The sequence below is a fragment of the Microcaecilia unicolor genome, chromosome 12, assembly GCF_901765095.1.
Source record: "Microcaecilia unicolor chromosome 12, aMicUni1.1, whole genome shotgun sequence".
Taxonomy (NCBI): domain Eukaryota; kingdom Metazoa; phylum Chordata; class Amphibia; order Gymnophiona; family Siphonopidae; genus Microcaecilia; species Microcaecilia unicolor.
In genome coordinates, this window is record NC_044042.1 from 68803116 (window position 1) to 68875204 (window position 72089).

At 44.3% G+C, this 72089-nt stretch overlaps 1 protein-coding gene across 1 annotated transcript; it reads right to left on the bottom strand.

Annotated features, from left to right (window-relative positions):
• Positions 1-15428: 15428 nt before the first annotated feature.
• On the bottom strand, positions 15429-41421 carry ARL5C (ADP ribosylation factor like GTPase 5C). The gene is made up of 6 exons (XM_030220943.1): positions 41290-41421; positions 38965-39025; positions 33886-34033; positions 19369-19452; positions 18831-18982; positions 15429-15774 (listed from the first exon to the last, which is right to left on the bottom strand). The coding sequence occupies exons 1-6, from the start codon at positions 41333-41335 to the stop codon at positions 15726-15728; spliced, it is 540 nt and encodes a 179-aa protein (XP_030076803.1). The 5' UTR covers positions 41336-41421; the 3' UTR covers positions 15429-15725.
• Between the last annotated feature and the right edge of the window lie 30668 nt (positions 41422-72089).

The following is a 72089-nucleotide window of genomic DNA, read 5'->3' on the forward strand; positions in this document are numbered from 1 at the left end:
ACTCTTCCTAAGATACAGTGGCTGTACACTCGCCTGCCACATGCTGACAGCTGATGTCTCTCTGGTTTCCTCCTAGGTGTCATGTGATCAAGAGCGTAGCTGTGGGAAAGGGCACTTCTGTGACCAGCACTTTGGACTGTGCGTTCCTCTGCGGCAGGAGGGCCAGTACTGCCGGAAAGACTCACAGTGCACCAGGGGACTCGGCTGCATGTTTGGCAAGTGCCACAGGATGTCACCAGGGGGCCAAGAAGGTGATTGAAAGCTTATAGAAATCGAAACATTAAGCAGCCTGTACAACAATTAATTTAAAAGAGTTGGTCAGGCTAAGATCCATGGAAGCCAGGGTTCAAATCTCACTGATACTCACACTCCATTGTCTCAGGTTCAAACTTAGGGGCTGATGGAGAAAGCTACTGCAAGCCAAAGCGTGCGGTTAATGCGTGGTTTACGTGTGCTGGCCACATAATGCAGAAAAGGGGTTGAGCGCAGAGGTTAACTCATGTGATATACATGGGCACTCATTGCATTAACATGACTGGTAATGAGACCATTAAGTCAGTCATTCCCAACCCAGTCCTCGGGGCACACCTAGTCCCATCAGATTTTCAGGATATCCACAATAAATATTCATGAGTTAGATTTGCATGCGATTGAGGCAGTGCATGCAAATCTTTCTCATGCGTATTCCTTGTGGATATCCTGAAAACCCAATGGGACTAGGTGTGCCCCGAGAATTGGGTTGGGAATGGCTGTATTAAGTATTCTGCAGCAATGCACAGAAGGAAACAATGAGTTTTATTATATATGAACAACATGAGAAATTTTCCACGAGGTCTGGGGCAGTGTAGAAGGGTTGTTCGAGAGGATTTAGTACCAGGTTTTGGGGTTCAACTAGTACTTTTGCCTTTTTCCTGCAACTTTGAAAAGCAGACAGGAGTGGCCTAGTGGTTAGGGTGATGGACTTTGGTCCTGAGGAACTGAGTTCGATTCCCACCTCAGGCACAGGCAGCTCCTTGTGACTCTGGGCAAGTCACTTAACCCTCCATTGCCCCATGTAAGCCGCATTGAGCCTGCCATGAGTGGGAAAGCGCAGGGTACAAATGTAACAAAAATAAAATAGATACTATTGGAGATTCTACATGGAATGTTGCTACTATTGGAGATTCTACATGGAATGTTGCTATTCCACTAGCAACATTCCATGTAGAAGGCTGCGCAGGCTTCTGTTTCTGTGAGTCTGACGTCCTGCACGTACGTGCAGGATGTCAGACTCACAGAAGCAGAAGCCTGCGCGGCCACATTGGTGATCTGCAAGGGCCGATGTTGCTAGTGGAATAGCAACATTCAATGTAGAATTTCAAATAGTAGCAACAGTGGAGGAGTGACCTAGTGGTTAGGGTGGTGGACTTTGGTCCTGAGGAACTGAGTTCGATTCCCACTTCAGGCACAGGCAGCTCCTTGTGACTCTGGGCAAGTCACTTAACCCTCCATTGCCTCATGTAAGCTGTATTGAGCCTGCCCTGAGTGGGAAAGCACAGGTTACAAATGTAACAAAACAAAAAAAACAGCTCATGTGTGAATGTCTGAACAAAAAAGAAAGTTCCAGCACACATCTGTGCCTGCTGCTCTGTTCATAAATATCAGCCTTGCAAACATGTTATGCAGTGCATTTTTTTCTAGCAAAAAAGGTGCCAGTACTCAAATAACAGGCCACCCTTCAGGGGTGGGGTGATCACTGAGAGACCCACCCCACAATAACCAGCTCCCTGCAACCAGTCACAGATTGGTGTGTAGAGCCTGAGCTTTTTCATTAAAAAACTTGGGGTTAGCAGACAATGGAAAAGGTGCCGGTACTCAGTACCCCCAAGTACCCCCTCAAAAAAAGCCCTGATGTTATGTGCAAGAAACTTTGGGGAGGCTGATATTTCTGTGCTGAACAATAGGCACAGATGTGTGCTGGCACTTTGCTTTGCTTGAACATGTGCACAGTGAGCTGTGCTCACCACAAATGATCCTTTGTGTGCATGTGTCTGGCAGGCTTCCCAGGATTAGGGTGTAAATTCTGTGCACTTGACATTAACATCTCATTAGCTTACTGCAGGGGTGGGCAACCACGGTCCTTGAGGGCCACAACCCAATCAGGTTTTCAAGCTTTCCACACTGAATATGCATGAAGTCTATTTGCATACAATGGAAGCAGTACATGCAAATCAATCTCATGCAATTTCATTGTGGAAAGCTTGTAAACCCGAATGGGTTGTGGCCCCTCGAGGACTGGGGTTGCCCATCTCTGGTTTACTACATCATGCGGTTTTAATTTTGTGGTAGAAGCCGTGTGCTCCAGCCGTGCTCAGCTCTACTGCGTGGCTTTCTGTCCCTTAATTGGGACTCTAACCCAGTCCTCAGAACACACCAACCAGTCAGGTTTTCAGGATATCCACAATGAATAGGCATGAGATAAATTTGCCTGCACTGCCTCCATTGTAAGCAAATGTATCTTATGCATATTCACTGTGGGTATCATGAAAACATGACTGGCTGGGTGTGTCTCAAGGACTGAGTTGAGAACCCCTGCCTTTGATAACAAACCATCTGGGACAGGAAAATACCTAACTTTGGAAGGCTAAGTGCTTTGAAAATATTGCCTTGAGCTGCCAACAATCATAAGAACATAAGAGTAGCCATACTGGGTCAGACCAATGGTCCATCTAGCCCAGTATCCTTTTTCCAAACAGTGGCCAAGCCAGGTCACAAGTACCTGGCAGAAACCCAATTTGTGGCAACTTTCCATGCTGCCCCATATCTCTCAATAGCAAACTATGGACTTTTCCTCCAGGAACTTATCCAAACCTTTTTTAAACCCAGATACGCTAACCGCTGCTACTACTGAATAAGGTGTGAACTAAACCCCAAATCCCCCCTCCTTATGCAACAGAAAGTTAGGTGCTTACAGGGTACATTGTGCAGGCTTGTAGAGGTACATTGCATGTTTGAGAATCTATGCCTGTGTTTTTCAATACATGGGCCGATGTATTGCAGTCTGGAGGAGTAGCCTAGTGGTTAGTGCAGTAGACTTTGATCTTGGGGAACTGGGTTCAATTCCCACTATAGCTCCTTGTGACTCTAGGCAAGTCACTTAACCCTCCATTGCCCCAGGTACGAACAAGTACCTGTATATACTATGTAAACTGCTTTGAATGTAGTTGCAAAAACTACAGAAAGGCAGTATAGCAAGTCCCAGTTCCCTTTCCCTATGTCAGATTCTACATGGAGTTTTGCTAATGGATGGAGCAGTAGCCTAGTGGTTAGTGCAGTGGACTTTGATTCTGGGGAACTGGGTTCAATTCCCACTACAGCTCCTTGTGACCTTGGGCAAGTCACTCAACCCTCTATTGCCCCAGGTACAAATAAGTAGTTGCACAAACCACAGAAAGGCAGTATATCAAGTTCCATTTCCCTTTCCCTTTTGCTGCTCATAGATGGATGTGCATGTCTCAGCATGTTTGTACAAAAGGCTGTTTGCATTGCAAGAGGTGAGAATGAATAGATTGCAAGCTCCGGAGATCCTTCCATCCAGATCTCTCCTTGCTTCTGCACACTATGCTTTATGTCCTCTCACAGGATCCTTCATCTCCTCTGTCTGCAGGAGCCCGGTGTAAGCAGGATAAGGACTGTGGCACTTCAATGTGCTGCGCTCGACATCATGGTGAAACGGTCTGCAAGAAGCGTCTCAAACTGGGTGACAGATGCTACATTCCAGAAGGGGGTCTCGCCTTCAGCATCAACCAGATCTGTCCCTGTCACGAAGGTCTGATTTGCCGGACTGGGGAGCTCCCAAAAGGGTATGTACCAGCATTGCTTCTCTTTCAAAGCGTTCTTGATGCACCAGTGAACTAAAGCATTCAATTGACTGCCATATATTTTTATTTATTTATTTTTCTTACATTTGTACCCCGCACTTTCCCCACTCATGGCAGGTTCAATGCAGCTTACATATTACCTGGGGCAATGGAGGGTTAAGTGACTTGCCCAGAGTCACAAGGAGCTGCCTGTGCCTGCTGTGGGAATCAAACCCAGTCCCCCCCCCCCCCCCCCCCGGAGGACCAAAGTCCACCACTCTAACCACTAGGCCACTCCTCCACATCTCTAGCCTGAGCCCTTTCATTTCTGACCTTATCCAGACATTACTGCTTAGAGCAGTGCTTCTCAACCCAGTCCTCAGGGCACACCTAGCCAGTCAGGTTTTCAGGATATCCACAGTGAATATGCATGAAATAGATTTGCATGCACTGTGGATATCCTGAAAACCGGACTGACTGGATGTTCCTTGAAGACTGAGATAAGAAGCACTGGATTAGATAAACAGAGCAGGCATACCTTCTCCCTCACCACCTGATGCCAGGACACATTCATGGACAGCTTCTGGGGCAGCTTTCATGCAGGCAGATGATTGTATTGGAAACAGAATAGAAAAGCAGTGTACTGTAGCTCTGTGTACTATCAAAGGTGGCCACCAGGGGGCTGCTTTTTAATGCTGCGCCTAACTGTGCTTTCTTCTACCTCATCTCCCATTGCAGGAAGAATTTTGAATACTGGCAGAAGGCAGAGGACTGGAGATGCCTGAGGCTTTCTCCCTGACACCTCGCCTAAAAGGAGACACAGTTTCATATTTATTCTTTGTACATACCTTGTAAATACAAGACACAGCTGATGGATTTTCTAAATAAAATGAGCTATAGAAAAGGTTTGTTTCTTCATTTATTGAGATTTTAAAGTGTGCTTAAGCAGATGTTGCTCCCAAGGAATTTATTATTACACATCCCACCCTCCTAATATAATGATTTCCCACCTCAAATAAAGCACATGCAATAAAAGGCAAAGTGCTACCTGCTGCCAGCTGTATCATATTTTCAGAGACGCCAAGAGTGGCCCATCCCAAAGCTGGAGATTTATCACCGCAATGCTGGAAACTGAAGGCCAATGAGTGAGTTTTTTTTCACGGGCCCCAGCCATGTCTAAAATTAGTTCTGGCAGATCCACATTCCAAAAACTGACATACTCCAATCAATAAATAGAAAATAACATTCTTTTTTCTACCTTTGTTGTCTGGTCATTTTATTTTTCTTATTGTGTTGGTCCTAGTCTCTGGTTTCTGCTTTCCTCTTTCTTCTTTTAACGGTCTTGCCAGAGTCTCCTCATCCATTTGGCACTTCTCTCCATGTCCACCATCCAAACCAGCATCACCCCTTGTGTCTTTGCCCCTATCTTCCCTCCATATTGAGCATCTCCCATTTCTGTGTCCCTATTCTTGCCCTGTCCAACATAACTCTTCTGTGTTCCTATGCCCCCCCCCCATGTGTCAACATCTCTCCCTCTCTCTTCTTTCCCTCCTGTCTCCCCCCCCCCCCCCCCCAGGGGATCAGCAAGTGCTCCTTTCTCCTCTCTCACTCCAGTTCTGTATCCCTTTGCACGTACAGCACCTCTCCCTCTTCCTTCTTTCCCTGCAGGTCCTGGTATCTCTTCCTCTCCCCTATCCATCCTGGAAGCTCTTCCCCCCTCTCCCATCTTGGCTTCTCTTCCTGGTAGCTGTCTTGGTCTCTCTTCCTCTTTTCCCTCCATCCATTTTGACATCTTTCTCTCCCTCCCCCACCATCCCAGCATCCTTTCTTTTCTCCTCCCCCATGTGCAGCATTCGCTCCTCTCCCTTCTCTTCCATCCACGTGCATTTCCCCCCTATTTTTCCCCTTCAATCCATGTGCAGCATTTGCCCCCTCCTTTCCCTTCCCTTCATGTGCAGCTCCCCCCTCCCCCTGCAGATCCACAGCTTATCTCCCTCTATCCCCCCTTCCCTCCTGTGGGTCCTGCGTGGTTGTCTTCCTACCTCCCCCTGTCCCCCTCCCCAGGCCCTACAAACTTGCAATGTTCACTGGAACCGCAGGCAGCGATTACAAGAGGCTCCCTTTAACCCCCCCCCCCCCCCCCCCCCCCCCCCGTGGGTCCTGCGTGGTTGTCTTCCTACCTCCCCCTGTCCCCCTCCCCAGGCCCTACAAACTTGCAATGTTCACTGGAACCGCAGGCAGCGATTACAAGAGGCTCCCTTTAACCCCCCCCCCCCCCCCCCCCCCAAGGCTTTCCTTCTGCTGTGTTCTGTGACTGTCCATATGGCAACAGGAAGTTGTGACAGAGGGAAGAGGTCTGCCCAGAAAGAGCCTGTTGTAATAGCTGCTTGCAGTGCCGGTAAACACTACAGGTTTGTAGAACTCGGGCTGGGGGTGTGGGGCAGAACAGAGGTTAGGTAGGAAGGTATCTCTGGACCTGTGGGAGGGAAGGGGGGATAGAGGGAGGTATGTGGATGCCAGATTGGTGGGGGAAGTGTGTGGTGCACAGCCAGATTCCAGGGAAACAGGGAAGGAGTCAATACGCGAGATTGGGCCCCTTAAGTATGTGAGCTGGAAAAGGGGACCGAATGCGTATATCACATGCTGAATGCATGTGACTTTGCATGTCTGTATTTTGAAAGCTCACTTGTCCAACTTTTTACCATTTCACAGTTGTGCAGAACTTCCAAGTTACTCAGTTCCAGCAGGCAGATTTTAGGCCAGCCCTGGAGTTCTGACAAATGGCAATTCTGGTGCATTTTGGGACTTTCAGCCTCACCAATTTGCTTCATTTCTTTGAAGGCATGAAAAACATGTTGATAAATTATAGGATAGGATGCAGTGTTCTGTTGTGGATTAGGAATTGGTTATTGGACAGAAAACAGAGGGTAGGGTTAAATGGCCAAATCTCTCAATGGAGGAGGGTGAATAGTGGAGTGTCACAGGGATCTGTACTGGGACCGGTGCTGTTTAACGTATTTATAAATGATTTTCAAATTGGAATGACAAGTGAATAAATTTGCAGATGACAAAACTATTCAACACATGCGGACTGTGAAAAATTGCATGAAGATCTTAGGAAATTGGAAGATTGGGCATCCAAATGGCAAATAATATTAAATGTGGACAAATGCAAAGTGATGCACATTGGGGAGAAAAATACAAATTATAGTCACTTGATGCTAGGGTTCAACTTGGGGGGTCAGCACTCAAGAAAAAGATCTAGGTGTCCTTCTAGATAACACACTGAAATCTTCTGCCCAGTGTGTGGCGGTGGTCAAAAAGTAAAACAGGTTGCTAAGAATTATTAGGAAGGGTTGATAAATAAGACTGAGAATACTATAATGTCTCTGTATCGCTCCATGGTGCAACCTCACCTAGAGTACTGCGTTCAGTTCTGTTCACCGTATTAAAAAAAAAAAAAGATATAGCAGAATTAGAAAAGGTTCAAAGAAGAGCAACCAAAATAGTAAAGGGGATGGAACTCATAAGTAATGCCACACTGGGAAAAGACCAAGGGTCCATCAAGCCCAGCATCCTGTCCACGACAGCGGCCAATCCAGGCCAAGGGCACCTGGCAAGCTTCCCAAACGTACAAACATTCTATACATGTTATTGCTGGAATTGTGGATTTTTCCCCAGTCCATTTAGTAGCGGTTTATGAACTTGTCCTTTAGGAAACCGTCCAACCCCTTTTTAAACTCTGCTAAGCTAACCGCCTTCACCACTTTCTCCGGCAACGAATTCCAGAGTTTAATTATATGTTGGGTGAAGAAAAATTTTCTCCGATTTGTTTTAAATTTACTACACTGTAGTTTCATCGCATGCCCCCTAGTCCTAGTATTTTTGGAAAGCGTGAACAGACGCTTCACATCCACCTGTTCCAATCCACTCATTATTTTATATACCTCTATCATGTCTCCCCTCAGCTGTCTCTTCTCCAAGCTGAAAAGCCCTAGCCTCCTTAGTCTTTCTTCATAGGGAAGTCGTCCCATCCCCGCTATCATTTTAGGCGCCCTTCGCTGCACCTTTTCCAGTTCCACTATATCTTTCTTGAGATGCGGTGACCAGAATTGAACACAATACTCAAGGTACGGTCGCACCATGGAGCGATACAATGGCATTATAACATCCTCACACCTGTTTTCCATACCTTTCCTAATAATACCCAACATTCTATTCACTTTCCTAGTCGCAGCAGCACACTGAGCAGAAGGTTTCAGCGTATTATCGACGAAGACACCCAGATCCCTTTCTTGGTCCGTAACTCCTAACGTGGAACCTTGCATGACGTAGCTATAATTCGGATTCTTTTTTCCCACATGCATCACCTTGCACTTGCTCACATTAAACGTCATCTGCCATTTAGCCACCCAGTCTCCCAGTCTCGTAAGGTCCTCTTGTAATTTTTCACAATCCTGTCGCGATTTAACAACTTTGAATAACTTTGTGTCATCAGCAAATTTAATTACCTCGCTAGTTACTCCCATCTCTAAATCATTTATAAATATGTTAAAAAGCAGCGGTCCTAGCACAGACCCCTGAGGAACCCCACTAACTACCCTTCTCCATTGTGAATACTGCCCATTTAACCCCACTCTCTGTTTCCTATCCTTCAACCAGTTTTTAATCCACAATAGGACATTTCCTCCTATCCCATGACCCTCCAATTTCCTCTGTAGCCTTTCATGAGGTACCTTGTCAAACGCCTTTTGAAAATCCAGATACACAATATCAACTGGTTCCCCTTTGTCCACGTTTGTTTACGCCTTCAAAGAATTGAAGTAAATTGGTCAGGCAAAGAGGTTATGGTTCTTCAGCTTGGAAAAGAGATGAGGGGAGACATGATTAAGGTCTACAAAATCCTGAGTGGTGTAGAACGAGTAGAAGTGAATTGATATTTTACTCTTTCAAAAAGTACAAGGACTAGGGGACACTCAATGAAGTTACATGGAATTTATTTATTACTTGATCTACCGCTAAAACTGATCAGATTTAAAACAAATAGGAGGAAATATTTTTTCACTCTAAGAATAGTTAAGGAACTCATTACCGGAGGATGTGGTAACAGTGGTTAGCATGTCTGGGGTTAAAAGAGGTTTGGACAAGTTCCTGGAGGCAAAGTCCATAGTTTGCTGTTGAGACAGACATGGGAAAACCGCTGCTTTGCCCCCCCCCCCCCCCCCCCCCCCCGGATTGGTAGCATGGGATGTTGCTACTAATTGAGTTTCTGCCAGATACTTGTGACCTGGATTGGCCACTGTTGGAAACAGGATATTGGGCTGGATGGACCATTGGTCTGACCCAGTATGGCTATTCTTATGTTCTTATGCACTAGGCTGGGGTGGTCAGAAGTCCAGGACTGTCCCAAAATCTCCAGCCTGGAACTGGGTAACTTGATGTCTCTGCAGTCCCCCTCTCCTTTTTATAACCACCCTGTCTCAAAATAAATCCCCCATTAATGAATTGTAGACTTCAGCAATTCTAACTGACCCTTTGAAATAAACCAGATAAAATTAATAAAAAGTAGTGGTAAAAGGTAGGTGGATTTTTTTTTCTCTAGACGTGTCAAATAATTGCTGAGAACCGCAAAAACAGATTTGTAAAAAACAACCGACTGGTCTTGAAAACAGGCCATGCGGCAGAAATTCTGTCATGTGCAGAATGCGTCATAGCACCACAAGCAATGAGGGGGTGCATGATAACAAAAAAACCACATGGCTAACGGCACTGGGAGTGCGTAACACTAACTGGTTTCACAACCCCGGGGGAACTCTGCAGAAGTGTGGAAGTGCTTTCGTTCATGACAAGGAAGTGGCTTCTGCTGACACCTGTGCTACAGGATGATCAGCTGCTCAGCATGTGTTGCAATCACCATTCAGCATACAGACGAACCTTCTAGCCTAAGACTCAGCCCAGCTCCCAAGCACTGGGGCCTAAGCCAGAGGCAACAGAGCCACTGCTTTTACTGACATGAAATTATTTTTTTTACAGAAAAGTCCATAGACGTTATTAAATGGACTTGGGGAAAATCCACTCTATCTGGGATAAGCAGTATAAAATGTTTTGTACATTTTTGGGATCTTGCCAGGTATCTGTGACCTGGATTGGCCACTGTTGCAAACAGGATGCTGGGCTTGATGGACCTTTGGTCTTTCCCAGTATGGCAATACTTATGTACTTATTATTAATACTGGTTCTAAATTGTTCTGACATCAAGCAAACCCTGCATACGTGTGTGCTTTGACCCTCATCCTTAGGGTAACCACAGAAGAGCGATGCTGTGGTCTTTTCCCTAAAACGTTTTAAATAAACTTCTCAGCGATGGTATGATGTTGAATGTGTACAATATGAAACTTGTCTTGTGCTTATAAAAAGACATTTGTTCTTCATACTCATCCAAAATATTGGAAGGAGATATTAGACTGTCTCTAGCTTTCCAAACTGACATCCCAGAGCATTAGGCAGGTTCTCATCTGGTTGAAATCAGCCCTACAGATGTCAGATGGGGAGGGGGGAGGGGGGAGGGGGGGGGCTGTCTTACTGTCTCCTTTTAGAACAACTCTGGTGCTGCTGCTCTGCAACCTGAGAAAAGTAATCGATGCAAGGACCAGGAGACACAAAAAGTCTCTGTTAATCAGGGTGCATGTCAGCATTTTGCTTCACTGTGCTCTGGTTTCCTCCTCACCCTTCTATTCTTGAATTGTGTATTTATTTGGATTTAGTTCATACCTTTTCCAGTAGGAGCTCAAGCTGAATTACATTCAAGTACACTAGGTATTTCCCTCTCCTTTACCATTTTCGGTTTATACCCGAGGCAACGAAGGGTTAAGTGATCACAAGGCACAGTAGTGGGATTTGAACTGTGGCTTCCTTGTCTGGTGCTATAACCTTTAGACTATTACTCCACTCCATCCTGAGGCTTTCTTGGGCAAGTCAAGTATTGTGTGTCTGCTAGGCTGCCACTTCCCATTTAGCTCTACACTAGTTACAGAATTGGTCATGTCATGCAACAAAACAAAACTAAAGTACGTAATGGACATAACACAACTCTTCTGTTGTACGATTCAATAATGTGGCTGTACCACATGAACTCTATCTAACCACAATATCACTTTGTATTTGTTTACACCGGAGTTTGCAAGCGCCTCTCTGGTACTATATAAGCCACATTGAGCCTACAAATAGGTGGGAAAATGTGGGATACAAATGTAATAAATAAATAAATAGTCTGGGTTTCCTTTAGTGACTTATGAGGTGGCTGTGGCTGCTCCTTCCAGTAGGGCTCCATAGCATGGAGCATTGTAAAATTTCTTCTGGATAAAGGGACAGAGCATTATCCACAAATCTCCACTGCTAGGGAAGGAAACCAACTTTCTGGGAGATGTAGCAAGAACGTAGAAAACATTTATAAAGTCTTACATTACAATAGAAATTTTTTTTCTTGGGGGGGGGGGGGGGGTGGTGCAGGACACCTGATAAAAGCCATTTATTTACAACAAAGCATGCAATTGTCCTGCAACCACAGGCCTGTTGGAGCACCTTTCTATCACGATTAAATTACACAGTAGGCTCAAGGAAAATGCTGCCTGCCAGTACTAACTTGAACCCTCAGAAACCCAGATTCCAATCCTTCCACATGTCACTTAGCCCCACTCTGGAGCAGGGACATTGTAAACCTATGTTTTATCATCTCAACATTCCAGGGTAATAACATCCAACAGCTGGATTCAGAGAACAAGGCAGGAACTGGGGACGATAATACTGTGAAATTTATAGATTCAGCCAATCTGGAAGTACATTTGCTCTCTGTTATACTAATTACCAAATGATATCATGGTTGTGTAACAGAAACACGTTGAACAGCTTCCTCCACTTCCCCAGGCCTAACATCCTCATGGGATTTCCAAGCAGACAGAATTAACTCATTGCTCTGTTTGCATGAGTCAGCTCCTGACGTGGCAGGTGAGACCTGGCAGCAGCCACAGGAGCCCATGTTACTCACAGCCCAGTCAGATCAGGGCGGGTTGTGCAGCACACACAGCTACAGGTGCTCCGAAAGGCAGCATGTTAATAACTTCCAGCACCTGAGCAGTGAAACAGAGTCACAGACTGGAAACAACATCCATGGGGGGAGGGGAGGTTCTCTCTGATCTTGAACCCAGCTCAACTTCTGCTCTCACTGCACACCTTGTCCTGCACTTTCCTTCTGTTTTTAAGAGCTTATGTTAGGGCCAGCGTAGGGTAGAGTAGGGGATAGCAATGTGAAACCCTGGATTTGATTCCTCAGCTGGATGCTGCATAGGAGGGGCCTCAATTCTAACTGCAGAGTTAACACATCATGGTGAAACTTAGGGTCCATATAAGTCCAGCTCCACCTGGAGATAGAGCCTGGTCACCAGCTGAGAATCACATCTGCGGTGACTGGGACAAGGCAAGGGGAGAGGAAACAATAAGCAAAGTGTTCAGTTTACCAACAGACAGCAGAACAGATCACCCTCTTTCTAGAGCTGTCAATATGCCTTCCAACAGCTAAACCCTTGTTTGGTGGAGATCATGACTTTAAGGAGTATTGGATGAAGTTGAGGAAATTCTATTGTGTTACCAGCTGTTGTGGAAGGGCAGACCAGAAACTGTAATTGCAGCTGCTTTACAGAGTTGACAAGTTATACCAGTGCCAAGAGGGAGACTAGGCCAGTTCTGGCTTTGAACTGACAATGACATCCCAAGGCAGTGTGGGAGTTGAATCCCAGGAACTACATCTGTGCTTCAGGTCCCATAATGCATCAGGATGGGTGAGTCAGAAATCCAAGACTGGGCCAAAATCTCCCTCCTGAAATCAGAGGAGGCAGCTCTGTGGGTGCCAGGGGTGCTGAGCTCCACTTTGTTCAGGAATGGGCTATTTGTAGGTACTCGGCAGCCCTAATTATTTTGAAATGTTGACAATGATATGGATGCAGCTGTGTACGTCCCCAAGACGGGGTAATTTTATAACGGGGTAGGACGAAATCTGTGTCTCTTTCTAAACTACTGCAGCAACTCCACCTAGATTGAAGGCATAGACATTGCACCTGATCAGGAGGTGTAAATAACCACATAGAGTGTGCAAGTACACACAGATTACAGGCAACATGTACCCCCGGCAATGCCTACAGTCAAGGTGCACATCTTCATGCCGTCATACATGCTTTTACACCTGCCACATGTATTTGAGCCATTCTACAAACAATGTGTCATATATATGCTAAAATGAGTTAATAAAACGTGACCGCCTCCGGACAAAGGTGACTAGAATCAGATCCAAAATGTTGAGAATGGCCAGTTTTTCATATCATGGGTCCATAAGCAGTCTGAAAAAGTTACATATTTTAACTTCTATAACTATTTTTTTCACATAAAAAGAATGGGGTTTGATTTGTTGTATTACAAATTGTTTGCTCGAACAGAACTTATTAAAACCTCATTTCCACCCCCCCCCCCCCCCCCCCCAGAGATGGTCACAAATTACCCCCTTAAAAGGGCAGGAAAATCTGGAAATAGGTAAGCATAAGACCAAAGTCCTGCAGACCCATAAACTAGTAGAAAGGTTCACTATGGTAACAACAATTTAAATGTACTCAATTCTTATGAAAATTGATCCAATACATCATCTCCCATGTGAAAGGCTAGAGAACTTTGCGCGTGTAGTTTTTATGTAATGACTTTGTATGTTTGTAATCCGCCCTGGATAAGGGCAAAATATACATTTTAATCAACAAAATGTCTTGTCCCAGTATAAAATAAAGCATTATCTGACTTTTTTTTTTTTATACACCTCATTTCGTTGGGGGGTTGGATATGAAGGTGATGGGAACCAACACTGATACCACCGGGGACCTGCTCTTCCACTCTCCTCATTCCAGCAAACCCGATTCAAAAGTCACATTTTCATTTGAAGAAATACTATTGTCCTGTAACCACAGGCCTGTTGGAGCACCTTCAGTACTATGACGTTTAAATGGCACCAGCAACCCTCAAAATCCAGGCTCTCTTCCTTCCAGAACCCCACTGCAAACCTATAGAATCCCTCTTCAATCACCTCAGACATCATTTTTCCAATTGTATTTTTTTTTTTATTTTATACATATTTTTAAAAAAAGCAACCGTAACTCAGTTTCACAATTTCTCTCATTCATGTAAAATTAAACACGTTGGCACTGGGGCCACCAGTTGCCACTGATTTGTAAAAGTACTTTTCCCACACTAGTGCCATCATCGCTGGGATTCTCACCCTGCAAACACACAGAAGGAAAACAGGGGCGGGAAAGGACCAGGCGGAACCTTTCACCTGTCCCAGTGAACACTGCAGTCACTCTCAGAGGGGGGAAACAAAGGACCCCCATTTCACTCTAAGCCAGGTGTTCTCAACCCAGCCCTCAGGACGCACCAAGCCAGTCAGGTTTTCAGGATATCCAAAATGAATATGCATGAGAGAGATTTGCATGCAGTGGCTCCGCTGTTTGCAAATCTCTCTCATGCATAGTCACGGTGGATATCCTAAAACCCTGGACTGGCTTGGTGTCCTGAGGACTGGGTTGAGAACCCCTGCTCTAAGCTTTTCAGAAATATTAAAGTCTAGCAGAACTATTGTACTCTGATAAAAGATGTGGGGGCAGTGGAGTGAGGGGGGAGCACCATTATGTCAGCATGGGTCCATGTCCCACCTGTAACATTTTCCATTCGAGTTTATAGAATCCATCAGGGGATAAAATTCACTTAATGAAATCTCTAGGCTGTTTCGGGGAGTCTTCACCACAAAAGCACTTATGTCCTCATCTTTCACCCAAATAGGCACCAGACCCCTGTGCAAGAGCTGCTGAGGTAGTAAGGCAGGAGAAAGGACAATCCCTCTCCAGTTCAGCTGGGTAACAGGCACAAAGACACGAAGCATGGCCAGGATCGCCGAGAGGCAGGATTAGAGCTCGGCTCTGAAACAGATACAACCCCCAACTTTATCTCCCCAGCATGGAGAGCTCTGGATGTTTCCACCAGCATGGCCCAGCGCAACTGGCTAATTTTCATCTCCTGCCACCATGTGGGTTGATTTTGACTGATGACACGGAAGCTTCAGCATTCACTGCGAGGTGCATAGAACTTAAGAACTTTAGCCAGTATAGTCGTTCCATGATTTGCGCTCGATCAGCCAGGCCGGCTTCTTCCACACAGTGGTCTCTGCACAGTAAGACAGATCATGACAAAAAGTTGCCCTGCACTGCAGTGACTTCTTTGAAGACAGCAGCATTCCAGGGAAGTTACTGAAGATCTAAGGGCCCCTGTGGACTGCAAACGCAGCTCTCCAAAGAGGTGGAGTGTGCAACAGCGAAGCTTTGTAAGAGCTCCATCCCACTGCCTCGGCTGCTGGGGGCTTCAGCACTCCCACCTACACCATTCTCGAAGTCCTCATGTCTTAAAATCCTCCATGATGTCCCGAAGGAGCAAAGGAGCAGAACAGGCAGAGGTCATGACATCTCTAGCTTATTGGCAAATGTTTCCTGAAGAAAGGACCAGGGGATGGGGGTGGGGAGGAGGGCAAGGATCAATCAGCAGTCGGTCCTTTTGGCAGATCTCAGCTTCCATGGCTCCTGCACACATGCAGCTCACAAGAAGATCAAGTAGGAAATACTGAAGGATTATCCTTCCAGCCCTTCTGTCCGTCATCTGAGCCCAGCCTCACCACTTAAATATATTATCCATAGAAAACTGGCCTCCAAGTCTTAAAATTATATAGAATATAAAAACAAGATCAAAGTCTTTTGTGTATAAAAAAAAAATAAATAAGATTTCGGAAAAGTTCGGGGCGGGCACAAATCAGTTTGCTGTAACTCGTGATTTCATCCATTCGAGGCCAGCCGGTAACCTACAGTAAAGGAATAAATTAAAATGCATAAAAATTTAATGAATGCATCAATTTATTTATTAGGATTTATTTGCTGCCTTTTTGAAGGCATTCATTCAAAGCAGTGTACAACAAGAATAAGTCAAACCTAAGCAATAGACAATTACAGCAGTAAAAATATTCAACTAAACATAAATGATGGCATAGTTTGCTATATTATAATGTCAACACATTATATAACAAAACATTTTAATAGATAATCAATGCACAGCTCAAAGATGGACCTGGATGTATGAAGAGTGTTAGTCAACTGACACCATGAGGGGTTGCTGCCTCATCACAGCACACACGAACACCCCTGCACACCATCAGGGTTATGGAACGGTTTGATAGATGCACCCCTTTCCCCGTAGCACTACTGGGTTCCTCACTCCATCTGGGGGCAGTGCAAGAATTCAGGGAAAAGAAACACCTGAATGGATCCACATAGGCCAGCCTCCCCAAAACCTGGTGGCAGTGCAATATTACAGAAACAGGGGAATTCTCCATCCACTAAACCAGTGGTTTTCAACCCAGCCCTCAGGGATCACCGGGTCAGTCGTTTTTTGGTTTTTTTTTAGGGTATCCACAATGAATATGCATGAGAGAAAGTTGCATTCCAAGGCGGCAGTGCATACAAACCTCATCCATATTCATTGTGGATATCCTGAAAACCCGACTGGCCAGGAGGTCCCTGAGGACTGGGTTGAAAACCACTGCCCTAAACAATCTCATTCAGTACAGCCCTGCTACACAAACAGAATCGGCTGTCCCACTTGCTTCCTGGTACAATGTAACTGTCTGATCTTTGCTTTTCCTCTCTTCAACTATCCCAGGGAATTCGCTTTTTGCCTCCATCTCCACTGGGAGGTCATTCCATGCACCCACTGCTCTTTTCTATTAATAAATTTTGCTCCCCAGGCAGTCGTATAGCCACAGGTGGGCCTGGATGGGCTGGGGCCCATCTACTTAGGGTTCAGGCCCACTCAACAGCAGCACACATGTAATGCTAGCTAGTGGGGATCCCAAGCTCCGCCAGCTGAAGACCTCCCCCTGATGGTGCTGAAAACACTGCTCTCCACTTCAACAGTCTAAGCTTCCTAAGCTGCTGATGCTGGCCTCATTGCATTGAGGGGTGGGGGGGGGGGGGAGAGGAGAACACTTGGTGCCCACCCACTTCTTGACTAGGCCCACCCAAAATCTGTCTGGAAACACCCCTGTCCCCAGGTCTCATAACCTCTTTATAAAGCTTCCTATTGAAAAATTGTAAAAGGTCAGTGTTCAAAGCTAATTGTCCAGAACCTGCTACCCTCATAACTAGTGCTCACCAGTCCCAATCTGTGATATTCAGCAGCATTATCTGGATAAAAAGGTAGTGCTGAGGCAGTCAGAACTAGCTGCCTAATTCTATTATATAGTGCTAAAAATATAGTGGAATTAGAAAAGGTGCAGAGAAGGGCGACGAAAATGATAAAGGGGATGGGACGACTTCCCTATGAGGAAAGGCTAAAGCAGCTAGGGCTGTTCAGCTTGGAGAAAAGGCGGCTGAGGGGAGATATGATAGAGGTCTATAAAATAATGAGTGGAGTGGAATGGGTAGATGTGAAGCGTCTGTTTACGCTTTCCAAAAATACTAGGGCTAGGGGGCATGCGATGAAGCTACAATGAAGTAAATTTAAAACGAATCGGAGAAAGTTTTCTTCACTAAATGTGTAATTAAACTCTGGAATTCGTTGCCAGACAATCTGGTAAAGGCGGTTAGCTTAGTGGAGTTTTAAAAAGGTTTGGACGGCTTCCTAAAGGAAAAGTCCATAGACTGTTATTAAATGGACTTGGGGAAAATCCACTATTTCTGGGATAAGCAATATAAAATGTTTTGTACTTTTTTGGGATCTTGCCAGGTATTTGTGACCTGGATTGGCCACTGTTGGAAACAGGATGCTGGGCTTGATGGACCTTTGGTATGTCCCAGTATGGTAATACTTATGTACTTATAAATTGTGTATGCAATTTAATTGCATAATGAGCCAATTAGTGCCAATAATTGGGTGCTATGAATTATGTGTACCTCTTAGTCGGTCTTCTATATAGCTGCATGCGTAAATTTTTACACATGATAAGAAGGGGGAGTGGACATGGGCAGGTCAGGGGTGTTCCTGGAATTTGTGCAGTGTTACAGAATTAGGCAGATTCGCATCTAATTTAGGATTTACACCAGGTTTCAGTTGGTTTTGGGTGTGGATCCTGGCGCCAAACGCTATCCTATAGACGGTGCCCAATTTGGAGTATTGATTCTAGAATCGTGCTTAGCACTCATTTTTTTTCAGCACCATATATACAGAATTTAGTCCTATTTGGCTAGTGCTGGCACAGAGCGAAGGCGGAGCCGGGAGTTAGCCAGGTACTGCTGCTATTTCATGCTGCTGCTGCCTGGATAGCCGTCCAGGTTCTAGCGTTCAATGTCGACGATATCCAGATAACTTCCAGCAGCCACTGAATACATGAATACTCAGCACTGGTATCAGAGAACAGCCCAGGGCTGAATATCAGAGTACAAAAAAACCCTGCGGTGACCAGTGTTTAAAATACTCCCCTAAGGTTCAAAGTCCCAGTGGCTAGACAAGGAACAGAGCTCATCCTGTAGCTGGGTGTTTCTATCCCTTTAATCCTAGCAGACCTAAAAGGGGAATCTACTCCCTGTCCTGTGGCAGCTGCTATGGGTGTGACCTAATCTCAAGGCCACGGCCTGTGAATTGCTGCATTTCCCCAGCTATCCACACTGTCCTCACACCCACTCATACTAGTGTCAGTGCCTAACAAAAGTCTCTCTTCTAAGAAAAAATCCCTTACTACAAACTCAATACAAGCTAAGGGTGATTATACATACTTAAACCTAAAACAGCAGCAGTGTGAGCACGTACCTGTCCCCTCCCCCTGTGCGCATGCGCCACACTCATATCCGCTGATCCCTTCCCCTGTATGCCTGCCCCACACCCACCCCTGCCTGCCCCCTGTGCATACACAGCTTGTGTACCTACCCCTCTCCTGTAAGCGCACAGCACCCTTGGATGTGCCATGGATGGTCTTTGATGGAGCTGAGGGTGAGGAACTTGGAAATCTCAGAGGCAGACATTGAATTCTTCACATCTTGTTTGTTTGCAAAGATCAGAACTGCTGCGTTCTGCAGATCCTGGGGGAAAACACATATATTTGTGATTCTTCTGTAACATTCAACACCACCCCCCCAACACACACAAAATTAGGAATCTTGTAGGCCTTCACTCCACCTGTCCCCCCACTAACGGCAGAAGGATGTCAGTCTATTCTGGCTGATGTGGGGGGGGGGGGGGGGGAACCCCAGCATGTTCTGCTTGGTTTCTCTGCAATGAACTTGCAGCTTTTTGCCTCTGAAATACTGCGGATCCTGAAAGGGCTACGCAGAATTCCAATATACATTATGACAGGACATACCTTCCTAGATTACAGATAAACTTATTTTGAGCAAAAGTGGATTTACTTCCTTCTGTCATTGCATTGTTGTGAAGCACGGATGGAAGGGGGGGGGGGGCGTCTCACCTCATGTGCCAGCATCTTATATAGTTCTTCTTTTGTTACTGTCAGTCTCTCTCTGTCTGTGCTGTCAATCACAAGGATAACAAACTAGAGGAAAAAAAAAAGGACAAATCTGGGTCACTTTTCACAGAACCTTTAGTGAAGATCCAGACTGAAGAAATCTGGAGAGAGAAAAATGGTCCCTTTCACCTGGAAGGGTCACTGACTCATGAATGCTATTGCTGCTATCAAAGGTCTGTCCCTCCTGTTGGCCAATCTGTTTTCCCTAGAAGGCAGGGTGGAAACTGCCACCCACTGCTTTCCAGAGCAGAGAGGTGTGGTAGCCCCGTTAGCCCACTTTTAAAGGTAATCAATAGAAATCAAACAAAATAAAACATGGAAAAGAAAATAAGATGATACCTTTTTTATTGGACATAACTTAATACATTTCTTAATTAGCTTTCGAAGGTTGCCCTTCTTCCTCAGATCGGAAATAAGCAAATGTGGTAGATGACAGCAGTGGCGTACCAAGGGGGGGGGGCGGTCCGCCCCGGGTGCACGCCGCTGGGGGGGGGGGGGGTGCCGCGCGCCTGTCGGCTCTTCGTTTTCATGCTCCCTTTGCCCCGGAACAAGTTACTTCCTGTTCTGGGGCAGAGGGAGCATGAAAACGAAGAGCCGGCAGGCGCGCGGCACCCCCCCCCCCCCCAGCGGCGTGCACCCAGGGGGGGTCCTTTCGCCGGGGGGGGGGGCGCCGCGCTGTTCCGGGGGGGGGTGCTGCACCCGGGGGGGGGGGCGCATCGGCGATCCACCCCGGGTGTCAGCCCCCATAGGAACGCCACTGGATGACAGTATATATATAAGTAAAACATCCAAGCATTTCATTGACAGTCTAAGGGTGAGGGTGGGTAGGAGGTATGCATGGGAACATCAAAGCATTTCAGAGATAGTCTAACAGAGAAAAGACAAACCTGCCCATTTCAAATTTAGGTCCACAGCGGAACCAGACAAAAAGGATGAAAGACTGCAGAACCAGAGCTGTGAGCGCTTTTCTGTTCCTTGCTAGCTGAGGCATCCATTCTCTGCTTCAAAGTCCCTTCCAGAAGTCAGTCAGGATCTTTGCAGGGTAGAGCTTCTGCACTGTCCTTCCCCTCCCCCTCCCACAAAAGCTCTGTCCTAGATGCATGTGCCCTTATGCATCAGTCCCTGTCCCCTGCTAGACTCTAGCCATGTGCACGGGGAAGGGAGAGATCTTTCTGCCACATCAGCCTGTGAACAGAACGTGCTTTTCTGGAGATGTTCTCAGGTCCTGATTTTTTAATTGTTTGGAGTAGCTCCATCTTAAACAAAATGGATCGTGCAACTGGCACTAACATTTAAAAAAAAGAGGCAGCTTAGTTTGAGATCTGATATATTGCCTACAGCAGACTAAGCCCTTTATACAACAATTAAAAAAAAAAAAAAAAAAAAGTAACAGAGTGAAGGAAGAAAAGGACTAAATCATGGGATAAAGCAGATAATTGCTCAGGATCATGTGATTCAGTTTGAGTTATCTTCAAAGGACACTGTTAAAACAGGGAAATTCAAACATCCTGATAGAATGGATGAAATAAAAGCCAAGGTAATAAAGAAGAAACCTGAATGATTCTAAGGTACCTGAATTAACTGCTAATAAGTGTGTCATGAATAAAACCAGTAAACTAGAGAGAAAAGAAAAAAAGAGCAGTTATGCTAAAGTCTTCATGAGGCAGAGAGATCTTGAAAACCCTCATATAAACATTCCAAGTTCAGAAAGGTTGACAGGAGACCAGCATTCAGCCTGTGTGGCTAAATAGTACTGTGAAAGATGCTATCAATGCCCAAAATTCCTTAAAAAAATGGAAAGCAAGAACTAAAAAAAACCAAAAAGCTCTGGCAAACCTAGATGTGAAATGTTAAGGCACGCCAAAAGAATTTGAGGAGAAACATGCTGAAGGAAAAAAAAAAAACTAACCTTTTCACATGCATCCAAAAAAAAAAAAAAACCTACAAGGAAATCAGGCCCAGATGCATCAACCAAACGTAAAAAAAGCAAAATCGTTAAAGCCATTACCAAATTTTAAAAAACGAACAATGCTCCAAAAAAACAAGTCGCACAAGTTCGGTGCGGTATTGTAAAGAACGATGCATCAATCCCCGTCGGTAATCGGCTCCTAAAGCATGCGCAGAGCAGCCAAGCATTATGCTGGCTGCTCTGCGCATGCCAGAAACGTCAAACAAAAAAAGAAAACAACACAAACACATGGCTCCCCGCTTTCCCCTGCATGTCTCCACAAACATAAAGGATCGGGAGGGGGCAAAGGCGCTCATAAGGACCGTCCTATATGGACGGCCTTGCCCCCCCCCCCCTCCCGAGGTTGCTGCTGCTCCTCGCTGCTCCGTGTGTGAAATAAAAGCTGTTAAAAATCTTAACTTTTGCAGTGCCGGGCCCCCCTCCTTTCCTGTCTCTCTCTTCTCCTTCTGTATCCAATGCTCCACCTCTTGCCATCCTCCGCCTCTGTGCCCCACCTCCCTGAGTTTGTCGTCGCCGCTCCCCCCCTCCACCATAATGGCCGGTGCAGCGCCTCTCACCTATGTTTGAAGGCGCTGCAAGGGTTGGATCAGCTGTTCGTCGATCGCTTCTGTCTCCTCCGACGTCTTTCTCCTTGTGCCCACCCTCCTCTGACGTCAGTTATCTACGTAGGTAACTGACGTCAGAAGAGGGCGGGCACAGGAAGAAAGAGAGAGACATCGGAGGAGACAGAAGCGATCGACGAACAGCTGATCCAACCCGTGCAGCGCCTTCAAACATAGGTGAGAGGCGCTGCACCGGCCATTATGGCGGAGGGGGAGTCCGGTGGAGGGGGGGAGCGGCGATGACGAACTCAGGGGGGCGGGGCACGGAGGTGGAGGATGTCAGGAGGTGGAGCATTGGATACAGAAGGAGAAGAGAGACAGGAAGGGAGGGGGGCCCGGCACTGCAAAAGTTAAGATTTATAACAGCTTTTATTTCACATACGGAGCAGCGGGGAGCAGCGGCAACCTCGGGGGGGGGGGGGGGGGGGCAAGGCCGTCCATACAGGACGCTGCTAATGAGCGCCTTTGCCACCTCCCGATCCTTTTTTAATTTTAGTTTCATTTTTTGTTTTTGGCAGAGGGAAGTGGGGGAGCTCACTTTTCTTTTTTAAACATGTTTTTTATGGTGCAGGGGGCAGCGGGGAGATGACAGCTCAGGCCTTAACGACAGGTCTGAGCTCACGTTAAATTTCTGCCGGTAAATGGTTCGTTGCAATCGTCGGTATGCTTAGTGCATTTCGAATTGTCCTCATTTCAATGGTAGTTTCTCGTTTGCATTCCATTTTCATTAGCTGCTAGCGTTGTCGGAAAATGGCCTTTAATGCATGCTACGTTTCAAAATTTCCTCGTTAAAGGGTTGTTAAAGTTTTGTGCATCTGGGCCTCAGTTGGGCCATTGGATGACCAGAGAATTAAAGGAGTGCTCGGGGGAAAATATGGAAGTAACAGAAAAATTTCTTTGCTGCCATCTTCACTGCAAAGGATGATAGGAAAATACCTATGTCTAAACCATTCTCTGTAAACAATGATTCAGAGAACTGAAACAAATAAGTATGAATCTAACATAGTAACATAGTAGATGACGGCAGAAAAAGACCTGCACGGTCCATCCAGTCTGCCCAACAAGATAACTCATATGTGCTACTTTTTGTGTATACCTTACCCTGATTTGTACCTGTCCTCTTCAGGGCACAGACCGTATAAGTCTGCCCCGCACTATCCCCGCCTCCCAACCACCAGCCCCGCCTCCCAACCACTGGCATCTGGATTTTGAGAAAGCCTTTGATGACCCTACTGAAAGATTTCTCAGGAAATTTAAAGAAAAAGTCATGGGTTAAGAGACTATGGGGCTCACTTTCAAAGCAGACTTACAAAGTTACATATGTTACTATGGAACTTTGTAAGTGTATGTACTTTGAAGATACACCTCAGTGTCAGATTGCAACATTGTAACTGGTTAAAGGATAAGAAACAGTAGGATTAAATCAGTGGGAGGCCCTAGGGATTAGAGCAGCGGACTGAGAATCAGGAAGCCAGGGTTCAAATCCAACTGATGCTCAACATGAACTTGAGTTGGTCACAGATTTGAACTAGTACTAAGAAAGCATGTGAGTAATCCTAATCCAGTGGAAAGAGGTAAATACTGGAGTTTCCCAGTGATCTGTGCTGGGACTGACCAGTAATCTATTTACTAATGATCATAGGCGCCCGGTATAAGAGGCTTGCACAAGTTACAAACAGCAGCAGGATGGCTCTTGGATCCGCAGTTTCTCATTCTCCGTCTTTGCTCTTTTCTGTTCTTGCTGCCTGCGTCCCGCCGCGGTTTCTCCTCTTTCCTTCCCCCGTGCCAATGTGCGACTCTCACAGTCACTTCAGCCTTCAGGGCTGCGCTGCATGATTGAGTCCTGCTGAGTGCTCCCGATTCCCGCCTTAATCGCTAGCGGTACTGTAGTGAATAGCAATCGTCGTCATCTGCTTCGCCTCAGGATCAGCCAGAGTCAGCCTTCCCTACGAGGGCTCCCGACCCGTCACGATGCAACTTCCTGCAAAGGCGGGAACGTGCGAGCGGGGCCATTACTGAGTAGGGAAGGCTCAAGGCTGGCTAAGAGTGGCTGTCTGAGGTGTTCCCATTCCCACTTCCTTCCCAGACCAGAAAAGGAAATTGTGGCACGCAGCGCACGTTGGATTTCAGGAGAGGTAGGTGCTGACTCTGAGGCAGGTTTTAAGTCAAAATAAAAAAATAAATATTTTGTTTCATGCAGATCTCAGCCCATTTGAGTCTCTTAGTCTTACATAACTAACGGGCTATAACTATAAGCCCCCAATGCAGTCCATTGGTTTTCTTATATTTTGTTTGTGATGACTTATATTGTGCCAAAATTGAAATTTGAAAACTGTTATCTCTATCTGGTCGTTAATGAAAGGAGCTCATTGTGAATACTATCCACCCTAAAAGGATGTTTTGTGGCTGTACATGAGAATTGTAATATGATCCCTTGTTTCATATTGTTGACGGTCTGCATTTTCCGTATGGGTGGTATATTGGTGTATTAGGTTCTGCCCAGTGTAATATTTATGGTACAATAAGGTTCTGAGTGTGTTTTTGCACAAAGTTGTGCATAGCGTTTTGCAGTTGAGCGATTGTGCTTAGAATATGCTTTGAGCAACCACTTTACTCTTTGACATATGATACATATCTAATATCTAAATTTAATAAAAGGTATTGTGACTTTTATTTTTACTTTTTTTTCTGTGTGTTGTCAGACAATTATGGATGTAAGCTCCGCCCCTGACCCCACCCCCCTTTAGCCTCCCCAAACAGTTGGGCCACCGACCGCCTATGCTAATGATCTGGAAAAGGAAAGCACGAGTAAACGGAAAACATTTGCGATATGACAGTTAATGAAGTGGAGGAACTGCAGGAGGAACTTGAGACTGACAGATCAGGACGCTAAGAGGCATATTTTCAAAGCACTTTGGGAGGCTAAGTTCCATAGGTTTCTATGGAACTTTGGGAGGCTAAGTGCTTTGAAAATGAGCCTCTAAATGACTGACACAACATAAGGAAAACTAATCTAACTATAGGTTCTGGGTTAGCAGTCACCACTCAGGAAAAGCATCTTGTCACTGCAGGCAATACACTGAATCCTCAACTCAGTGTGCAAAGGTAGTATAAACAAAAAGAAGCAAACAGGATGATAGGAATTATAAGTACATGAGTAATGCCACACTGGGAAAAGTCCAAGGGTCCATCGAGCCCAGCTTCCTGTCCACGACAGTGGCCAATTCAGGCCAAGGGCACCTGGCAAGCTTCCCAAACGTACAAACATTCTATACATGTTATTCCTGGAATTGTGGATTTTTCCCAAGTCTATTTAGTAGCGGTTTATGGACTTGTCCTTTAGGAAACCGTCTAACCCCTTTTTAAACTGTGCCAAGCTAACCGCCTTCACCATGTTCTCCGGGAACGAATTCCAGAGTTTAATTATGCATTGGGTGAAGAAACATTTTCTCCGATTTGTTTTAAATTTACTACACTGTAGTTTCATCGCATGCCCCCTAGTCCTAGTATTTTTGGAAAGCGTGAACAGACGCTTCACATCCACCTGTTCCACTCCACTCATTATTTTATATACCTCTATCATGTCTCCCCTCAGCCATCTCTTCTCCAAACTGAAAAGCCCTAGCCTCCTTAGTCTTTCTTCAATTTGTTGGAATGTAATTGTATTTTACATGCATTGCCTGTCACCTATTATTTCTCTGTGATTACTCTGTGACCTCTGATGTGAATTACTTAGAGAGGTCACACAGCTATGTAACTTCCTGTGGGGGTTAGACACAGCAGATGCAGCACATGCAGCACATGGAGCACATGGAGCTCATGTTCTCTCCTAACCTGAGAGGATCTATGGTGGTGTGAGCATCCATTACCATCTAAGCACATGGAAGGAGCTGATAATACAAATGTATAGTAATATGTATATATAAGCCTGTCTGATTATAATCTAACTACAAACTGTGAGTAAACAGATGTTTTGTTACTTCAACTTTAAAGTGACTCAGCAGTGAATTATTCAGGGGTGAATGAGAGAGAGATGAAGAAAGAAATTAACATTTCTAAAGCTGAAGCTGTGTGTACTCAAATCTGCTAATTATTTACTACAAATAATCCAACAAAAGGGTTATGGGCCCAGGGTCCAGGAATTGAAAAAGAAGAGAAATATTACCAGGCAGAAAAAAAAGGCCACATTTTTTCTCTTAAGTTTTAAAGGAAAGATTCAGTCTGTCTGTCTCTCTCTCCCCCCACACAGCAGACAGAAGGCTAAGAAAATGGCTGAGGGAAGAAATTCACCATTTTTCTATTCTCTCAAGGTGCCTAGATTAACTGAGTTTAATTATCGGCAGTGGGAACTAAGATTCATATGTCTCCTTCGAGCAAAAAGATTAAATATATGCTTAGACCAAGACAGAACAGATGAAAATATGGCTGAATGGGACAATGCAAACTATTATGTGAAGTGCATGCTTTTGGAAGCTCTCTCAGAGAAACAAGCCATATTAGTGGAGGGAAAAGATACACCAAAGGACATTTTATATAAACTGAGAACTATGTATGCAACTACATATGCAAAGCAGCAACCAATTTGGCTGGCAGAGTTGAATGAAACCAAATTAAGGGATAAAAGTAAATGTAATGATCACATTATGCATCTTATGTCTTCATTTCAAAAGTTAGAACTTTCTGGAATTCCCATGTGTGATGCATTGAAAAGAGCATTTCTTTTTACCTCACTATCAAAGAAGTTTGATGTTTTTAGGTCTGTAAATGAGGCCATTGAAGGGCAATCTTTTGAACAGGCAACATCAAAACTAAGGCAGGAATGCATAATAAATGATTCTGAGGAGATCTGTTCTCAAAGCAAGTCAGAGAGAAATGAAACAAATTTCTTGGCAAAGAACAGAGAAAGGCGGAGCTATGGGAAAACTCCACCCAAGGGCAAGCTGATTTGCTACTCATGTGGAAAGGAGGGACATGTATCTAAATGGTGTAAGGAAACACAAAACACTCCCTCTAGCTCACCTAAGCCAATGGAACTAAAGAATTTTCAAACCAGGAAATGTATGAAGGACAAAGATAAACACAAGGGCTTTCTAATGGCAGAAAAATCTTTGACTATGGTAAATAATAATTCAAATGAAGTACTTGGATTTTGGATTCGGGGAGCACATGCCATTTAACCAATTGTAAGGATTTCTTTCAGGAAATGTGTCCAGAGGAAGGTATTCTTAAAACTGCAAACGCAGGGACTGCTAAGATCCAAGCAAAAGGTATTGGATTCTTAAAATGCAAAGTGTCTAATGAAGTTAAAGAAATTCCTGTAAGTGATGTCTTGTATATTCCCCAAGCAGTTTGCAATATGCTTAGTGTATCTACATTAGATAAGAAGGGATTTGCGATTCATTTTGAAAACAGTAAGTGCACAATCTCTAAAAATGATGAAGTGTATGCTGAAGCTTTTATGCATAATGATGTTTATAAGCTGAACATTTCAGGTGAAGCCTCACATATGGCGCAAGTAAGGAAGAATGATGGTAAATGTAGTCTGGAAATCTGGCACCGCCGCCTGGGACATCGTGATTCTAAGGTGATCCAGGATCTTTACAGTAAGCAACTGGCCACCGGCATTCAGATAAGTGCAGATGCTGGTAAAATGGAGAAATGCATAGACTGTGTTACTCAAAAAGGTGTGAGACCCTCATTTCCTGCATACACAGGAAATAGGAGTAATAAAGTGCTGGACTTAATACACAGTGACTTATGTGGACCGTTTAATATCCCATCATTGGGAAATAACAGATTTGTGCTAATATTCTTGGATGATTTCTCTAGATATTGTGTGGCCTATTTGCTGAAAGAGAAAAGTCAAGTCACAGACATGCTGAAGAAATACGTAGCCATGGTGAGCAATAAATTTGAAAGAAAACCAAAGGTTCTTCAGACCGACAATGGTGGTGAGTTCACTTCACAAAGCATGCGCACATTTCTAGAACAAGAAGGCATTCAGCATATCACAACAGTAGCTTATACACCAGAGCAAAATTCTGTTGCAGAGAGAAAATTTAGGTCACTTGTGGAAATGACCAGATGTATGCTGTCAGATAGCAATCTCCCTAAAAGACTATGGGGGGAAGCCATTCTCACAGCAGTGTACCTACAAAACAGAATGCCAACTAAAGGCGCTGAGCGCACACCACATGAGACATGGCATGGTAGGAAGCCAAACCTGTCACACATAAGAACATTTGGAAGTACAGCATATGCTCATGTACCAAAGCAAAGAAGGCATAAGCTGGATTCCACAACAGAAAGGGGCATTTTAGTTGGCTATGCTCCAGGACACAAAGGATATAGAATTTTGAATCTGAAAACTGGCATTGTTGGCATAAGACATGTTACATATTTTGATGAAAACAAAAGGGTTGATAAAGGCTGGATTATCCCAGATGAGCCTTATCATCCAGAATATGAAACTAGAACCATAATAGACATGCCAGTGTATATAAATGCCATACCAAGGCAGATGTCTGAAAGCAACTCATCTGTATCTAACGAGGAACAGGCAGAGGAAACAGACACAGAAAGGATCATTGAAGAAGACAGTACAGTTGGAGAAGGGGAATTAATTGGAGAAGGACTCTCAGATATAGAGGATGCAGAAAGGTCGGACCAACCTGTTGTCAGACGCTCATCCAGGGAAAACAAAGGTGTTCCACCCCCAAGACTGTCTTACCTAACAAAGTCAGCAGAAGCTCAAGAGCCCTTAACATGGGATGAGATTGAGAAAATGCCAGCAGAAGAAGCTGCTGAATGGCATAAAGCTGCACAAGAAGAAATTGATGCATTGGATAAAAATAATACTTGGATTCTTACAAAATTACCTCCTGGCAAGAAAGCTATAGGATGCAAATGGGTATTCAAGTTAAAAAGGAATGCACAAGGAAAAGTGGAAAGGTATAAAGCCAGATTAGTGGCAAAGGGATATCTTCAAAAATATGGAGAAGATTTTGATGAAGTGTTTGCACCTGTAGTGAAACACACGACAATCAGAACACTTCTGAGCATTGCAGTCTCAAAAGGCATGCAAGTCAACCACATTGATGTGAAAACAGCATTTCTTCACGGAGATATAACTGAAGACTTGTACATGGAACAACCAACAGGTTTCATAAATACAAAACAAAGACAGCTAGTGTGTAAATTGAACAAAGGTCTTTATGGATTAAAGCAAAGTGCAAAATGTTGGAATGATAAATTGCATGAAATATTGACAAATTTAGGATTTAAGCAAGGTGAAGCAGATAAATGCTTGTACACTAGGTGCACAAATGGACAATATGCATACATTTAGCTTTTGTTGATGATCTGCTCATTGCAAGCAAAAGTGAGCAAGAGTACAAGGACATTGTAAAGTGTTTAAACCTCAATGTTGAGATAAAAGAACTTGGTAATGTGTCATACTATCTTGGTATAGAAATTGAGAAACAAAATGATGGTTCTTATCTTCTAAGCCAGAAGCAGAAAATAAATGAGCTTATTGAAAGTTTAGGTATGCAAGATGCCCAAGTTGTAAGCACTCCCATGATCACTGATTTTCTGAAGGATGAAACAGTAAGAGAACCTTTACCAGATAACATCCAATATAGATCAGCCATAGGTAAGCTTTTATATCTAGCTACCACATACAGGGCTGATATAGCAAATGCAGTAGGAATTTTGAGCAGAAGGGTCAGCTCACCTACCAAATCAGATTGGACTGCAGTTAAAAGGATGGTAAGGTATTTAAAGGGTACCATTGATTGTAAATTAAAGATTTCAGCCAATAGTAATCCAAAACTAATATGTTACTGTGATTCAGATTGGGCAGGGGATCATTCTGACTATAAATCCACAAGTGGATGTGTGTTTATGTATGGAAATGTACAAATTTCATGGGCCAGTCATAAACAAAGTATTGTGAGTTTGTCTTCTACAGAAGCTGAATATGTGGCCGTATCGGAAGCGTGCAGAGAACTGATGTGGATTGAAAAACTTTTGCTGGATTTCGGAATAGCTGAACAGAGACCAATCCAGATAATGGAAGATAATCAGAGCTGCATCCGACTGTCACAGAATGACAAGGTTCAGTCACGCACCAAGCACATCGCAACGAAATACCACAACGTGCGAGAGTTGGCAAAAGAAGGGGTCATCAGTCTACCCTATTGTCACACCAGTGAGATGACAGCTGACATCATGACCAAACCGTTACCCAGAGAACATTTTGTGAATCTGCGTATAAAGCTTGGACTTTGTATGAATAAATAATTGCATGACAGTTATGCATGAGAAGGGGTTTGTTGGAATGTAATTGTATTTTACATGCATTGCCTGTCACCTATTATTTCTCTGTGATTACTCTGTGACCTCTGATGTGAATTACTTAGAGAGGTCACACAGCTATGTAACTTCCTGTGGGGGTTAGACACAGCAGATGCAGCACATGCAGCACATGGAGCTCATGTTCTCTCCTAACCTGAGAGGATCTATGGTGGTGTGAGCATCCATTACCATCTAAGCACATGGAAGGAGCTGATAATACAAATGTATAGTAATATGTATATATAAGCCTGTCTGATTATAATCTAACTACAAACTGTGAGTAAACAGATGTTTTGTTACTTCAACTTTAAAGTGACTCAGCAGTGAATTATTCAGGGGTGAATGAGAGAGAGATGAAGAAAGAAATTAACATTTCTAAAGCTGAAGCTGTGTGTACTCAAATCTGCTAATTATTTACTACAAATAATCCAACACAATTACTCAGAAAAGAATAGAGAATAAAAGTGAGAATATCATAGTGCTTCTACTGGTCCATGGGGCAATCACATTGGTCATTTGGGGCATCTTTTACTAAAGTTTAGTTCGAGTTATCTGCAGCAGGGCCCGTTTTATTCCTATGGGCCCTGCTGCAGGTAACTCGAGCTAAGCTTTAGTAGAGAACCTCCTTGACCTCCAAAAACAGAGAAGGGCAACCAAAAATGGAAAAGTTTATTTATATCCCACTTTACCTAAAGTGGGTTAAAACAAATACATATATAATTAAAATAAACATACAATCAAATAAGATTGTATCTATTCAGAGATCAACATCTGCGAAACATTAAATCATATAAAAGCAAACTTCAATGCAATCTTAAAAATGCATTAAAGTTGATTTAAAAACTCCCCATTATGAAGAAACCCTAAAGTTAGGGCTCTTAAAGTTTGAGAAAAGAAGACAGAGGGGCTAGAGTTGTGTTTATAAAAGTCACAAGCAGGCCGGAACAGAGGGAAAGTACTAGGATAAAGGAACACTCCATGAAACTAATTCGGAACAAGTTTAAAACTATTCAGTCAGGCAACAGACGGCAAACTTAAATCCTTCACTGATCTACAGTCTTGAGTATTCAATCCCCTCCAGAGATATCTTTCGTTATGCTCAGCTGAGTCATTATGTTCGAACGTTACCATGGAGTGACTTGGCAGAAGACGTTCAGGTTGAGCTCTCTACAGCCTGTTCTTTAGAGGCGCAACAGAAAGTGTCGCTTTCCTTTCATCATCGGCATATCAGGGACATTGCTCCAGAATTAAACTACTCTTGGCTTTCGGAATTATGGAGGAAGGATATCCTGCTATCGCTAACAGTGGAGCAGCTGAAAGCACACATTTTGGCCATTCGCAAATACTCTGCCATTGCTGCGCACTGGGAGCTGCAATGCAAATTTGTGCTCCGTGTGTATATTTCCCCACGTCGTGGGACTGTCACCATGGGGATCGTGTCTGAAGTGTGGAGCAGAAGGGACGTGTGTTTTGGACATGTATAGGGATTGTAAAATTCTGGAAAGACATATTATTGCAAGTGGCAGGGATGTGGAACGCGAGATGGCACTATGATTCGGCGTTCTTGCTTGGGCGCCCAACTTTAAGTTCACCTTCTCCGAGTGGATTGAAAAGATTTGTGTTTAAAGCCACTATAGTGGCCAAAACAAGCCATTTTGACAGAATGGCTATCTAACAATTACCCTACAGTTCAGCAATGGAGAATGTGGATGATCGTGTTTCTGAGAACGGAGCGGATGGAAATTCATGACTTTGCTTCAGCTGGAGGGGTAAAACTGCAGCAATGCTGGTGTCCATTCTGGAATACAATGACCCCCCCCCCCCCCCCCTGTGGCAAGAAGTCACCTGTTGAACAAATAGATCCCAGATATACAATTCACTGGTATTCAGTCTTGTTAACTTTTATGCTCGTAGGGTGTTTTAAGGTATTCAGTAGTTAAGGGGAAGGGAAATTTGTAAAATGTTATGGCTTGGTGGCATGTAACCGATGGAGATGTTTATCAATAAAAACGATTGATACATAAAACTATTCATTCAAGAATTGAGCTGTGAATTTGTTGCCAGAGGATGTGGTAAAAGCATTTACAGCTAGGATGAAATATCTGGACAATTTCCTGGAGGAAATGTTCACAAACAAGGATTAGCCCAGTAGATTATCTGAGTGTCTCCACCTCACGGTTCTGCAGTACGCTATAAGGAACAGTTAACCGTTAGAATCTGCCGGGCTTTTCCAAATAGGAGACAGGTTGCTGGACATGCCATGCTAGCTCCGACCAGTGGCTTCTCACATCTTATGTTATTACACCCCATCAGGGGCCTGAAATTATCCTTGAAGAGAAGGAGTCAAAGTACCATCGAGAACCTTATCAGTGCCCACCTCAGGATTATACTGGGCAAACATCATACAGTTGCTTCTAGAGTCCAAGACAGCTCACAAACGTAATATATGCCTCTACCCAGGGCGGCCATCTTTATTTGCCACAGAGAAATTCATTGCTGCCATAGTTTGAACTTCTTCCCTGACGAAGATACAAAACCTAGCCATGTTGGCGGAGGTTCTTCTGACTAGCAATTTTGCTGCCAGTTAAGTAAAAGCATGTGAATGCATTCAATTATGCATTTAAACTACAGAGGTTTGTAGTCACTGCACTGAAGAAATAGATGCTATTCTGAAGTGATTTTCCAAGATAAAATAATATAAAAATATTCATTACAGCCATACATAAAAACACTGTAGATGCAGGAGGAATTGCACTCTGCTGCCTAATGAAGAGTTCAACAAGCAACACGGTTGTATTAAATTCTGATAATCCCAGTAACTTTAACAACAGAGTCTACAACTAAAAAAAATCTTAATATGTATTAAAAGTTATCAATAGAAATCAAACAAAATAAAACATGGAAAAGAAAATAAGAAAACTCTGTCAGACTGTCAAAGTAATGCTTTGATGTTTCTCTTATATATACTATCTGCTACCACATTTGCTTATTTCCGATCTGACGAAGAAGGGCAACCTTCGAAAGCTAATCAAGAAATGTATTAAGTTATGTCCAATAAAAAAGGTATCATCTTATTTTCTTTTCCATGTTTTATTTTGTTTGATTTCTATTGATAACCTTTAAGAGTGGACTAACACGGCTACCACACCTCTCTACTTAATACGTATTAGAAAAGCATCATTCTTATTCAATGGTAGTTTGCCTTTTCTGTTGGTGTATTTCATGAGGAATATACTGTGCCTGGGACTTATTCTCATTTTATATTAGCCATATAGTTGTCCCTGCGTGTTTGACTACTGATTGGTTCCTTCCAACTGATCTACCCAGGAAATGGCATTGCAGAGTGTCATGAATGCCACAACATTTCAAGCTGAACATACACTTCCTCCCTGCAGCTGCACTGGGGAACTTGGTCCGAACTGCATCAGAATGGGAGTGGTGGGGGGGGAGTCTGCAAATGAGCTAGTGGTGGTGACCTGAAGTATCCCGACAGAATACCCTTTGCTCTAGTCTCACAGAGACTCTCCTTACCTCCGTGTTGGAATAGTAGGTGTTCCACGTGGATCTCAGGGTCTCCTGTCCCCCGATATCCCACATCAGGAAGTGTGTTTTCTTTATGATAATTTCCTCCACGTTACTGCCAATGGTAGGTGAGGTATGGACTACCTCATCCATGAGACTGCAAAAGAGGGAAGACCAGTGTTAGCTCTGCAGTGCTGACAAATGATGCAGTGTCTGCCTCCCCCACAGCTGCCAGGGGAAGGGTAATGAGCATTTTTAGGATTTTGCACAACTCAGATACCTTATTGTGCTGTCTAATGAATTAGGGATCCAATCCCAGCTCCACCACTCACTGTTACTGACTATGAGCTGTATTTACAACACCAAGCTCTGCACTACATGAAGTGTTCAAGTGATGCAGAACAGACCTCAGTTTACCACTCTCTGCCATGTCTATGATCCTGCAACAGCTACTGGGCTCTGTGCCAGGCAAGAATGTAGTGTTGATACAGGCAGGGCATGGAGGGCCGTCACAGGATATTTAGCCACCATCATACCCTGCAGGCTATAGGCTAAGTCAAGCTTTACTATCTTGGCTTCAAGTAACACTGGCCACTGGCATTCTGTTGATCAATCATGTTAATTTTATGCTGAGTTTTGATTTCCTTTTAGATTTGCTGTATGTTTATGCTTTGCTTTTATTGTACTGCATGTTTTAGTCTTGAGTTTGTTTTAACTTTTATGAGTGTAAATTGTAACCCGCTTAGATGTCTTTGATAGGCAGGATATAAATTTGATAAACAGTGTAGCTGGGCAGAAGCAAAATCTAACAGGCAAGTTTTATTTTGCTCCTGCCTTTTCTGTCCTCGGAAGGCATACAGTAATTTTACACCTGAGACCATGCAGTGGCCAAAAGTTAAGCAGCAGCATTAGGATTTCAACCCTGGCTTCCCTAGCGTTCAGCTCACTGCTCTAACCACTAGACTACAGGAAAAGGCAAATTAATCCAGCCAGTCTGCCCAGTTGAGATTTGCCTAACCTCATGTATCCAATGCAGACATTTTCTATAAGTAGCCCATCAGCTTCCCATCTTCTTTTTTATTTGACCTCTCAACCCTTTACTCACCACTGCCCTCCACATCTGTCCCAAGCAAGCACAAATCTGCTATAAGGGCTGACTACCATCACCACATCTGCTGGTAAGCCACTTCAGGCCTCATTTTTAGCTTTCATTTGTTAAAAATACTTTTCCAATTATACAGTTACAAACATGTCCACCGCAGATGGAACAATCATTAAAGCAAACAGTGTAGCATAAATTCTAATATTGGAAAGAATAGATAGAAAATGTTCCCAGAGTCCACTTAATATGAAGAAATTGGAGAGACCCAAGAAAAACATTGGAGCACAGGAAAGGTACAAAACTAAAAAGAAAAACAGAGGGTGACACATGGAGCATTACATCATCACAATCGAGCACGCTATGACTCCACCTGCTCATCTAACTCCGGGCCCTTCAGAACTTCCTTTGTTGTGACTAAAACATTATTTCTATATTTAAACACAACATTTATAAGGAAGTCTTAAATGGGAAACTGCTCCAGGACTGGAATGCCTGATGCAAGGCCAGAAGTTTCCTCCTCCTTCCTTGTATTATTCTTGATAAGTTAAGAAATACCCCCCCAACAAAATTAACCTCCTTATTACGGGAAAAAAGTTTCAAAACCCAGTTTCAATCTTGCTTGGATACAACTACATCAAGCAAGGTGCCTCTCATAAGTACCCCTGTTTTCCCACCATTTGGAAGAACTTGGACTTTCTCCCTGTGGGGGATACCACTCTTCTCTTCCCAACTTTAGTCAAGGATGGAATAACTTCTGGCCATTCCCTATTTCAAGAATCTCAAAAAAATGCATCTTCAATAATTCCATAGAGGCCACAGATGATCCCTTAGGGAAGTTGAAAAATCTCAGACTCTACTGATATAAACCTTTTGGATTAATGCTTGTGCTACCTGCTCAACAGTAAGGGCATTTTTGGCCTCCGACAAGGCTTTGGTACATGCCTGTATTATGTTCTCATGCTGCTGTATTTGCCCGTGAACAGAAACAATAACTGATTTTTTTTCCTCCAGTAAATACCTCACCAACCAAGCTTCCTGCACAGCTAAAGTATCCCACAAGGAATTGAGAGTTATAACCAGTGGCGTAGCTACATGGGGCCACGAGAGCCTGGGCCCCCATAGATTTGGCCCTGGACCCCCCCCCTGCCGACGATCCTCTCGATCCCCCCTCCCATCGCCAACCTGCTGTCACCTACCTTTGCTGGTGGGGGACCTCAACCTTCGCCAGCCAAGGTCCTCTTCTTCCGGCGCAAGGCTACATTCTGTTTCTGTGAGTCTGATGACCCACAGAAACAGAACGAAGCCTTGCAGATCAGCCAGCGGCCGCATTGCTGGCTGATCTGCAAGGTTTCATTCTGTTTCTGTGAGTCTGACTCAGAAACAGAACAAAGTCTTGTGCCGGAAGAAGAGGACCTCGGCTGGCGGGGGTTGGGGTCCCCTGCCAGCAAAGGTAGGCGATGGCAGTGGGAGGGGGGTCAAGAGGGTCACTGGCAGGGGGGGGGGTCAAAGTTGTTGTTGGTGGTGGCGGCGGCGGGTCAGCAATGGCGGGGTCGGCAGCGCCAGGGGGGACTAAAATGTGCCCCCTCACCTCGGGCTCTGGACCCCCCTCCCGCCGAAGTCTGGCTACGCCCCTAGTTATAACTAGCTTAAATTTAAACTGGATGGGGGAAGGGAGGAGGAATTGGGGAACTGAGCTCTGAAGATCTGGAACCATCCATGTTATTTGAATGTTCTAATGTGTACTTAATAGAAGTTTCATTAGTATTACACTGACATCATATCAAATCTCTGTTATTTGAATTTCAGTGCTGTTAGTATGTATATTTTTGATACTGTTTCATGGTAGTCCTATTATATGGTTTGAATTTGCTGTTCACAGGTTTAGCTCATTTAGGGCCCTTTTATAGAGCGGCTTACCGCTCGCTCTTCTGGGACTACCACCGGCCCAATGCGGTCGCCAGTTGTAGTCTCACCCCGAGCGTGCACTACTTCTGGGGGAAAAAGAAAACCTCCTTAAATGGCTTGCATGATGGTAACCCCGCAGTAATCGGGCATTGCGGCTAGTGCTGGGTTAGCGCAGAAGCCTTTATCGCCACCTCAGTGGGTGGCGGTATGGACTCCCTGCCACATAGTAAGAGTTATCTTACTGCATTGGCCATGTGTGTCTGGGGGCTTTTTACCCACTGCAGTAAAAAGGGCCCTGGTGCGCAGGGAAAAACGGCCCCCGCTGTTAGCGCAGGGCTCTTTTTCCACGAAGTTTGATAAAAGGACCCCCTATTGTATTTACATTTATATTCGGTCATTTTTACTCTTGTTATGCTGTTAAACAAAATTGTACATGTTATGTTGAACTGCACCACTGAATCTCTTCATAAAGGCGGTTAATAAATCCCAATAAATAAATAAAATAAAACAGTCAGCAATACAATGATAATATGCTAGATTTTAATTTTGTCGTATCATTACATTTCATCTAAGTTTTCCATTTTAGCTGGAGAGTAATAGCTCTTTTATGTTTCAAAAACTAATAGGGGGAAAAAAAACCCTCTCCATACTCGATCAGTAGTCTGGTTTCAATCAGCGTCTACAGCAGGGGTCAGTGGGTACATGGACGTCGTGAAGTTGATATTGGGACCGCGTCAATGCCACACGCTCCAGAGCCCAACTCCAGCAGCACAGTGGACCAAAAACTGTCAGTTGACGACTAGACCAGGGAATTCACTGCTGACAGAGCTGAGGGGTAACTTGAAAGGCAGCTTTTGCGCTTCCCCATAATTACAGAACTCTTATCAACCACTATCACAAAGATCAATTTATTTATTTCACTTATAAAAACCATCTATAATTTCCAAAAGCTCTGGGTAAAAAACATACAACATCAATGCCTAATCCACCAGCCAGGCTCCCTTCATGTCTTATTACTAAGTATTGTTATAATCCCCCCAAAGCCACCAAAATTAAGGAAGGATGTTATCTATGTTCACTGCTGTTTGTTCTTTCAACCAAGGGCCCTTCCACAAGATTAGTTAAATGTCTATTAGTGGAGGAGTGGCCTAGTGGTTAGGGTGGTGGACTTTGGTCCTGGGGAACTGAGTTCTATTCCCGGCACAGGCAGCTCCTTGTGACTCTGGACAAGTCACTTAACCCTCCATTGCCCCATGTAAGCCTCATTGAGCCTGCCATGAGTGGGAAAGCGCGGGGTACAAATGTAACAAAAATAAAATAGATACTATTGGAGATTCTACATGGAATGTTGCTACTATTGGAGATTCTACATGGAATGTTGCTATTCCACTAGCAACATTCCATGTAGAAGGCTGCGCAGGCTTCTGTTTCTGTGAGTCTGACGTCCTGCACGTACGTGCAGGACGTCAGACTCACAGAAGCAGAAGCCTGCGCGGCCACATTGGTGATCTGCAAGGGCCGACTTCTACATGGAATATTGCTAGTGGAATAGCAGTAGAATCTCAAATAGTAGCAACAGTGGAGGAGTGGCCTAGTGGTTAGGGTGGTGGACTTTGGTCCTGAGGAACTGAGTTCGATTCCCACTTCAGGCACAGGCAGCTCCTTGTGACTCTGGGCAAGTCACTTAACCCTCCATTGCCTGCCGCATAGAGCCTGCTATGAGTGGGAAAGCGCGGGGTACAAATGTAACAAATATGTTTAGAAGCTCAATGCAGTCATACCACTGCTGTTTTCAGACTAAGGCTGATTGTTATCTAATTCCTCTCTTACTTGGCAGCTTCCTGCAGCAGGGGGGTCGCATGCAGTGACAGATGTGTAACACACAGGGCTAGCGTGTCAGATCTGGTTCTCTCTGAGCACACTGGGTTCCCGATTCCCCAGGCCTCTGCAGTGTGATCAGGACCCCCCTCCCCCACAGCTTCCAAAGCCCAAGATACACTTCATTTCCCATCTCACCCCCTGCTCAGGCCATCTGCTAGTGGTTTAAATATGAATGGGGGGAAAGTAAGGGGAATACTTACAACTGGTAAAGGATGGTAGTCTTGCCAGCATTATCCAGACCCACAATAATCACCTTGTGCTCTGCAGAACAAAGGAGAAGAGCAGAGAAGGGTCAGCAGCCTGGTCTCCTGTGGGACCCCAGCCCCCACAATAGATAATCAGAAGTATGGGAAAGGGCCAGGGGTGGGCTCTTTCTCCGGACCTAGCCAGCTCTGCAGTTTGAAGGGGGGGGGGGGGGGGAGGCAACACTTGCCTCTCTCTCCTCCCTCCCTTCATGCAGGCACGCTAGGCATACCTTTGCTGGCAGCCAATAAATGGACTGCCACCACTCCCAAGGTCTTGCTTTGAGCAGCATGCAGGAACTTCTCTCACATGCTCGAGAAGTCCCAGCCTGCTGCCCAGAGCTGGAAACTAGGAGCTGGGAGCAGCAGTAGTCTATTGACTTGGCTGGCAGGGCTCAGCATCCCCACCAGCAAAGTAAAAGATAATTCAGCAGGGGGCCCAAGCTCACATTTTGGGAGCCAGTTGTTAAAGTAGCCATGGAGGGCCCTACTTTAACAACTGGCTCCCAAAATTCTTAAAAACTTAACAACCGGCTCTTGCAAGTCTGTGAGAGCCTGCTCCAGCACACCACTGGAAAGGGCACATTGTGGAATTTAGCCACCACAAAAAAAGTTAACAGATACACAGAGCAAAACAACAAAACAAAAAACCCCAGGTCCAATTCTGTGAGCAGTAGCAGGGCAGAAAGACGAGTTCTGAGGGGGTTCGGGGCCAGGCAATGCTGGGGAACGAGGAAGAAGGACTGACATTTCCCTTCTGATGCCAGGTTACTCTAATAGTTAGCTGGGGGACAAGAAGAGTTCTTTGCTCATCGGGGAATTAAGGGATCCGTCCCCCTGACCTGCGTCATAGTTTTTCTAACAAGAGGCTTTCAAATTCACTTTTTATTTTGGTTTGGGAAGGTGTTTGAGGGAAGGGGGGGGGGGGCGCCCTTTATCCAAATGTTTCAGTCTCAGAGGTGAGCGCTGAGAAATCTTGAAGCCAGGTTTCCAGACCCAGAAGTGCAAGGAGGAGAGGCAGTTGAAGGTTTCACCAGAAATGAATCTAGGGACAAGCAACTGGGGAAAAAAATGTTCAGAAGTAGAACAGATGTTCTTCTAAAGAGAATTCTTAACAATAGGCGTCTAAGAAAGTAGCAGGAGTGTGATCAAATGCATTCTGAAGCGACCCTACTGAAATTAAAAGTGGAGGTGGGGAAGAGAAGGAAAAGGAAAGCCAGGAATGTGAAGCATGTCTGAAAGTGTCTGACTTCGGGCGAACATGGCGCAGACGTTGCTTTTTCTGCTGATCCTGCCCGGCCAGGGAGCAGCAAAAAACCTGGGCCAGACAAAACAGCCCTGGAAAGGCAGTCGGGTGTTCCAAAACATCTGCAACATCACATCCCCTCCCCCATAGGACTCCCAGTGGTGCTGCTGAACGCCTTTCAAAAGTAAAACAATCTTCACAGCTCTATCCCAATCCCAGACACCCCATGGGGAGTCTGAAAGGAAAGAATAGAGCCCCCGGCCCAGTGTCAGTCTGGCACCCTACCACAGTACAAAGCCCAGAAACAACAAAAGCAGCTGAAGGCTTATTGCTGACACAGCAGATGACAAAAAACTAGAGTCAGACTCAGGACGGACGCCCCACATAATTCAGAAATACTTCTTTATATTTAAAGTACAAGGACCTTGTTCAGCAGGCTGTCTCCAGCAGCCCGACTAGGGGTACTATACATTTCACCACTCAGAGAAAAAAGTTTCAAGGAGGCTGCGGTAGATTCAGGATGAGCCCCCTACAGAGATCTGGAAAAATATCTGGAGGGAAGAAGACGGGGGGAATCCAATAACCTTTCTAAATATTACAAAGGAAGGGGAAAAGAGCCCTTGTAGAGATCATAAAGAAGGAGAGGGTCAGAAGGAGCCCCCTACAAAGAACAGAAAAACTCTCATGTAGCATGAAGGGAGGGGGAGGGGGAGGGGGAGGCAACCCCCCCACCACCAGAAAGCCTTCTAAAAAGTAGCGGGCTGGAAAAGGAAAGAACCCCCTATGGAGACCAGAAAGACCTTTGAGTAGTAAGAAAAGGCCACGAGATCCAGTGATCCTTCTAAAAATTAGAAGGGGGAGGAAGGATCAGGATGTGAGGGAAGATCAGGGAGAGCCCCCTATGGAAACAGGGGATCGTCCAGGTGACTCTTCATTCCCCTCAGAGGCCAAAGGCGAGAGACGGGAAAATGGGCTCTTTCTCATAGAAATGTCCAAGACACCCCCACCCCGTCTGGGCCAAAGAGGCACGTCCTTACCATGAGTTCCGAAGATCGCCATCAGCTTTGCGAAGAGCTGCCCCATACTGTAGGGCCCGGAGCCCGCGGGTTGAACACAGCGATCTGCAAAAGGACGTCGGTCTGACTGCAGAAGCAATTAAAGGGCCACTACCGCGCCAGTACTACTTCTAGCCTGTGCTGTGACGTCACGGGAAGCCCTGCCTCCGGGAGTTCCTGACGTCTTTGTTCCAAGCCCCGCCTCCAGGTGTTCCTGCTGTTTGCGTTGCAGCCCTGCCCACCAGAGAAAGAAGCCTGGAACGCTCCATCGCTGGCGGGTGACGTTACAGAGGAGGCGGGTTCAGGAATCTAGCGTGGAGAAGGAAAGTGAAAGAGGAGGAGCTGAGGCTGGGAAAAATTCCCCCGGGGATCTTGGAGGTAAAAGCGTAGGTGCTTTCCGTAAGACTGAGCCATCCTTCCTTTGCAGAGCGTTTAGTAGGAACCCCAGACTGATAGTATCGGGGAGACTTAGAAGGTGGTCAGCCGGGCTGTTCAGTCTATTAACTTACAACCTCTTGTATCTGTTTACAAAAATCACTTTCGCGCCTAGGTGACAGGTAATAAAATAAAATACAAATCACAGTTGTATTCTTAATGTTTATGAAATCATTATAGTATCAATTCATCGTCGCTTTACACATAGGAGTAATTTTATAAGAGGGTGTTTATGTGAAATGCTTTTATAATAAAATAAGCGCTTATATTGCACCTATCATTTTAGTAGCACACACATTTATACCTGATCTGAAAGCCTATATTTTATAAACTACGCACATATTTTGAACTCCGTCCAAACCATACTCCTATAAACCCTAAATACACTTGAAAGGTCCCATCTTGTGTTGTGCCTCCTGGAATTTGCCTAAGTGCAGTGTTCCAAACATACTGTACACATAGAAAAAGCCTTATTTATAGAATTTTCAATGTACACACAAAACACCTTTGTACAGTAATATCTGCCAGTGTAAATAAGAAATAACTACGAAAAAGAAAAAAAAAAGAATGATCATAAGCTTTATAAAATTACCCCCATTATGCATATTTGTACAAAAGAGCAACATATTTGTTGGGCTCTGGCCGTCTCCCCTCCATTCCTAATCAGTGCTGAAACTGGAAACTATAATTCGGGTTCCTCTTCCCCACATGCATCACTTTGCACTTGCTCACATTAAACGTCATCTGCCATCTAGGCGCCCAGTCTCGTAAGGTCCTCTTGTACATTTTCACAATCCTCCCGCGATTTAACCACTTTGAATAACTTTGTGTCATCAGCAAATTTAATTACCTCACTAGTTACTCCCATCTCTAGATCATTTATAAATATGTCTCATTAATCCATGCTTTTGAATATGCTCTGTAATTTTGTTCTTAATAATAGTCTCTACCATTTTGCCCAGCACCGACGTCAGACTCACCGGTCTATAATTTCCCAGATCTCCTCTGGAACCTTTTTTAAAAATTGGCGTTATATTGGCCACCCTCCAATCTTCCGGTACCACGCTCGATTTTAAGGATAAATTACATATTACTAACAATAGCTCCTCAAGTTCATTTTTCAGTTTTCAGTACTCTGGGATAAATACCATCCGGTCCAGGAGATTTAATACTCTTCAGTTTGTAGAACTGCCCCATTACATCCTCCAGGTTTACAGAGAATTCATTAAGTTTCTCCGACTCGTCCGCTTCGAATACCATTTCCGGCACCGGTATCCCACCCAAATCTTCCTCGGTGAAGACCGAAGCAAAGAATTCATTTAATCTCTCCGCTACGGCTTTGTCTTCCCTGATCGTCCCTTTTACTCCTCGGTCATCTAGCGGTCCAACCGATTCTTTTGCCGGCTTCCTGCTTTTAATATACCTTAAAAATTTTTACTGTGTGTTTTTGCCTCCAACGCAATCTTTTTTTCGAAGTCCCTCTTAGCCTTCCTTATCAGCGCTTTGCATTTGACTTGACATTCCTTATGCTGTTTCTTATTATTTTCAGTCAGTTCCTTCTTCCATTTTATGAAGGATTTTCTTTTAGCTCTAATAGCTTCTTTCACCTCACTTTTTAACCACACCGGCTGTCGTTTGGTCTTCCGTCCTCCTTTTTTAATAAGTGGAATATATTTGGCCTGGGCTTCCAGGATGGTGTTTTTGAACAGCATCCACGCCTGATGTAAATTTTTGACCCTCGCAGTTTTTTTTTCACCGTTCTTCTCATTTTATCATGAGGCAGTGGGCAAAGAATAATTCTAAGAAATCAAATTCTATTGCAACTTTCACCCTGCAAGTGAAGGAATGCCAGATGGTTCAGATTATTTTGAAAGTCTAGCTTGCCGAGCTAAAGGTTAGAAAGGTCAGTGAGAAATGAAACTCTGTCCCTTGTGATTGATGGATTGCCAATGCTAGCTACCATATCTGTATACTATTATAAGCCAGGCATATTGCAGGCAATTTAAAAGGATTAGGCTGAAATGCTGTTTAGTTAGATTCTAAATAATTCTAGATATAAATGAGTTAGATTTTAGGAGTTCTTAATATGTAGATATGGCTTATAAGGGATACTGATTCTGCTTACTTTAGAATATGCTGTATTCTGTGTAAATTAATAAGTTTTGTTTCTGTGTAGAATGTCTGTTAAATTCTGTATTACTCTTTGTCTGCTGTTTAAGAGGTCAAGCATGTGGTTTGACTTATCTGCAGTTCTGGCTGGTTTGATGTATGGAGCTGATAGGTGAAAAGAGGTCAGGACTAGTCAGCTCTCTTCTCCTTGATTAATTATAGGTAAATGTAGGAATGGTCCTGGAAGTAATAACAAGCTATGCCATTAAGTAAGATTGGCCCTTGACCCCTTTAATGAATGCCAGAGTTTAGTTAGCAGTTAGTACTAGGAATATGAGAAATTAATCATAATAACATGCAAGAGACTGGAGCCCAAATGTCTGGTGTGAGGGGCCCAGGTCACAGGTCAGTTTAGGATGTCTGGAACCTATGTAACTGATATTTGTATAGAGCTGATTGGTTGAGGCAAGGTAATCAATCTATTCCTTAACCAATTGGAGAGTAAGGGGGGCTAGGCTAGGAGGGGGCTTAGAACTGTATATAAGAGGGAGTAGAAGCAGCTTACGTCAGAAGGAACAGACAAAAGAAAGAGAGCAGAAGGAACAGACAAAAGAAAGAGAGCAGAAGGAACAGACAGAGGGAGAGACAGCAGAAGGAGAGAAGCAGCTGAGACAGAAGCCACAAAGACACAGAGAGCTGAGAAAGAGAAGAAGAGACTTAATGCTGATGTTCTACTTTGTTTGCTGGCAAATAAAGAAGATTTCTCTCTCATTCTGGTGTGCTGTCTGACTCCTGAAGTACCACAAATTCATGCATCCATTCCTGCAACAATCATAGTCTCCTTTTTTAAAGTGGCCCCAGCACCATTACCTCCCGCACCAGATCATGTGCTCCACTAAGGACTAGGTCTAGAAATTTTCCTTTTCTCATCGGCTCCTATACCAGCTGCTCCATAACGCAGTCCTTGATTTCATCAAGGAATTTTACCTCCCTAGCCTGCCCCAATGTTACATTTACCCAGTCAATATCGGGGTAATTGAAATCACCCATTATTATTGCGTTGTCCAGTTTGTTTGCGTCCCTAATTTACTTTCACATTTCTGCATCCGTCTGTTCATCCTAGGTGATGTGTGGAGTCTGCCACCTTCACACCAGGCAGGCATGTCACCAGGCGATCCTCACGTCCACCAACCACCCAGCTATCTATATGCCTAATGATTGAATCACCAACTACAACAGCTGTCCTAACCCTTCCCTCCCAGGCAGCACTTGGAGACATATCCTCGGTGCGAGAGGATAGTACATCCCCTGGTGGGTAGGTCCTGGCTATAGGAGTACTTCCTACTTCACCAGGGTAATGCTCTCCTTCTAGGAGACCTCCCTCTTCCAAGGTAGCACAGGTGCTACCAGACTGGAGGTAGGACTTCTCTACAGCATCCCTGTAGGTCTCCGAAGTCCTCTTCTTCTTGCAAAAGGCTTTCTTCTGTTTCTGACGTCAGAAACAGAAGGAAGCCTTTTGCGAGAAGAAGAGGACCTCTGCTGGCGGGGGTTGGGGTCCCCCGCCAGCAAAGGTATGCAACGGCGGGTTGGCGGTGGGAGGGGGGTCGAGAGGGTCGGTGGCAGGGGGGGCAAAGTCGGCAGCGGCAGGAGGGGGGCTAAAATGTGCCCCCTCACCTTGGGCTCTGGACCCCCCTCCCGCCGAAGTCTGGCTACGCCCCTTCTCTAGCCTCAAGAGAACGGAAACGTTCTCTGAGAGCTAGGAGCTCTTTGCATCGGGCACACACAGATGACATCTCACCAACTGGGAAATAATCATACATGTGACACTCAGTGCAAAAGACTGGATAGCACACATCTCACTGCTGGACTACTGACTCCATCTTAGTGTTTTTGAGTTTTTCAATAATTTAAAACTTACATAGTAACATAGTAGATGACGGCAGAAAAAGACCTGCACGGTCCATCCAGTCTGCCCAAGAAGATAAATTCATATGTGCTACTTTTTTTTATTTGTACTGTCCTCTTCAGTGCACAGACCGTATAAGTCTGGCCAGCCCTATCCCCGCCTCCCAACCACCAACCCCGCCTCCCAACCACCAGCTCTGGCACAGACCATATAAGTCTGCCCAGCACTATCCCTGCCACCCACCACCGGCTCCCGCACAGACCATATAAGTCTGCCCAGCACTATCCCCGCCGCCCAACCACCAGCCCTGGCACAGACCGTATAAGTCTGCCCAGCACTAGTCCCGCCTCCCAACCACCAGCCCCAGCACAGACCATATATGTCTGCCCACACTAGCCCCGCCTCCCAACCACCAGTTCTGCCACCCATTCTAGGCTAAGCTCCTGAGGATCCCTTTCTTCTGCACAGGATTCCTTTATGTTTATCCCACGCATGTTGCTACAGTATTAAGGATATTAGCCTAATATAAAAATGTCTTTTAGTTTATATAGTATATTGTATGATTTATTTAGTGTTTCCTTCTTAGATGTTAATGAAATGTATTTAAAACTCTGTAAGAGCACTCCTTGCTTGTTACCCTAATTACAATAAATGACTGTAAATGAAGAGTTGTCTTAGGGGTGGGTGAGTGTTGGGGAGGGTGGGTGGGAAGACTAAACTAGATCCTGCAGTGCCTGCTACAGTCTATCTGTTAATGCTGTGGTACAAAGTTTTTAAAACTAAGTGGAAAAGACTATGGAGATTAGTTGATACAATTTGCTTTTTTATATTTTTATTTTGCCTATCACTAACCTACAATTCCTCCTTTAAACCCCAATCTTTAAGTTCCCAAAGCACAAAGCAAAATAGTGTTCACTTACCAGAGAAATGTCCTCTTCTCTCAAAACTTCTCAGAAAGATTGGCCACTGTTGGAAACAGGATGCTGGGCTTGATGGACCTCTGGTCTTTCCCAGTATGGCAATACTTATGAACTTATATAAACTTCTGTTGACGTTTTCTGGTCAGGTTTGGTTCCTATGGATCAGAGGCAAGCTTTTTCACTTGCAGGTTTGTTTTGTACATCCTATGACAAGACTGAAACTTGAACTTAAGTCAGGGGATGTTGGGGATGATATGGATGGATCTGATTTATTGGTGATGGTGGTGCTAGTGCAGTAAATATCCCAACACTGGGGTTTTGTTTTGTTTTTTAACCTTAAATAAGAGCCTTTTCTCTACATACACCCTGCCAATGTTTATGTAAGGCTCCACTCAGGTCTCCAGATAAAACAGAACTTAAGTGGAGTTATCAAAAACAAAATAAACCATTGGGATACAGAAAGGGCAGGTTCAGTTTCCATTCATTTCAAAGTTAATCAGCTTCCTGATTTCTAGTTATTAAACACAAACATACTTTTATTTAACTTCTTGTATCAGTGTTTCTCAACTTCTTCAAGTCAAGTAACCCCCTAACTCGAACAAATTTCAACCAAGTACCCCCAAGCTCCGATCAACAGAGATTTTGAAATGGACGTTCCAAACTTGACATTCTCTAATCATGAAATAGAACATAAAATTAGTCTTTCTACCTTTATTGTCTGGTCATTTTATTTTTCTAATTGTGTTAGTCCAAGCTCTGGTTTCTGCTTTCCTTCATATTCTATCTTGGGTAAAGTGATGTGGTAGCCATGTTAGTCCACTTTTAACTATAATAAATAGAAATCAAACAAGACATAGAAAAGAAATTAAGATGATACCTTTTTTTATTGGACTAACTCAGTACATTTTTTTGATGAGCTTTCGAAGGTAACCTTTCTTTGGATCAGAAATTCAGAAATGAGCAAAACCCCTCCGCAAAAACTACACTGGCTCCCAATCAAAGAACGCATTGCCTTCAAAATCTGCACCCTGGTCCACAAAATTATCTACGGTGAAGCACCGGGATACATGACAGACTTGATCGACTTACCAATTAGAAACACATCAGAATCAACACGATCATACCTAAATCTGCACTACCCAAGCTGCAAAGGACTTAAATACAAATCAACTTACGCATCCAGCTTTTCCTACATAAGCACACAATTGTGGAACGCACTACCAAAAGCCTTGAAAACGACATACGACCACCTAAACTTCCGGAAATCACTAAAAACTAACCTGTTCAAAAAGGCGTACCCCACCGATTCAACGTAAATGCCTGATCCTTGCAACACAATAAAAACTAAATTACGTAATGGACAAAACTCAACTCTTCCGATGTACGTTGCCCCAATGTGGCCAAGCCACGTGAACTTTATCTTATCATAACATCACTTTGTATTTGTTTGCACCGGAGTCTGCAAAGGCCTCTCCAGTACTATGTAAGCCACATTGAGCCTTCAAATAGGTGGGAAAATGTGGGATACAAATGTAACAAATAAATAAATAAATAAATCAGAATATATATATATGAAACATAAAAGCATTCCAACGACAGTCTCACGGGGAAGATAGGGAGAGGGGGGTGAGGAGGGTGAGTGAGAAACAGGGAGAGATGGATGGGTGATCAGAGGGTGACAAAGCAGTATAATTTTATGGTTTATAATAGGATAGGAAACCCAGATCTTTGTTAAGTCCTATCTGGTGGGTGCCAAAATATGTCATCATTTTAACTTCAAAGGTTTTACATTCCTGGATGGAATTTGAAATTTCCTTTTAGTATTCTCACCATAAAGTCATTAGTGCAGTGCTCTGGTCTGGCAAAATGCTGTCCTAGAGAGGTGTCACCCTGGTTAGCACTATAGTTTCTGATGTGGTATCTCCTCTTTAGCAATTGGCCTGTCTCTCCACATGTGTAGTGTGTATTAGTCAATACAAAAAAAATTTGAAAAGGATGCTATGTTGAAGAAACAGGCCAAATGTCTGTGTAGATTCAGCCTCGTCTTAAGCATTTGGCCTGTTTCTCCAACATAACATCTTTTTTTTTCTTTTTTTACATTTTTTTTGCGTTGAATAATATACACATGTGGAGAGACAGGCCAGTTGCTTAAGATGAGATTGAATCTACACAGATACCTTTGGAAGCTCATCAAAAACATGTATTGTCTTTTCTTTGTCTTGTTTTATTTCTATTTATTACCTTCATGTTCTATTAACTCTCTACTCTTTTGGGTACACATACCACTTGCCGAGAAACTCTGTCTTATATACTGCCTGCAAGTCATCAAGGTGGTATCCATTCACTGGAGGAAGCTCGCAAAGAGCTGCAGTGGGAGGCCACTGCTGTAACCATTAGGCTACTCCTCACTCCCATGTTGCTATTGGTACTGTCAGAGGGTCCAAAGCCTGACTGCCTGAGGACACCATCTGTTACAAGGAGACTTAGGGAACCTCCCCATGCCTGGGCTTCAGTAAGCCTGCATCTCCCTGAATGCCCTTAGCTATTGTTCAAAGCTCTAGGAAATGAAATTTGAGAAACTCCAGTGATCTGGGACAGAAAGTAGCTGGAGAACTAGTATGAAAGAGAAAACCTCTTTTAGAAAAGTTGCTTTGGAACAACTTATGTTGTAAGCAAACATGGTTACTTTTTGAGTGGACTTTTTTTGTACTCTCCTTACATAAAGGTTGTAGCCATATTTATAACTGAAAGAACCTATAAATATGGGTACAAGGAGAGTAAATAAAAGCAAGAGAAAAAGGAAACCGATATGGTTCTCCAAGCAAGTGGCAGAAAGCAGTGGCGTAGCTACGTGGGGCCTGAGAGGGCCTGGGCCCCCATAGATTTCGTCCTGGACCCCCCTCCCGACGACCCTCCCAATTCCCCCCCCCCCCTCACCACCTACCTTCACTTTTGCTGGCGGGGGACCCCAATCCTCACCAGCCGACGTCCTCTTCGTCCTGCGGTCAGTGCAAAAACGTCTTCGTTCTGTTGCATGCTTGCACACACACACACACCTACCTCCTTGTCACTCTGGGCAGGAGGGTTCCGCCTAGGCAAATGAGAGGAAGCCCATAGGAACTGAAAGGGCTTCCTCTCAGGTGTTGCTTTGTAAAAGAAGGCCCTAAATGACTTGCCCAGAGTCACAAGGAGCTGCAGTGGGGTGGGGGGAACATATCTTTAATTGTGAGTATCTGTTCCTGAGGCTTGGCTGGAGACAGACCACTGTTTGTGCCACCTGAGTGAGAGACTGTATAAACCAAGGAACTGGTTAGCAGGATTGCCATATAAAAAAAAAAATTCCCACACAAAACAGCCCAAAAACCGCACACATCCAACCCCCGACGTCATCACCCCCGCCCCTTCCATCATCACCCCCACCCCCGCCGTCATCAACCCCACCCCTTCCGTCATCAACCCCGCCCACCATCATTGCCCCGCCCAAAACGTCGGCAAACCCCGCCCAAAACGTCACAAACCCCGCCTGTCGCCATTAGCCCCACCCCCCGCCGGCCGAAAAACCGCCCCAAAACCCGCACAAAAAACCCAAAACCAGCCCAAAAAAACCGCAACCCGCCGCGGGCAAAAGTTTGCTGCGGCGGGTTGCGGAAAACCGCCCAAACGCTGTTAGATTGAGAACAGGAGACGGCATGACATCAAAAAGCTGAAGCCAAATAGGTTAATCTCTCTTTCCCTCTCCTCTGCACAACCGTCATCCCTACGCACCAAAACAAAGCAAGCAAACCTATGAGCTGCTCTATCCATATTGTTGTTCTTTATTGTTGGCAGCATTTTTATTTGATTTTGCTTATATTTTCAAACATTCCGGCTTGTGCAGCATACAAATGTACACAGAGGAAGTATTGGTTTCATCAGTTAGAGTAGCAATTGGTTCTAAATTGTAAATCATTGTGTCATTTGGAGGGGCTGGTTATAGGGATTTCCTGTATTTGTGCAGAGATGTTTTCCACCTAGTAAAGGGCCACTAAACTGACATCATGTTATGAAAATCAAGTGCTTAACAATAAGACTTACTATTTATAAGTACAATTTTTTTTTAAACATGAGTTAGGTTGAAATCTGGGAGCATTTAACATCTTTTTTTCTGTGCCTACATTAAAAAAAAAAACCATGGCATGTGGGAACTTGCTCCTTTTTTTGTGGGATGCAGTGGTATATTATAAATATCCACTTGCCTTTTCTTTATTACTATTATTTCACAGAGAGGTATTGAATAATGAGGGATGGGCTTCCTAGAGTAAGTCTAAATGTGCCAATGTTGTCCAGGTCAGCACACCATTAGTCTCCAAATTCATATAAAGTTAATTTTGTTCAGTGGAAAATACATCTGTTGGCTCAGGATGCTTGCTATGTGAATATTTCATTACTGTTTCATTATTGCTACCAAGTATTACATATTAAGGGCATTTGCTTTAAAAATATCTGATGACAGATTACCTTACTTTCCTTTTATGATATTCGTTTTCATATTTGAATCTTTGTGTACACATTTGGCTAGATATATTTACTTCGCATTGTCATCAATAAAAATGTTGAACCATAAGGACATTTGCTTTAAACTTTGTTTTCATTTGTTTATCAATTCCTTACATGCACATGGTTTTGCTTTTTGAACCCATAGGTGAATCCTAAGGGTGGCTGAACAATTAGGTATAAACTGTGTTGTTTCTGACTTTACTTGTTTTGGACTGCTCTGGGTCCTACTGATCTGTTCATCTGAGGTCAAGAGTTTTGGAAGATAGAAATGAGAAAATAAAAATTAAGTTTTGGATGTATTCTGTAGAAGTTGTTGTTTACTTTTGCAATGTATATATGTATGCCTGTTCTGGTGTATGCATGTGATAATGTTTGAATAACTGTCTATACTTATGGCTATGATTTCTGAATATGCAGCTTCATTAAAGGACAGACTTTTACATTCCCAGTTCAGTATTTATGCTAATCTCAACTTTATTAAATGTTTCAGACATATCAATCTACTTGCTCCCATGATATAACTGAATTCTATTATTCTGTCTCACTGTATTTTCAAATGTAAGCCACATTGAACTGGAGTTTGCTTGGGATAATGTGGAATATAAATATATTTTTAAAAATCCTTTATCCTCCACCTTTTAAGATACTGCCTATCCAGCTGGATGGTGATGGCACAAGGAAAGCAAGTTTGGTCCATTGAAGACTAACTCAAAATAACCTATTCTTTAGCTGGGCTCTAGTGTTACAGTACTGAAAATGTGACCATGCCATGCCTCTGTGGTTATGTTCCACTAGTAATTAACTGACTTGCTTGAAAGGATTATATAACCTTTGGATGCATGACTAAGAACAAAAACATATACTTATTTATTTAATATCACAATTCCTCATGTACAGCCACAAAGCAACCTTTTTGGGTGGATTGTGTTCACAATGGGCTCCTTGTATTATTGACTAGATAGAAGAGATAAAGTGTTTTCAGTTTTGGCACAGTATAAGTCATCATAAAAACAAAATATAAGAAAACCAATGGGCTGCATTAGAAGCTTATAGCCCATTTTGTTATGTTTAAACAGAATGTTCATTTTGAGTTCGATTTATAAAACCACTTGCCCCTGAAACACGTTCATAACAGAATAATCCATTTGTGTATCTAAAATGTAAATGTCTACAAAACAGATGAAGTGAAGATGTGATTGTGTACCCCAGTGAAAGGAGAGATTCATTTTATGTCCATTTAATTTCAATATATTCCATCTTTATAACACCAGGCTTCCCAAGGCAGATTACAACAAAAGATGAACCCATCAGGAAACAGGATATCCTCACTGAAATTTGGCCATCTGTATTGTTTAGAACAGTGTAGAAAAATGAGCACAAAATACAGAGTTTATAAGTGCTGTTTCTACCAGCTACTATAATTTTTAAAGCTGTTTTAGTTATATAAATACCATGCAAGAAAAATTGAATATTTAGCTATGAGAAGCTTTCGAATAAATTAAAAAGCTGTCAAATTAAAAAACAACAACAACAAAAACCCTTTGTCCTCAACCTTTTAAGGCACTGCCTATCCAACTGGAACAGTTTTTGACTTTTTACAGATGGACCACTCATAGGCAGTCTGTTATTTCTAATAATCTTTTGCTATTGTTTTAAATAGCGTTTGCTATTGTTGTGGGTGAGCAAAAATCTCTGCTTACTGGCTTCAGCCCATATAATGGGCTAGATAAGCTCATACCATCGCCTGTTCTCAGTCTAACCACCTTGGTATAAATTATGTCAAATTTCCTCTGAATCTCGAGAGACTTTACCCTTCATTTTCTGTACTTGTGAAGTAACAGGCCTAAAACTTTTAGTTAATAAAGAGTTCTGCTTTACTTTTGTAACCTTGTCTGCCTGTATAATCTGAAGTCCCACCCGTAACTCTTGCTCATGTTATCACAATAGGACACAGCATGAAACTTAAACATGGGATCTTGGTTCTAGTTAAACATGTTTTATGTACAACAGCAGTACCCTATGCACTGCTAAGGAGATACTTTTTCTTCCTTCATTATTATCACAATTGCACTGTGCTGGATGTCTGCAGCCTGGGACAGTTGTGCTGTCCTGTCCCCACCAACTTCTTTTAAACACATGCCCAACCATATGTATATTTAGTCTGAATAGTAGCGGGCAGTTTTGGTATTAAATTAATCATCAGCTCAGCACCCCCACTTTTAACCATCACCCTTTTTAGCTGATGAGCTGTCTGATACAGTAACAGGATCCTCTTAATTCTGTGGAGTGGGTGGTGTGATGGGAGGGTCTTTGCCACCCTCATGCTACTGACTGCTGTTAAAATGGCTTCTCATGAGCTGAAGTGCTGTGACCTGCTGTTTGCTCATGGAATATTTTTTTACTCTGTTGCAGCCAGGGGCGTAGCCAGCCTTCCGTGGGAGAGGGGTCCAGAGCCCGGGGGGAGGGGGCACATTTTAGCCCTCCCCCCGGCGCCGCCCCCCCACCGCCGACATTGCCGCCCCCCCTCCCGCCGCGAACCCGCCGCCGCTGCAGCCTACCTTTACTTTTGCTGGCGGGGGATCCCACTCCCCGCCAGCCGACGTCTTCTTCTTAGTCGCTTCCTGCTCTTCAATTTGTTTGCTGACGTCCTGCACATTGTACGTGCAGGACGTCAGCAAACAAATTGAAGAGCAGGAAGGACTGAGAAGACGTCGGCTGGCGGGGAGTGGGATCCCCCGCCAGCAAAAGTAAAGGTAGGCGGCGGTGGGGGCGGGTTCGCCGGGAGGGGGGTCCTGGGGTGAATCTGCGGGGGCCCCAGCTCCCTCAGGCCCCACGTAGCTACGCCACTGGTTGCAGCAATGGGCAAGTGAAAGAACATAAGACCATAAGAGTAGCCATATTGGGTCAGAGCAATGGTCCATCTAGCCCAGTACCCTGTTTTCCAAACAGTGGCCAAGCCAGGTCACAAGTACTTGGCAGAAACCCAAATCATGGCAACACTCCATACTACAAATCCCAGGGCAAGCAGTTACTTCCCATGTCTGTCTCAACAGCAGACTGTGGACTTTTCCTCCAGGAATTTGTCCAAACCTTTTTTAAACCCAGATATGCTAACCGCTGTTACCACATCCTCCAGCAAAGCTCCAGTTCCAGAGCTTCTAGGTCACCAGTCATACTAGTTGTTGTTCTAATGGACTATTACGCACAGCATGTTGAGACCCAGAGTTTGCATCCGGAGCGGGTTCTGTTAGGTACTTCTGCTGAGGAGGGAGCAGCAGAATGCTCTATTGGGTCTGAGGTCACCGTGAGCCTGGATATTGGGACCCCACCTTTGCAACTGCTAGCAACTAGCTCTCCTGCACAAGATCTTTTGCAACCACTGGAATTACTGTGGAGTGCCAGAAAGTAGGAAGATAGTTTGGTGCAGTGGGCTGCACCGATAAAGCTTGCCATGGAAAACCTGCTGACTGCATATTGTAAACGGGACCGCTGCGCCAGTAGGGGGAGGAAGGAAGTCTCCTCCCCAGGATTAATCCGAGCCCCACAAATTGCCACCAGCAGATATGTTCAAATATTCTTTTCTTTTTCTTTTTGGTTTCCAAGTTACAAATAAAAGCTTCAGTCCAGCCCTGGGTTAGGGCTGCCCCAGGCAGGGTTGTGCTGCCCCTCACCCCGCAATCCAAAGTCTCTGTCCTTTCTTGAGGGCTGCAATAGTCCCCTTTGAAAATACTTCCTTTTCAAAGTACGTATCACAAGCAGTGCTGGCCTTTCAGCAGGATTGTTCCCTCCTGTCCAACCAAGGTTTCCAGCTCCCACAGTCCGTACACAACAAACAGGAGCAGCTGGGGAACCAGGCTTATAACTCTTCCAGCCCTCTGCCCCCCCTCAGCAAACAGTTCTAATCCAAAACAGGCTTCTTCCTTACAACAGGTTTTAAATCAAAAAAACTTTTAAACACATAGCTTTCCACCTTCAGGTGCTACCTTCCTCAGGGCTCTCCAGCTCCCATTCCATTCCATCCTGCTTTCTGCTTCTTGCTCAGCCTCCTTAACCCCCTCCTCCTCCTGCTTCTCACCCCACCCTTCCCTCTTATAGGTGGGAGGCATGATGTATTGATTACAGAACCAGGGGAACTGGGCTTCCTCCTTCTCCCTCCCTCTTGTGGTCAGAGTTGGTATATATCCCTCTTGTCTATCCCTGGGGCTCCCCTTGCTGGGACGGGCCATGCATTCTGGGAGACGTAGTTCAGGACTTTGTTGTTTCATTTTGTACCTCTGGGCTGTAGCCTTGTCACACAATACATTTTGGATCAGCTCCCGGTAGGTGGAACCTTGCAACAGAAGCCATTAGAAGCTGGAAGTGGCTCTGAGGTAGGAGATATTATGGGCAATGTCCTAGACAAACTTCCTGAGATACTATTGAACAAAAAAAACAGCAGAGATGCTCTATATGGACATCCATTTCTGATTTGGCTAAGACAGTTTTCTCACAGGCAGATGTTCAAAGTTAAACATGGGCTAGAGGCCATTAACACCAGTCTAGCACCCACGTTTTCCAGTGCTGTATGTTCGGAGGCCTGGATTGAATGAGCGCAGGAAGGAATAGTGCAATGAGCACACAAATGCATGCTGATTGCCTCATTGGCTATTCCTCCCCAATGCTCAGCAGGAAGCACACCAAAGAAGGGTGCTTCTCCCACTGCAAACCCTACACCAGCTCAGAGCTGGCATTTAGGGTTTGCAAAGCAGCCTGGCTGACCCCTCCCTCCCCAAATACTCTAAAACCCATGTTGGTCCAACGGGATCCCAGCCCCCCCCCCAAAAAAAAAAAATTCAAAGGATCCCAGTCCCCTCAAGGACATAGGGACCTGGAGGTCCAGTTGACCCCCAAACACCTAACCCCCCCCCAAAAAAAATAAACCCTGATGGTTGAGTGGGACCTTTGCCAGGCCTGGTCCAGCCTCCCCCCCCCCCCCCAAAAAAAAAACAAAAAACTAGCCCTGGTGGTCTAGCGTCCTCCCCTCAAGGCCCCTTGTACCTTAAAAAAAAAAGTAACTCCAGTCTGAAACAGGAGGAGGGACTAGCACTCCCTCCTCCTGCAGGTGCCCGTAGGGATATGGATGCAGTGGGCAGGGTGCTGCCATTTTGAGGCGGTGCTTGCAGGAGCAGGAAAGGAGTGCTGCTCCTTCCTTCTGTTTGAGACTGGAATCACTTTTTTAAGGTATGAGGGGCCTTATGGGGGGGGGGGGGGGGAACAGGATGGTAAACTGTCAGGGCTAGCTTTCAGGAGGGAAGGGAGGGCCAGGCCTGGCAAGGGTCCCACTGGACCACCAAGTTTTTGTATTCGCAGTGGGAGGGGGGATCTAGAGGTTCAACGGACAACCAAGGCTTTGGTTTGACAGGTCCGGGCTTTTTTTTTTTTTTTTTACAGTCCTGACCTGTCAAATCTCTTCTGTGGGAGGATTGTGCCTTGAGCACATGCCCTGGCACAATCCTCCCACAGAAGTCCCTCTATGATCAATGCTAATAACGTGCATTAATTTGCATATTATTAGAGTTGATCATTGGGGAGTTACTTCCCTGCTCTGTTCCAGCACCTCAGTTATTAATAGTCTGGCTCCACAAATGAAGGTTTTGGAAGGAAGGATTATCAAGCAAGAAAATGAGATTGTGCAATTGAATGCCAAGACTGGCCAAGTTCAAACTATTCAACAAGCTGTGACTCAGTTACAGCCTGCTCAAGAGTTACGTATTAATTAAGGATTTAACATAAGGCTGTTTTAAGATGGATTCCAGTGAAAATACTATTTGTAATTTGAATTTAAGATTTTTTAATTTTCCAGTGGTATCTAACATGTCACATAAGGAACAGATTAAGAAATCTCTTGGAAGTACTGAAGATACCACCAAATATGCTGCTGAAAATACTCCATTCATGTTTTCTCTCGGATGGTAAATGTACTAGAAAGATGGAGGAGGAAGATATCACTGTGGAATTGCTGGAAAATAGAGTTACTACAGAAAGTTCAGGAAATGTTCATGGGACTTTAGTAGTTTCTTTTGCTAATAGTATAGACAGAGATTTTTTTTTAATTAAAATCTTATTTTAAATCTAAGGAAAATAAACTATTTAGGTTACAAAATTATGGTGTTTCCAGATTTCTCTCATGAAGCTCAAGAGACGTAGGCAGTTTCTTTTGCTCCAACCAGGTGTTATCCAGTTAGGAGCTACTTATTTAAAGTTTTATTGCAAATGTATTGTATGGTCTCATAAATTTATGGAACCAGCAAATTTAACTGTATTTTTTGCTGTCAGTATTGACAACATCAACCGGGGCTTCTGGAGGTGATAATTAGAAAAGGTTTCTATCAGCACTTCAGAAGCAAAGTTTTCTTGTAATGACTGATATATTTCATAGTTTTTCCTAGTCTCCTTTGATTCAATATTAGATGTCTTCTAATATTGTGGACTTGAGCTATATCCTGTATTTGAATAATTAAATGATTGCTTTCTTTATTGGGGGGAACCTTTTTCTTTTTCCTAATGCTGTAGCTATCTGTACAAGTGAATTACTTGATTGCTATTTTTTTTTTAAACCTATAAATAAATAAAAAAGACTTCTCATTCCTTCTCGTCCCCCTGTCTGCTCTCTCCTATCTTTCCCTACCTGTGTCTGCCACAGCCAACCATCTTAGGTACTTTAAAACCACTGTGTGCCAGGTCCTTCTTTGTTGTGATTGTGACTACCCCTGAGAGTAGCAGCCATGTTATGCACCTTTGGTCACCTAGGTGTCAGCCAGTGACTCAAACTTCTAGTACAGGAAACAAGCTGCACCTTAGGGCATTCTTTCTGAAACACATCAGACAGATGAGAATGCTGGTTTCTGTTTCTAAAATGTGTCTGATACCTAACAAAGAAACAGAGAAGATGCTGAAAGAACCATTAGGTCATAAGAGCAACCATACTAGGTCAGACCAATGGTCCATGTAGCCCCATATCCTGCTTCCAACAGTGGCCAATACAGGTCACAAGTACCTGGCAGGTCCCTCTCAGTCTGCTCATTTGCACCTACCTACAGAGTCTCATTGGATCTGTGGTCTTCTTCTCGGCCCCCCCCCCCCAATTATGGTCCCTAAGGGGTTCCTGATATTCAAGTAATTGTTGTTAACTTTGGGTGCTAACCAGACAAGTCTCAATTTCAAATTTCCTGCCCTTTTGCCTGGACAATTCATCTGGCCAAAGGCTGGCTGGGTAAATATAGGAGGAATTGGAGGCATGCCGGGGGAAATGATGGTTTAACTTTAATTGGTTAGTGATAATATTAATTTAGTCCTAGATTCAGCGCTCAAAATTCGGCGCTGAAAAAAACTGGCTCTGAAGAGTATTTTGTAATGGGCGTTCCAGGATTGGCACCCTTTGTACACTAGCATGTAGCGCCGGGATCCGTGCTCAACTTTGGGTGCAAAGAGTTACACCGACTGAAACCAGGTATAAATCCCAGCATGCAAGTTGGGAAGTTGGGCATGGATCCACACTAGTCTATAACACTGTACGCATTTTAGGGGAATGCCCCTGAGCTGCCCATTATGCTCCCTTTGCAGATCTGTGCAGAAACACTTAGACACCATTCTATAAAGGAATGCATAAATGTGTTTACATGCTGATTTGCCATTTCTGCCCCATTTCGGCACCTTGCATCTGTTAGAACACTTTTCCTTGCTGCCAAATACTTAGTGTGGAAGTAGTTCCTAGCGTTTGGCGCCATATGTAGATTTCCCCTGTAACTGGTTAAGGCTGACAAATATACGAACAGTGGATCCAAAAGAAGTCCTCTCACAAATGATGTTTCCCAAACAAGGTCTTTATTTAAATCAATAAAACGACCCGATACGAATCGTGTTTCGGCCGTAAAGGCCTGCGTCAGGGGTCTATCAACCTTTGATGCAAAAAAGTGGTAAAACAAATGACTCACAGTCAAATTGTCTATTGACAAAGATATCGCGTCCAATCCACCACTGCACAAGTCTCCCTGTCCCACGTCCTTTTCGCCACTTTATGTGGGACAGGGAGACTTGTGCAGCGACTTTAACACATTCTAACTGTGCTATGTTACATGTTTAGTACCAAGTATGTATGCACCTTAATGCAATACTATTTGTAACTCTGTTACCCGGAAATGGCGATGATCTGCAAGGCAACCGCCATTATGGCAAATGTAAGCCACATTGAGCCTGCAAATTGGTGGGAAAATGTGGGATACAAATGCTATAAATAATAACCATGTATATTCAGAACCAGTGAATTAACTGGTTACACTTATAGATCCCCCTGTTAAATTAAGCAGATACAAACTGCTGTTTATCTGTCCCGTACATTCTTGAATTCTGACTCAGCTTTGGCCCTTATAATTTTGGGTGAAGTCACCCTTCATTGAATAGTATTTTCTCATATTCCTCTTAAGCTGTCTTCCCATCATTTTCACATGATGACCCCTCATCCTCAAACTTGTCACTCTATAGAAAGTATTTCCTTCTGGTTATCTCTGCCCTTTGTATTCTTACCCACTCTCTTGTGATTTCTGGCTTGGATTATTGCAATGCATTGTTGCAGGGAACCAAAACTCAGAAAATTCACTGCATTGGCGTAGCCATGGGGGAGAGGCATTGGGGACTCAGGACCCCTCCAAAATTGTAGCACCTATTCAATGGTTGGCAGGAATGCTGAAGCTCTATGAGCCAAAGAGATTTGCTGCCTGAGCTGCTCCCCTTCTCCTCCTGTTGCTGCAGTAAAGAGAAAGTCAGCAGAATACCTCCAGCCGCTGATACCAGGACTCCTTTCACATGTCCAGTTCTTATGTGAACTCAGCATACACAAGGAGTCCCGTCATCAGCAGCTGGAGGCACGCCACTGACTAACTCTGTCTTGTAGCAACATGAGGAGGAGGGGTGATTCAGACAGCAATTGTCTTTAGCTGGTGTGGTTTTGGCATCCCCATCAGCAAAGGTATTATTTTTAACATGGGTGGAGGGGGGAATCAAAGAATGCCCCCCCCCCCCCAGGGCTCCCAAAAAACAGTTGGCTAACTACGCTCTTGATTCACCACCTCCAGGTTGTCCAGAATTCAGCCATTAAACTGATAACTGGGTCCAAAAAAAATTAACCATGCTATCTCACTTTTAGAAGAGGAAAATTGGCTTCTGATAACACATAGAATCTCTTATGAGATACTCTATTATGATGTACAAAGTGCATCGCTCAGGCCATCCTCTATACTTGTCACATCTACTTATGTCCCATCTCCCTCCCAGAACACTTTATTCTTCACATCACAGCTGTCTCATAATCCCCTCGTTCTGTCATATCTGCTTTGACTCCATTTGTACTAAGATTTTCAGCATCATCGGTCCCTCATTGTGGAATGCCCTCCCTCTTCATCTCTGCCTTGAGCAATCACTGGAAAAATGGAGTGGCCTAGTGGTTAGGATGGTGGACTTTGGTCCTGAGGAACTGAGTTTGATTCCCGGCACAGGCAGCCCCTTGTGACTCTGGGCAAGTCGCTTAACCCTCCGTTGCCCCATGTAAACTGCATTGAGCCTGCCATGAGTGGGAAAGCTTGGGGTACAAATGTAACAAAACAAACAAAAAAAAATCAGGTCTCAGGATCTTTCTATTTTTAGACACTTTTGGCCATTGATTCTCTGCCTCTTCCTCTGTGGGAGGTTCATCTATTAGTTTCTTTCTCCTCAATGCTATACTTTGTTGTAGTTCCTTTCAAAGTCTGTTTTGTATTTTAATCTGACAGGATCAGTCTAGAGTGGTATATCAAGTCCTAGTAAACTTGAAACTATCGAAGCCTGATCGATATTTGAGTGGTTGTATCATATCTCCTTTTCCTCTTCTTTCTTGTATAGAGCATATCTTTAGCTCCTTCAGTCTCTCATGATTTAATGTCTCCAAAGGGTTAAGAAAACCTTGCTCCAATGCCAGAATGTTAGATCTCATCTCAACATAACCTTAGCGTATTGTGAGAGCTTCCTTCTGGCGCTTATAGATGGTAATACAGGCAACATATCAAGGCACACTTGGAATTTCATTGTACTCAAGTGAGCAGTGTCCAATGTTATTGATTCTATTGTTTTATCTTTCTACCACATTTTCTTGCTCTATGATAACTTTTTTATTACTTCAGGATCTTTTCTCTCTCTCTTGTATAGAATAATCATTTGGAATTTCTAGGGCTTAATTTGTAAGCAAAAAATAGTGGAGCAGGGGAAAAGGGAAGGGGCAGTGGGTCAGTGGCAGGAGCAGTGGTACCAGGTTAAGCAGTGTAGAGTGGAAAGGAGGGCTGGAGAACATCCCTGCTACTCTGGAGTCTGGAAAAAAGGGGTGGCCATTCCCCCCAAAATTAAGCCCTAGGTCAGACTTGTCCAGCTTATTTCTATCAGGGACCGCATTTTATAGTTTGTAAAATTTGGTTGGCCAAATCACACACTGTCGTATTTTGCCATATGTTTTGTTAAATAGTGGCAAAATACGGCAGTACATTATCTTCTCCCCAACCTTCACCCAGTCTCTCCCTCTCTCTCACACTCAGTGGCGTACCTAGGGTAGTTGACACCCGGGGCCGGTCATTTTTTAACCCCCCCCCCCCCCCCAAATCCAGTACTAGGCATACCGAGAATACAAAACATCAGGACCTATAGAGCGATTCTACCATACCATAAGCAGTAATTTCTACGAGTCACACAAGGAAAAGGAAAGCATCTTAAACACTACAGTGAGCACTAGAACATCAATTCACCTATTGTAAAACGAAACCAGACAGAATAATACAGATCGTCGATCCTGCACAGTCAATGCCAACTGAAAGCCATGTCTTTTTCACAAACACAGATACACCCTAATCCACTATAGAATAAGTAGTAATATTTAAACTTTCTATTTAGACAAAAATTAAACTGAACCCCCAAGATGCCAGACTCTGCATACAATTCAACACCACAGAAACAGAAAACGTCCCCTAGTACTGTGCAAAATATAAAGACAGCAGATGTAAATTTGAAAAAACTAACAAATACCAATCACCACTTTACAAATTAACAAATAGAAATAAAACAAATAATATCATTTTATTGGACTAATACATTTAGCCTTCAGAGACCAAAATCTCCTTCCTCAGGTCAATACAGTATAGTGCTGTTACATTATCCTATCCTGACCTGAGGAAGGGGGTTTTGTTCTCTGAAAGTTAAGTCAAAATGTATTAAAATTAGTCCAATAAAAAGATGACCTTATTTATATGTTCTACTTATAAACATTTATTAACACACCTACAATACTATATCCTAAAACAAAATAATTAAAATATATATTTACAGTTTGTTGTCTCTGGTTTCTGCTTTCCTCATCTTCTTTTCACTGTCTTCCTTCCATCCAGCATGTCTTCGCTCACTCTCTGCCATCCAGTGTCTGCCCTCTCTAATGTCCCTTCCATCCAGTGTCTGCCCTCTCTCTCTGCCCCTTCCATCCACCATCTGCCCCAGTCTGCCATCTCTCTCTCTCCCTTCCATCCACATCTGCCCTCTATCTCTGCCCCTTCCATCCACCATTTACCCCAGTCTGCCCTCTTTCTCTCTCCCCCTTCCACCCACCATCTGCCCTTTCTCTCTGCCCCTTCAATCCGTCTGCCCTCCCTCTCCCATCCATCCAAGGTCTGCCCTCCCTCACTCTCCCCACTTCCATCCAGGGTCTGTCCCCTCTCTCTCTGCCCCCTCTTTTCAACCCCCTTATTCCACCTGCCCCTAGTTCCAACCCCAGCCCACATCTCCCACCTGCCCCCCTTTTCAGCCCCACTATCCCACCAGTCCCCAGCCCTTTTCTCCCATCAGTCCCGAGCTTCAGCCCCTGCCCCGTTTCAGCCCCCAGTTCCAGTACTAGCCCCCAGTTCCAGCCCCCTTCATCCACCACATGCCTTGCATCCCCCCTTTTCAGCCCCAGACCCATTCTCCCACCTGCCCCAGGCATGGACCCATTTTCCCTCCTGCCCCCTTGTCAGACCCCCCAGACCCCTTCTCCCATCTGAGCACTCCCCTCCCCAATCCCCTTCTCCCCTATGACCACCCCCACCCTCCCCAATCCCCTTCTCCCCTCTGAGCTCCCCAATCCCCTTCTCCCCTATAAGCACCCTCCCCAATCCCCTTCTCCCCTATGAGCACCCCCACCCTCCCCAATCCCCTTCTCCCCTCTAAGCACCCCCACCCTCTCCAATCCCCTTCTCCCCTATGAGCACCCTCCCCAATCCCCTTCTCCCCTACGGTATGAGCACCCCCACCCTCTCCAATCCCCTTCTCCCCTATGAGCACCCCACCCTCCCCAATCCCCTTCTCCCCTATGAGCACCCCCACCCTCTCCAATCCCCTTCTCCCCTCTGAGCACCCTCCCCAATCCCCTTCTCCCCTATGAGTACCCCCACCCTCCCCAATCCCCTTCTCCCCTATGACCACCCTCCCCAATCCCCTTCTTCCCTCTGAGCACCTCACCAATCCCCTTCTCCCCTCTGAGCCCCCCCTCCGTCGAGAGGCCTGAGCCCTCTTCACCCTAAAGCCACCACCCTGCTTTTTTTTTTTTTAAATCCGTGCAGCGATGCAGGCAGCGCCTCGCGTCTGCCCTGCATGAACTGAAAAGAGGAAATCGCTTTGCTGACGTCAGGCCTTCCCTCGCTTGTTGTCCCGCCCTCTTTTGAGGTAACTTCCTATTTCCTCGAGGGCGGGACAACAAGCGAGGGAAGGCCCGACGTCAGCAAAGCGATTTCCTCTTTTCAGTTCATGCAGGGCAGACGCGAGGCGCTGCCTGCATCGGCGATCGCTGCATGGATTAAAAAAAAACTGTCGGCTCTCGCGGAGCACCCCCCACCCGCTGACACCCGGGGCGGACCGCCCCCACCGCCCCCCCCTTGGTACACCACTGCTCACACTTCCAAGCTTGAGCCATGTGGTGCTGAAAGTTTGGGTTGGTCTCACGAGACTTGAAACCACAACACCAATCTGAACTTCTGGCACCACATGGCTCAAGCTTACAGAGCTGAATCATGGTGGGAAAGCAGGAATCCTGCTGTAAGCAACACAAGAATTGCCAAGCTTCTGAGGGCCAGAAAGAAACACTTGGTGGAATCAGATTCTGGCCCAACACTATTGGTTGTGTTTTTCTAATTACCATTATGTCCAGTTTCCTTGTGTCAATGTTTTTATTAATTAGAATGGGAGTGTCACAGATGATCATAAGGTCTTCATAATATACTATTAGGGTCATGATGGACATGTTATAGGGTTTACACAATTCCCATTGGATAAGACAGGCTACCTTATTGTGCTTCCTGCATTCAGGCTGCCTGACTGTTCTGCTTTAGGTTCTTTCGAGTATATTTATTTATTTATTACATTTGTACCCCATGCTTTCCCACAAGTTGCAGGCTCAATGCGGCTTACGTAGTAAATACAATTACAGAATTTGGAGAAGAGTATAACAAATTGTAGTCAACAAGTAGTTGTGAGGTTTGAGAAAATGTGTGTAGCTATAAATGCAAGCAAAGAAGGGATAACAAAAGGAAAAGAGAAAGGAAGGTTAAGGAGTAGGAAGGATGGTAAGGAAGGATAAGGAGGTGGATAAGGAGGTTGGGAGATATAGAGGGGCATAATCGACCGCGAACGCCCATCTCCGTGGGCGGCCATACAAAAGGGCGGGACAATCCGCATTTTCGGAAAAAGATGGCCGCCCATCTTTTTTTTTCGATAATACGGGTTGTGCAGGGCAAATGCTTAGGATTTGGGCGTTTGTGAGCTGGGCGCTATCGGTTTTTAGCGATAATGGAAACCGAAGGTGCCCATCTCAAAAACGAACAAATCCAAGGCATTGGGTCATGGGAGGGGCCAGGATTCGTAGTGCACTGGTCCCCCTCACATGCCAGGACACCAACTGGGCACCCTAGGGGGCACTTTTACAAATTAAAAAAGAACATTAAAAGAGCTCCCAGGTGCATAGCACCCTTCCCTTGTGTGCTGAGCCCCCCAAATCCCCCCCCCAACAACTACTGCCCACAAGTCTACACCATTACCATAGCCCTAAGAGGTGAAGGGGGGCACCTACATGTGGGTACAGTGGGTTTTGGGGTTTTTTTGAGGGCTCAGCATTAAGCACCACAAGTGTAACAGGTAGGGGGGGGGGGGGAAATGGACCTGGGTCCACCTGCCTGAAGTGCACTGCACCCACTAACAACTGCTCCAGGGACCTGCATACTGCTGTCAGGGAGCTGGGTATGACATTTGAGGCTGGCATACAGGCTGGAAAAAAAAGTTTTTAAAGTTATTTTTTTTGTGGTGGGAGGGGGTTAGTGACCACTGGGGGAGTCAGGGGAGGTCATCTCTGATTCCCTCCGGTGGTCATCTGGTCATTTAGGGCACTTTTTTGGGACTTGTTCGTGAAAAAAAGGGTCTAAAAAAAGTGCCCTAAATTCTCGCTAAAAACGGCTATTTTTTTTCCATTATCGGCGAAAGCCGCCCATTTCTATTCGGCCGATAACCACGCCCCAGTCTCGCCTTCACAACGCCTCTGACACGTCCCCATCAACTTTGGCCGTTTCCGCGACGGAGTGCAGTTGAAGTCGCCCAAAACCGGCTTTCGATTATACCGATTTGGGCGCCCATGGGAGAAAGACGCCCATCTCCCGATTTGGGTCGAAATATGGGCGTCTTTCTCTTTCGAAAATAAGCTGGATAGTCTAAAGGGATAACAGTCATTTTAATCAGGATCAAGTAGCTGGTTTGAAAATTTAATTACAGTCATTTGGGTAAGCTTTCTTAAAGAGGTGGGTCTTTAACATTTTCCTGAAGGGTAGATGGTCATTGATTTCCGGATGGGTCTGGATATCTCTGTCAGACTTAGACTACAGTGGCGTTCAAAGGTTATTAAATAAACTTTATTCAAGTAAGTAAATTATAAACCATACACTACCGCTTGAGTTGACAACATCTCCTGTCAGAGGCTGGGAAGTTCCGATGCAGCCAAACAGAGAGAGTCTCAGCGGGCACAAGGGGCCTAGGCAACACTTTTGTTCCTAGTTGAGACCACTATTTGTTCAACTTTAACTCCCAGCTTTTATACTGACCAATAAACATGATCTCATTCAATTGAATAAGGCTGACGTGTAGTTAAGGGGTGACAGTTTCTTAATGCATCCCCAGGAACTGGCCAGGTTTTCAGAGATTCATGTGAAACATCATCCCTAGCCCTGATCATGTTGTCATCCCATTTAGTACAAATTACTTCATTTAATATGATAATGCTATCAATTCCTGTCCTGAGAGTCCATTATGTACTTTCAAACTATGATATCATTACTTCATTATGTACTTTCAAGGAAACATTAAATATGATATCAATACTTAGGCAGAACTCAATGTCTAGCACAAACCTTTCCATTACACTGACTGATATCAGCACAGTGTACCCAACAATGAGATGTGCAACCATTTCCATTTCTAGTTTACTGTTTTTTGAGGGGTGTGGGTTTTTCTTTTTGGTTTTTTTTTTTTTTGTATCCTAACTGAACTATCTTGTCCATCAGTCATGCTGCAATTCTCATCTTTATGTTTTAAGTTTTTGATCCACTTATGATTGCTGAAGTTACTCTATTCCCACTGTATTTTTCTTTAACCAATTGATTTTCCTTTGCTGGTCTGACTCTTTAAAGAGTTTATTTTCCCTTGTTTGCAAATTCTGTTTCTTCTTTCCCTATAAGTGTTGGTAGACCTCACTTATTCCTTCTACTCTTCTGATTGCTTATTGGCCCAGTTTAAGAATGAAGAGTGATTGTGACTGTCCACTTTTGTACTTCAGCGCTTTTTGCCCGTTTAAATCAGTCAATGTTAGATGAGACAGGAAACCTGTAACACTAGCTCTGTATGTATACTCTTCCTATAAGTGCCATCCCACGTCCACTCTTGGGATATACAATTTTGGCATAGACTGGTTCTTATAGATTACCTGATGAGTATACAGAATATTCTTGTTCTTATATCCAATTGTTGATCTTTGTAAGGCCAGTCTATGATTCTAATACTATAGGAAGGTGTAAGGACCTCACATTGATTGACAGCCATTAAATTACTTTCAGTATCTCTGTTAAGCTTCTGTAGTGTTCTTTGCTGATCTATTCAATGATTTGTGCTTGTTGCACCTTCTTCTGCACTTAAATATTTCTGTACACATCCCTGCTCAAGTTTATCTAATAGAGTCCTCAGTCAGAGAAGTGGTTTCAGTTTTGCTTAGTTTTCCTTTAAGGGAGTTCACCTTAGGACATTTGTCTAGCTCTTATTTCATCATGATGTCATGTGAGAGCTTATTGGAGTACTCGGTGCAATTCAGGAGACACACCTGGCTGGTTTGGCCATTTTAATGTAGGCCTGCTGAGGGGGGAGGGGGCAAGATTCCCTGGGCCTGGACTTGAAGGGGGGGGCTGTCAGACCCAGTGACTTGGGGGGTCTGGGCCCCTCCATTTTGGGCTCAGGCTTGCCCAAGTGCAGTACCTTGAATGGCTGGCGGGGATACCTAAGCCCCACCAGCCAAATAACTTTGAAGCCTGTTGTGAATTAAGGGGTCCCAAGCCCCCCCAAGAAGGCTAGAGTGACCTTAATCTGACCCCATCTCTAAATAGCACTAGTACTGGGGTAATCAGGGGGTTGTGAAGTTCTAAGAGAAATTGCCACTGATAGAGACGCTAGGTCTAAGGAAAAGGTACCAGCCTTATGACAAACTGGAATCAGATTACAAGTTATACAATGCAGTGAAAGATAGCTGCTGGATGCAGCAAAAGCATTTGTACTTACAGCCTTTCATCATTGAGTGAAGCCCACAAACCATCATTTAGAATGAAGAGTTTATTTGCATATCAGATTTTAATCAGGTACATTCATCAGACAAATTCTGGATTCAGCTGACCGGAGCTCTGCTGCTTCCGAGGCGTTGAAAAAAAGTTCTCCCGAGGGCTTGCATGCACCCTGCTTTTATACAATTTGGTCACCATACAAGTCTATGGAGGGAGATTTTTTTTCTCTAATATTGCTTAATCTATGAGTCATGCCCTCCGGCCAGGTGCTCTTCCGTTTTAGTATTGCAACCTGTTGTGCAACTTCCCTTTTTGTAAACACTTCCTTAGATACGGACATCCAAACATCAAAACATGAACATCTCCCTAGATACGGACATCTAAACATCAAAACATGAACAAAACAACTTCTTTATGAAGATATCTAAATTTGGATATATTAGGTTCATATCATCTTGTAATCTGAGCGCCATCTTATAAAGACAGACTCCGTGTTATGAACCAAACTTCTTATCATTTCTGTCTTTAATTTCTGCATCATGTGTGTTACACTCAATTTGGAAGTAGCACCAGGTTTCAAAGCTATGTAGCTTGGCCTACCACTATTCCAGTGGATAGATCTTAGGGTAGAACACATATTAACTTGCAGGAAAAGCAAGTCCTTGCTCAGCCAGTCATAGATCTTTAAACCTAGCTTCATGGAACAGCTAGTTCAGGACAGCTTCATGGAACAGCTAGTTCAGGAGCCGACAAGAGAAGGAAAAATACTAGACTTAGTCCTTAGTGGTGCTCATGATCTAGTGCAGGGGGTAACGATACGAGGGCCGCTTGATAACAGTGATCATAATATGATCGGTTTTGATATTGGCATTGAAGGAAGTGAAACTAGGAAATCAAGTACGCTAGCGTTTAACTATAGAAAAGGTGATTACGACAAAATGAGAAAAATGGTGAAAAAAAGACTGAAAGGAGCAGCTCGCAGAGTAAAAAACTTGCATCAGGCGTGGATGCTGTTTAAAAACACCATCCTGGAGGTTCAGGACAAATATATTCCACGTATTAGAAAAAAGGGAAAAAAGACTAAACGTCAGCCGGCGTGGCTAAACAGTAAGATAAAGGAAATCATTAGAGCCAAAAAACAATCCTTCAGAAAGTGGAGAAGAGAACCAACTGAAAGTAACAGGATAGATCATAAGGAATGCCAAGCCAAATGCAAAGCGGAGATAAGGAGGGCAAAAAAGGACTTTGAGAAGAAATTAGCGTTGGAAGCAAAAATACATAGTAAAAACTTTTTTAGATACATTAAAAGCAGGAAACCGGCCAAAGAGTCGGTTGGGCCGCTGGACGAAAATGGTGTTAAAGGGGCGATCAAGGAGGACAAAGCCGTAGCGGAGAAATTAAATGAATTCTTTGCTTCGGTCTTCACCGAGGAGGATTTGGGGGGGACACCGGTGCCGGAAAGAATATTTGAAGCGGGGGAGTCGGAGAAACTAAACAAATTCTCTGTAACCTTGGAGGATGTAATGGGTCAGTTCAGCAAGCTGAAGAGTAGTAAATCACCGGGACCTGATGGTATTCATCCCAGAGTATTAATAGAACTAAAAAATGAACTTGCGGAGCTACTGTTAGAAATATGCAATCTGTCCCTAAAATCGAGTGTAATACCGGAAGACTGGAGGGTAGCCAATGTTACTCCGATTTTTAAGAAAGGTTCCAGAGGAGATCCGGGAAATTATAGACCGGTGAGTCTGACGTCGGTGCCGGGCAAGATGGTGGAGGCTATTATTAAGAATAAATTGCAGAGCATATACAAAAACATGGACTGATGAGACAAAGTCAGCACGGATTTAGTGAAGGGAAGTCTTGCCTCACCAATCTAATGCATTTTTTTGAGGGGGTAAGCAAACATGTGGACAATGGGGAGCCGGTTGATATTGTATATCTGGATTTTCAGAAGGCGTTTGACAAAGTGCCGCACGAAAGACTCCTGAAGAAATTGCAGAGTCATGGAATCGGAGGTAGGGTATTATTATGGATTAAGAACTGGTTGAAAGATAGGAAGCAGAGAGTAGGATTGCGTGGCCAGTATTCTCAGTGGAGGAGGGTAGTTAGTGGGGTCCCGCAGGGGTCTGTGCTGGGTCCGTTGCTTTTTAATGTATTTATAAATGACCTAGAGATGGGAATAACTAGTGAGGTAATTAAATTCGCCGATGACACAAAATTATTCAGGGTCGTCAAGTCGCAGGAGGAATGTGAACGATTACAGGAGGACCTTGCGAGACTGGGAGAATGGGCGTGCAAGTGGCAGATGAAGTTCAATGTTGACAAGTGCAAAGTGATACATGTGGGTAAGAGGAACCCGAATTATAGCTACGTCTTGCAAGGTTCCGCGTTAGGAGTTACGGATCAAGAAAGGGATCTGGGTGTCGTCGTCGATGATACGCTGAAACCTTCTGCTCAGTGTGCTGCTGCGGCTAGGAAAGCGAATAGAATGTTGGGTGTTATTAGGAAGGGTATGGAGTCCAGGTGTGCGGATGTTATAATGCCGTTGTATCGCTCCATGGTGCGACCGCACCTGGAGTATTGTGTTCAGTACTGGTCTCCGTATCTCAAAAAAGATATAGTAGAATTGGAAAAGGTACAGCGAAGGGCGACGAAAATGATAGTGGGGATGGGACGACTTTCCTATGAAGAGAGGCTGAGAAGGCTAGGGCTTTTCAGCTTGGAGAAGAGACGGCTGAGGGGAGATATGATAGAAGTGTATAAAATAATGAGTGGAATGGATCGGGTGGATGTGAAGCGACTGTTCACGCTATCCAAAAATACTAGGACTAGAGGGCATGAGTTGAAGCTACAGTGTGGTAAATTTAAAACGAATCGGAGAAAATTTTTCTTCACCCAACGTGTAATTAGACTCTGGAATTCATTACCGGAGAACGTGGTACGGGCGGTTAGCTTGACGGAGTTTAAAAAGGGGTTAGATAGATTCCTAAAGGACAAGTCCATAGACCGCTATTAAATGGACTTGGAAAAATTCCGCATTTTTAGGTATAACTTGTCTGGAATGTTTTTACGTTTGGGGAGCGTGCCAGGTGCCCTTGACCTGGATTGGCCACTGTCGGTGACAGGATGCTGGGCTAGATGGACCTTTGGTCTTTCCCAGTATGGCACTACTTATGTACTTATGTACTTATGGTATTTTTACAGCCTTAGTCCTAAAATCTGGCCTTCCACCCTTCCGGTGGGCATCCAGTAAGGGCCTCTTGCTGTAGTATAATTATACAAGCCCAAACCTCCCCTGCTGTAATGAAGTCAGCAGCATACTTTCTAGCAGCTGACCCAGAACTCCATGCATGCTCATTTCATGTGCATGAACTGAACATGTGCGAGGAGTGCTCGTGTTGGTGGTTAGAAAGCATGCTGCTGACTTCCTTACACCAGGGGAGGTTTGGGCCATGGAGCTATTTGTCTGGCACGGCTTGGGCATCCCCGTCAGCAAAGGCAATAATTTTAATGGGGGGGGGGGGGGAGGAGATGGAGTCAAAGAGAGAGCAAAAAGGAATGGGTTGCCCTAGAGTCCCCTGCCCTAACTACGCTACTACATTTGGTGCAGCGGGATGGGGACCCTCTAAGAGTGTTTGCCATGGGCCTGCTTTTGTGTCTCAGTGGCCCTGTTTTAATGGAAGAACAGAAGAGATGTGACTAGTGCAGTTATCTTACCGAAAAGCAGAGGGGGTAATTCCCTTGAGACAGCGTGGTGAAACACGAATTCATTTTGGGTTCCTGTTTTCTGCCACAGCTTCCTCTGAGATTGAAACTCTGCTCAAGGTAAGTTGAATTATTTTTGGAGTAATAAATGATATTTAAAATTAAAAATATCAATGAAGAATAGCTTACTGCTTTTGAGAAGTAGAAAAATTTGAAAGGCTACAAGACTGATGATCCTAATATATGTATGCATGTATGTATGTATGTATGTATGTATGTGTGTGTGTG

Coding starts and splice junctions, on each gene's coding strand:
- ARL5C (XM_030220943.1), bottom strand. CDS start 41,335: ATGGGGCAGCTCTTCGCAAAGCTGATGGCGATCTTCGGAACTCATG. Junction 39,026..41,289: donor GGCGATCTTCGGAACTCATG/GTAAGGACGTGC, acceptor TTTGTTCTGCAG/AGCACAAGGTGATTATTGTG. Junction 18,983..19,368: donor ATAAGATGCTGGCACATGAG/GTGAGACGCCCC, acceptor GTTTTCCCCCAG/GATCTGCAGAACGCAGCAGT.